Source organism: Dermacentor silvarum, chromosome 10, assembly GCF_013339745.2.
Source record: "Dermacentor silvarum isolate Dsil-2018 chromosome 10, BIME_Dsil_1.4, whole genome shotgun sequence".
Taxonomy (NCBI): domain Eukaryota; kingdom Metazoa; phylum Arthropoda; class Arachnida; order Ixodida; family Ixodidae; genus Dermacentor; species Dermacentor silvarum.
This window is the reverse complement of record NC_051163.1, coordinates 133,954,261-134,026,349: the sequence shown is the minus strand read 5'-3', so window position 1 is coordinate 134,026,349 and position 72,089 is coordinate 133,954,261.

Below are 72,089 nucleotides of genomic sequence, written 5' to 3'. Positions count from 1 at the left end.
AAATAGGCTTATGATAATAAGGATGATGGTGATATGCTGAAACAAGATGCCCAAATCGCTAAACGTCTGTTCACTGCAACGAAATATAGCCAACGTAAGTATCCCGTATGCGTTCGGTGTTACTACGGATTATTAGAATTCGAGCGTAAGAAATTAGGCTTGAGAATAAGTGTAGGAGTGATTTTGTGAATACACGGACCCAGGCTTATGTATATTGCGCGGTGTTACACAAGTAGCCCCTGCTCCGTATGGTTACAGGAATAGTTTCTGCAGAGAGTAAACTTAACGAAGGGGCATCACAGATTGGTAGGCAGAGTAACAAGGTTTCGGCAGCGTATTCTGAATCTAATAGTATAAACTGAATAAGGCATGAATGAGGCATGTCACCATCTCAGGTGTGCTAGTCGCCAGAGAGAGTTGACGCGCGACTTCCTGGCGGATGGGCTGCTTTATCTGCGGCATTAAAGCAGAAATGTCGGCAGCGTCGCGTCTGAAATCCAAGAGAGCGAGATCCGCGGTATCCTGCTGAGCAGCACAACGTGTTCAGGCACGCTGCTTGCGCCGCTCGTCGTACTGCTGGCAGAAACGAATTACATCGGCAACCGTCTGGGGAGTATTGACAAGGAGCATCTGGAAGGCGTGCTCATCGATGGCTTTCGTGATGTGCTTGATCTTGCCAGCTTCGTTCACGGATGAGTTGACACGCTTGTAGAGCGAGAGCACGTCTTCAAGGTAAATGGTAAAGCTCTCGTCCATGCGCTCAGCTCGACCACGCAAGCGCTGCTCAGCACGAAGGCGGCGAACAGCGGGACGGCCGAAGACTTCAATCAAAGTTGTCGTGAAACCCGACCAGGCGGTAAGACTGGATTCATGATTGCGGATCCATAGGTTCGCCATTGTCCGTCAAGTAAAAGATTATATTACCGAGGTTGGCGCGGTCATCCCACTTATTATAGGTGCTCACACGGTCGTATTCGGCGAGCGAGTCCTCGAGGTCGCAGGATCGCGCTGCCGGATGACGCCGGGGCCGACGACGGCCGTGGGTATGGGAGCAGTAGCCTGGGATGCTCCTGGATCATTCATCGCATGAGCTAGCGGTAGCGTCCGATTGTGGAGCTCCAGGATGTGGAAGAGAAACCCAGCGTCTCCACCAAATGCAATGGGGTGTTTGCCTAGCAGCACTTGATCTAGCCTTGCAGCGGTAGGACTAAACAAGTCAGTGGGACCTATGGCGAAGCGGGCGAGAAAGCGCTGCTTGTCTTCTTCTACCTTCCCCAGCCCCATGGCCAGTGCGTTCAGTACAGATATAACAATAGTAGGTGGTAAATTTAGTACAAATATAGGGTGCTGTGAGGCGCTATAACGTAGTTATTCCAATCTGTTTCTAATCCATCTCTGGCACTAGCCCTCCACGATTGGTCAAAAAGTTTTCGGCCTGCATCCACTTCGCCTGTTTATCACGTGACGTCATGAAAACCTTGAAAACTCCCCATCTGATATGACGTGTACACGCCGAATATGTATGATTAGGCCGAACAAACGAATAACAATGTATATATTTCCGATTCATTGCCTTTTTGACCATTAGACCTCCGCTAGTGGTCAAAATTTTGCAGGCTTCATCCAGCTCGCCTGTATGTCACAAGACGTAGAAAACTCCAAAAGTCACCACGTCAAAGTAACGCGTGCGCGCTAAAGATACGTTAACATGACGAACGGAGCTGAACTTTATTCGGAATAGCCGGAGACTGCCCCGTCCCGAAAGAAATTAGAGATAGCTGCAACCGATCGCTCCGATACTAGCTACTCGGAGCTGTCGGGAACAACACAAATTTTGCCGCGGCAGGATACCGTTGTCGCACATACGACGTCGCTCCGCCATTTTCGCCGAGGACCCGTTTTAGCGACATCTCCCCGTTGCACGCCGCGGCGCTATACAGTGAGTCACGCAAGCTAAGCGAGGGGAAGCGGACCAATCGCAGACAACGCCATCGCTCTCCTCAGCCGCATATCTACTGTCACTGCCTCAGCCCGGACCTACCGAAACCCTGTCAGCGCGCTCCTCGTCTCTTATCAGCCAATTAGAAAAGCAAAACATGTCAAGGTAGGCAATGCTATTTGCTTTCAAGGCAAACGAAAGTGGCCTGCTACCTCCCATAAACGAGTGGAGCGTTTTACTGGGCGGTTCAAACAACGTATGCGGGTCACCACCCAATGCTTTTAATGTCAGCGACGTAAATTTGACGTCAGAAGTTTCCAATAAAATAACAATGGAGTAGGTTTACGTTATATGGCCCCGGTACTTTCTCGATGATTTTAATTTTGATTGCGCGAGGGACAAAGAAACAAATTTGACCATTCAGTCTTCTTCTTTAACTGTTCTTTTCATGGCAAAATACGTTCATCTACAGCAATATGACAGGTGTACCTTTCATGTTTCGTGAATACTTCTGTGTTACTTTTGTTACGTGTTTTATGAAAAAAATGTTCCATTGTAGAGTTGACACTAAGGGACCTCTTTGTGCATGTACATTGCAATAATTGTCTACATCCCACAAGTGTACAATTAATAAACTGAAACGTGCGTTCAACAAACTCACTCAATATTCATTTTTTTTAAATAAAAGTACTGCATAGGCACCTAAAAAGATGTAGCCCATTTGTTCCCTAGGGTAACACGAGGTTTAGCTGCTACCAAAGATAGTAATCATCGGTTACCTCAACGTTTGCTATGTGCAGCCTCCACGGGCTACGGATACACGGTGTGCACCATTGGCAGGACGGGATACGACGCCACCATGATCCCAACCGAAGAGAATCTCTGCGAGATTATCATCTATACCCACGTATATGTTGAGCTCAACGCGTCAGGAACAATATCCACCACAGGAGACGTGCCCTACCGCATGTTTGAGAAGGTAAGACTTTTTGGCATGATTCAGGGATGTCCTTTTAATGCGTAAGCATTCTTTGGTGAGCACCCCAGCAAAATCTGCGGGTGACGGTAAAAATGTTATACATTTTATCTGCACATAAATGCGTAATTTGCGAAGTTAAGGCATTTATTTGATATAATACTGTAAATGTAGATGATTAGTAGCTTTGTAAACGATAAGAAACAATTGAAAACAAAAAAGATTGATCAGAGAATACAGATATGATCAGATTCATGCATACCCGTAAAGATACATGTCTCTATAGAAAATCAATCAATCATTTATGAATAAATCATTTATTTAAGCATCAATGAAAATGAATGACACTTGGTGGGTACAGACAAAAAGCCCAATCAGGCTTGACAGCGTCTGTACCCCCGGGCTTGGCAAACAAGGAAAATGATTATACAGTACAGAAGTACAAACGAACCAATCTGCTTAATACACAGAAGATAGTTGTTTTCGCTGAAAGATTATAAATGTGCTAGTTAGGTCGGAAATGCTAAAGGCACTGATACTGCGATCCTCATACAAATACAATCAAGATAAGTCAGCGCGATTACATGCGAAGCTCTGAATAATTAAGTAGCACAGGTAACTGGTATTTGAGTGCCGTAATTTGTTCGTGTTCTAGGCGCCTTCACACTTCGCGTGCACTCACGGTGCGCACATGCTCAGCCTGACTTAACCCAGACAATTGTGTGAAAAACGTGCCGTTGTTTTTCGTAGCCAATGTATATCGTTTCTTTAAAATTGAACGGTAAGCCTCATTGACTAGTAATGCATTGAGAGCCTTGAAAATTGGTTCCGTGTGTGCGTCGTTTGCAGCGTTAACGATGTTTAGAAGTGCTTTCTTTTGGTGTTCGTGCAGTTTTTCAGTGTTAGTTTTAGTGCTAGTGCCCCAGACTAAGTAAAAGCAAGATAGGTTGGACAAAAATAGCGATTTGTAAATTAACAACTTTATGTTCTGAGGCAGGATGTAGCGAAATTTGCATAAGATGCCTACAGTTTTTGAAAGCTTATTTAAGGTTGCATTTAATTGATCTGTCCACGTCATATGTTCTTCAAAAATGACGCCAATGCTTCCAGCTATGCGTGAAAGCTCTATAGTTGATGACCGTAATTTTAAGTTGTTGGTGATATTCAGTATTTTGTTCTCAGGGCGAAATAATACTGCTGTTGTCTTTGCCGTATTTAAGTTCAAAGAATTGGCAACACTCAATGTGTGCATTTTTCTTAGTACTGCGTTGCCTTTTTCTATGAGTTTTGAAGGATCATGTCCTGTAATAAAAATACTTGTGTCGTCTGCCTGTGTGATAAATTTAGTGTTAGCACAAATATTTACGATGTCATTTACGTATAAGCTACCCAAGCCCAAGATACTGCCTTGAGGCGCACCAGCAGTAACTGGCGTGAATTCGGATACAAAGTCGTTAACAGTGACTTGCTGCCGACGGTGATGTAAGTAAGAAGTGATAAGTTTTAGGAAAGTACCCCTGAAGCCATAATGTTGCAATTTATCAAACAAGGAATGGTGATTATTTGAGTCAAATGCTTCTGAATAGTCAATGAAAATGCCTAGTGTACATAGGTTTTCTTCAAATGACTGCAAGATAAATTCATTTTGGCTCAGAAGAGCCGTTTCAGTTGAACCTTTCCGGATGCCATATTGGCAAGACGTAACAATGTTATGCTTCGTCGAAAAACTGGACATGCGTTCATATATCAATTTTTGTATGAATTTCGACAACACGGGATTTATTGAAATAGGCCTATAGTTAGAGAAATTATTGATATCACCGCCCTTGTATATCACGGTTACTTTGGACAACTGAAGCTGTTTATGGAAAATACCAACAGAAAACATAACGTTAATTACATGCCCTATAATGGGCGCGATAGTATCGATAACATATTTTACAGGTTGTATCTGCAAGTCATCAACGTCGGTACACATACTGTTTCGCAGTGACATGGCAGAACTTACAATTTCATGCACGGTAGTGGGAAACAAGAATGTACTTTCCTGTATTGATGTGCTTAAGTAGTGGATGCATTTGGGATCGTGCTTATTTTTTTACTAATGATGTGAAATAGTCGTTGAAAGAGTTCGCTAATCGTGTATCTGTTAATGTGTCGCCTTTACTGTTAATTCATAAAGTGGATTTTTCTTGGGGATCACCGCAGAGCACATTGTTCAATCGTTTCCACACAAGGTGTGGCCTTTTAAGCATCGGGAGAAAAAAGGTTACTGAGGTAGGTCTGTTTTGCTTCACGGAGCTGTTTGTTGAGTTTATTCCAGAAGCGTGTAAAGGCAAGAAGGTCTGTTAGAGCTCTTGTTTTCATAAACATTTGGTACAGCTTGTCGTTTTCTTTCATACTCTTCAGGTGTTCCCACGTGAACCATGGTTTATGGGCTTTCCGAGCTCGCTTTCGTAACTTACGTGGAAAACATTGGTAGTACACCACCTTAAATACAATTATGAACTCAATATAGGCTTTGACTCGTTCAAAACTTGCTAATACTTCGCTACAGTCAGTGAGACGGAAATGAAAGCGAAACCGTTCCAGAGTGCAAGAATTTATCTGCCTGTAAGTTTCTGTAGACGGGTGCTGTAACGTGTTGGAGGGCTTCATATATTCCAATGGAAGATAAACTGGTAAGTATTCGCTCACTTGAGAATTGATGACACCGGCACTGAGATGCTCGGAGGAAATATTGGTAATCAAGACGTCTAGTAGTGTCGAAGAAGTGTACTCAGGTCAGTAGACTTATTGCGTTAATGTAACGGGATACGATTTAATGTAACGGCATTCAGATCCAAGATTCTACAAAATTATTGACTATTTGATTGTTGCAAGCAGTCAATGTTTATATGACCTCCCAGAATGACAGTGACACCATCATCATTGAAATAGCTAAGGTACCTCTATAAAAATATAAAGAAATTAGAAACACTCGCGTGGGGTGGACGATACATCACGGTTAACGTCATTTCTGACAGTGAGCACTTCATATTCTGAAGTGATTTTAGAAAATTCTTCCACAATAACACAACTCGAACTATTTTTTACTAACAGCATGACACCACCTCTCTTTCTTAAGGTTTAAAAAGAAAGACGTATATCCTGGAATTTTCAGCACTTCTGCAGCATCACGGTACTATGTCTCGGTAAACATCATAACATCAAATTGAAAATCCATTCGCAATAATAAGCATTGTATTTCTTCCTTGTGTTAATATGGAGTTTGGAAAATGAATATTTGTTGCGTGATAACCTGCGAATTTCTGAAGCTGGCGAAAGGCGGTTTTCTATGTTCACTCGTTGAAATAGTTTACACGTGCTTGCTTACTCTATCTTATCTGGGTCACTGAGCTTCGTGACGCGAAACACACGTGACGACTCATTATTCCCTACAAATATTTCGCCCTTTTTCGTCAAGCAGAAACATCAGTTTATTTCATTTTTCATGGCTACTGTTTTTACATTTAGCACTTTAAATGTGGGACAAAGATGATCATTTATGTAGATAGGCTGGCTATCGTGGTGTCCGATGTCGGCAGTGGTTGCGCGTTGTTTTCGTGCAAGCAGGGCACTCCGTTTTGAGCGGCTATGGAACTGGACTACAATATTATGTCTTGAGGCGTCCCGTGTGGGTACACGGTGGTAAACCTCAATATCGCTTTCTGATACCGGTTCGTTCACTGCATTGCCAATAGCTGCAAGCACACTCTCGAGTTTTTCGTTCTGTGTCATAGGAACACCCTTAATCTCGATGTTCTTATTCCTAGAGTATTGTTCTAGTTTAGTTATTCTAAGTTCGTTCTTAGTCACTTTGTCTTTCAGCAGCAGGCATTCATTCGTGAGGGAGCTGTTGGCTGCCTTCAGTTCGGCGTTTTCAGTTTAAACTTTTTTCAGTTGTTTTCCATGTCTTAAAAAGCTTTCTAGAATAGTTAATTGTTGGGCTAGTTGGTTCTGCATAACTGAACAAGTAACTCAGCGCAATATAAAAGACAGAGAAAAGAAAGGGACAAACAAGGACAAGCGCTACTCACAACTGTTTAATGCAAAGGAAGGATTGTACACACATATATATCCTCTTGTCACGCATGCGCAGGCCAGACGATAAGAAAGGCACGTGTACATTAAAGACGGTTGCGCAAGAAGTCAAATTCGGCGTCAAGTAAAGAGATAGACGGCTCACTTACACACCGATCTCTGTTCTGCTTGATAAAGAAGGCCTCCAGTGCAAGACGAGAAGAGGCATTCCCGCTCCTGCCCAAAATGGTAGTCTCATGAAATCGAGCGTCACAACCGCATGCGGTAACATGGCCACCAAATGCGCGCCCTTATCCTCCTTTTTGTTTATCTTTTGCGCATGTTCCCTTAAGCGGTCGTTCACGCAACGTTCAGTTTGGCCGATATACAACCGCTTAAGGGAACATGCGCAAAAGATAAACAAAAAGGAGGATAAGGGCGCGCATTTGGTGGCCCATGTTACCGCATGCGGTTGTGACGCTCGATTTCATGAGACTACCATTTTGGTCAGGAGCGGCAATGCCTCTTCTCGTCTTGCACTGGAGGCCTTCTTTATCAAGCAGAACAGAGATCGGTGTGTAAGTGAGCCGTCTATCTCTTTACTTGACGCCGAATTTGACTTCTTGCGCAACCGTCTTTAATGTACACGTGCCTTTCTTATCGTCTGGCCTGCGCATGCGTGACAAGAGGATATATATGTGTGTACAATCCTTCCTTTGCATTAAACAGTTGTGAATAGCGCTTGTCCTTGTTTGTCCCTTTCTTGTCTCTGTCTTTTATATTGCGCTGAGTTACTTGTTCAGTTCAAAAGCTTTATTCATCAAATCAAGAGATGCCTTGATTTTGCGATGCTCTTTCCACAGCTCCCTCTCGCGCGACTGGCGAATTTCAGTCATGTCTTAGCTCCTTCATAAGTTTGCCGACTTCAGTGTGGGTCAAGCTCATGGCAAAAGGCAGCACAGTACACTTTTGATGGCAGCAGCAGCAACAGTGAAAAATTAATGCACTCATAAATAGTGGTTACAAGAGAATTTCAGACCTGCGATCAGTAGAAGGATGAATGTGAGCGACATTGCAAGCCTGCCACCGCTGCTGCCAAATGCATGGTGAAGCCTAAGTAGGGGTTGCCGAACTTGACATTTGGGATGGGCCAGTTTAAATTTGGGGGTGGGCTGACTTGAAATTAGGGCGTGCACCAACCTGAATTTCGGGGTGGACTAATTTAAATTTGAGGGTGCGCCAACATGAAATTAAAATTTGGAGGCGCTTAAATTTCGCCTTTAAGAGTTGAACGCGATAGCATTCAGAGATCCCTGACTGCTTCTCACGCTTCTCGGCAACTGCGCCTTATGTAGCCGTAATGTTTACCGAGAAACGCTATAGGGCGATCGCTATGCACGATGGCGAGTGCGCTGGTTCTTTTTTTCACACGCCCAGTCGGCCGGCACCACCGCGCTATGATTGGTAGAAAGCACAGGGTCCGCGCCGCGCTGGGTCTGCTAGCGAGTTTTCGCTCACGCTCAACGCCGTTCGTGGCGCGCTCACCGCCTAACGGGGCCCTTAAAGCTATCGATTAAAAAAAAAGAAACAGACTGGTGATACTGCATAACTTGAGGCAAAGCGCAAACGAGCGCGTAGGACAACTGAAGACGACAGCTGTCTTTTCGTTCTCTTCTGTTGTCCTACGTGCTCTCTAGCGTTTTACCTCAAGTATGGAAATTTAAGTGTGGGCCAACTTGAAATTTGTGGGCGGGCCAACCTAAATTTGAGGGTGGGCGAACTTGAAATTTTGGGGTATGCCAATTTGAAATTTGGAGCATCACTACCGGCCTAGTTGTACATGATTCAGTAATTCAGTTGATAGAAAACGATTTGTTAGATGGCGCTTGTACTTGTGTATCTTTCTATGTCACCGTTTATTTTGCGAAAAATTTCACGTCGAAATTTAGTGTAGGGCCAAATGAAATTCTGAGTTGTGCTTACACATAATTAGGCAACTGCAGTAGAGTTTCTCCATAATTTTTTTCCGGTGCTGCACGAGACAGGCTGAGGCTGGGCGAAGGAAGAAGGAAACGCTCATGCAGTCTACAAACTGAAAGGTCGGTAGTGGTGAAAAGAACGGAAGACTAAAAAAATTATGTGCACCTAATTATTCGATAGCAGCGCCAACCCGTCAGTCGGAGGGATGCGTGCGAACTCTCAGTAGATATTTGCTGAGACATAATTCATTACGAAGAATACTTGAAAGCTCCTTTACGCACGTGGCTACTGTAATTATGTGGCACGACTCGACCATTTAATCTTTGAGGTAACAGCCTGCTAGAAAAGTATTGGGTTTTATGTGCCATAAACACGATATGATTATGAATTGAGATTCTGGAGGACCAGCACTCAGACGAAATACACAGAAAAGAGCGATGCACACAGTGTGCTGACTAGCAACCGTATACATTTATTTTTTTTCTTTAAACTTTATACATTCGCAGAAAATAGTAAGGACAGGGAAAGAGGGGGTTGGGAACCAACAGCAGACCTATCGCGATAGATGCACTATTTCCGTTTTGTGCAGAAGTTGCGAGGTCGGGTTGACGCGGAAAGTCTCCTTTTTTGTGTCTCAAAAGTGCCTCATATATTTCCCGCGTACTGTTCTCACGGTGTTTTCCCACAATCTTACATTTTGGGAATCTAGCAAGCACTTGCTGCAATGCACGGCGAAATTGCTGCCTATCGAGCCCTTGACCGAATTTGCGCGTTCCCCCAGATGGCCGTTTATGCAGCGACCTGTTTGGCTTACGTAACACCGGCCGCAGGACAGCAGAATCAAAGCCTTGCTGTGGTACTCGACGTACTTTGTTTTGCGTCTCGCATGTCTTGGTTACTCTTTTTGGTTGAAATAAACATAGGTTCTGCAGCTTGTCAAGAGCACTAAAAAGAAGCGTGCAACTGCCTTTTACATATCTTTCTAGTTTATACGACAGCGTATGTACGTACGGAAATAACCCAGCACTTCTCTCATCGAAATTGACAAGGCGCTTCTGTCACGATGCGACATTCCCGCTTTTCGTACAGCCTCCTCCACACCTCTGCCACGATCTCTGCCACAGTGGCGACAGCCTCGATCACCACCTCCTCGGCGACTGACGTCACCTAGCCGCTACCCTACGTTCTCGGCTCCTGTTGGCCGCAGGTCTCTAAGACTAAGATGGGAAACCTAAAACCAGTGACCTGTTTCAAACATCATTCGTTGAGACAGGCTGATGACGACTGGCTTACCTACGATGCCTCCAGGGACAATGAATGAATAAAGCCTTTATTTTAAGGAAGGGGACGGCTCTAGGCCGCTGTTGGGGATTAGGTGGGAAAGGAATGTGGGTTCCCGGATTGTTGGCTGGGGCACATCTTCATCTCAGTCTTTGATCTCCCGCTTTATGCAGACTCAGGTGCATGTTCACTTCCGCCGCTCTCGCACGGGCTGGTCGACCCCTTCTACACTACTCGAAACAAGCCACTTTGTCTGCCATATGTCGCAATGGCTTTCTGTGTTTCAGGGTTAGTCTGTATTTCAATTCCTAGTGTTCTAATATCTCCGTGCAGTAAATGTGCAGTAATATCTCCGTGCAGAAATTCAGAGAAATATTCAGAAGCAACATGATGAACCTAAAAGGCGTAAGCCAGCAGATGAAAGATGACGGCAAGGCCTATATGCATCCAATGGAACTGTCGAAGTTTTACGCAGAATGGATCCACACTAAGACAGCAAATTAAAAAATTCAAACCCCTTGTCGTGCTTCTACAGGAGACAAGGGGACCGTGCACTATTCAAGGTTACCGAACCTTTCAGCAGGCTACAATACTACACCAGGGCAAAGGAAACCAACAAGCGCAAGGCCAAGCTGCCCTTTTAGTTAGACATGATTGCACCGCAACCGAACTGCAAATACCAGATTTGTGTAATGATTTCAGAGAAATTGTGGCAGTAAAGCTATGTCCACGCGGGCACCGGCCAATGGTTGCAGTTTCCGCGTACTACAGGCCCCTAACCGGCAAGCACCGGAATGACTCCTACCAATGGCTCAGTAAGGTGCAGGCACAAGCTGGAGGCCTTCCCATTCTAGTGGGGGGGGGGGGGGGAGACTTTAACGCCAAGCATCAAACATGGGGCTACGCCAAAGCTGACCCGAGAGGACGCATACTGCATGATGCAATAGAAATTTCAGCTCTGGATATATGCAACACACCAGAAACACCAACCCGCATAGGGCTACACGCGCGACAACAGGACACAACGCCCGATCTGACACTAGCCACTCCAGGGCTCATAAGGCAATGGGACGTAGAATCGACGACATGGGGAAGCGACCATTTACCAATAATCATCACGCTCAATCGCAAAAAGATCCGAGAAAGGAGAGAAACGGTGTTTTTTGACTGGAAAAAATTTCGAATGGCCACCGGGGACTCTTTTGCGGACTTTGAACAATTCAGCGCTATGATAGCGGAGGCATGGCCGGAGGCCAGAGAATCTATCCCATGCGATGACACTACAAGTCACATGGATATGCACCTTGCAAATCTATGGCGGAAGGTCAACCGCCTCACACAGCAATACCGGTATAAAGGAAAGCGTCACAAAGATCTAATGCGCCTTAAGCATCAATACCGACTCATCAAGGAATACCAACAACAACTCGAAGCAGACACGTGGCACAATACGTGCGCGAAGCTTGGCCGGGAGCCTGGTCTAAAAAGGCTATGGCAGATTTTGAGGAGCCTTCTTGGGAGAAAGACAGGCGTGCCTCCTCTCGCGGAACTCTTTTTGCGAGAAGAGCCTGCCGTGCTGGAGGAGCGCGTCATCCACACTTTCTTCCCACATGCTGCCGAAGCGCCTCCGGAACCACTGCCTTCTGCCACGATAGACAACGCGAAAGAGGAGCTAGACACGCCCTTTACGCTGAGTGAACTCGTAGCGGCCCTTGCACAAGGTAAAACGAAGTCAGCTCCCGGGCACGATGGAGTGACTTGGCAAGAACTTCGAAACCTCAGCAATGAAGCTCAATAACGGCTCTTAACAATTGTCAATGAATCCTGGGAATCCGGACTAGTGCCAGATTCACTAAAGCTTTCCCTCATATAGCCTATACCGAAGCCGGGCAAAGACCACACGAAACCAGCTAATCTACGCCCCATAGCTCTAACGTCAACTATCTGCAAATTGATCGAAAGAATGCTAAACACGAGAATGAAGCACTACATGGAGTATGTACAACCGGGTTTGCATCCTGTGCAGGCAGGTTTCCGGCCGAACATGGGCACACATGACTGCCTCTGGTTGCTCCGCAGAGTGATCAACCGCAAGTCTCGCAAACAGATGCCTGACTATATTCTTGCAGTCGATATGCGTAAAGCATTCGATAACGTGAAACAAGAGGTCATCTTACAGGAATTAGCAACCAGGTACCCTAGCCAAAGAACATACAATTGGATCCGTAGCTTCCTCCAAAGCAGACGAATCCAGCTCCATGGCAAGGCACCGGGATGGAGTCCGAGGACCTACTACTTGGATAGGGGTGTGCCCCAGGGCTCCATCCTCGGACCTATGCTATTCAATCTGGCCATGACACGGGTAGCAGAAAGTCTTGAGCGAGACACTTCGGCCCGTTTCACTATTTACGCCGATGATATAACAATATGGACGGAAGCGGTGGATTATTCCGACATGCAGAGCATGCAAACTGAACTGCAAGCAGCGATCCTGAGCCTTAGCATCACTTTAGATAACCTCGGACTGCAACTCTCGCCGGAGAAGACGGAACTGATCAGCGTAGACGGAAAGAAAGCGACCAATGTAAACAAGCAGATCACTTTACACATAGGCAAAAGCGATATTACGTCGACCAATGGACAAATTAGGATCCTCGGAGCACAGATTGCTAGCTGCAACCAGGGACAATGAAGAAAGTGTCAGTGGCTTTTCCGTTGCTTTTGACAAGCATCCGGTTACGCTCTTGTCGACACTCTCTCTGATTACTAGTTTATCAGCGTATAAATAGTTAATCAGCTGTGCAAGGTAACGACACCGTGCCCAAGACCTCAGCTTCATAAAGAGGGTTGTAATTTTCTGACGCCGATTCATAGACGTACTGCGAGGATTCAAGTCCATGAATCCATCTTTCTCAGTTCATTAATCTTATTGGCCTATGGTCCTGGTAGCTAGTTCTTGACATGTACTTATTTCGAGGATACCAGACTATCTATCTTCAATATCGTGTGGTGCGAGTGACATTTTTGGTAAACCAAAAACTGACGCAGATGACCGCCACCCACTATCCCCAGTGTTACGTACCGTGGACGATTGCCATACGTGACCACCCAGAGATGAAGTGTAGGCTACTGTGGAAAGCGACGGCCACGCTACCCGTGTTTGAATCGCTCATGCCGATTTGTCAGTTCTGGGGCGCTATGGAGGAATGTCCGAGTTTGGTGAAGCTCGTGATCTTTGCCAACTCCGGTGGCACTCTCTAATAAATGAACCAATCGTATGGCGACTTTAAATCTAACCCTAGGGAGGCACCGAGCTTTATTGGCGCTTTCATTTGTTTATCGCTCCACTGAGTGCATGTGCTGCGCAGAAAGCAATAACGAGAAACATGTTGTGTAATTTCTATTACAAGCTTTGTGAACATTTTTGTAAAGTGACTGTGTTCATCAATAACTTGAAAACAACGTTTGTACCACTAGAGAACACAATGGACGTGACATGAACTGAAGACGCAGAGCGCGCTCCTGCACAACACACCGCGGGCGCACTCCCTGCATTGCTCGACGACAGAATTCAGTGCAAAGTACCTACACGAGGAGTGAGGCATTCAAGCTTACATGCTGGCTTCACTGACGCGTTCAAACCTCTGTCGCTCTGGTAAATGTCTGGCCGGTATGGCTTAAGCTTTAGCTCGGCAGCTCATATCAGCAACCACCGCGCCCATATCGATGACGTTTGTGTCATTTCAAAGAAAAAAGTTGCCGCAGTTTCACCTCAAAGGCGAAGCATCAATTGCGATAGCAAATTTGTAGAGAGCTATACGGAGTAATGATATTAGCTTTATCAGCTGTATAAACTTGGACATGCAGCTGCACCGGCAACACGCAGAACTGTTGTCGACGCCGTCGGCGTTTTGCCCGCGTTCGCTCAAAATGCGTGCGGTGTTGGTGACTGTTGCCGGAGCCTCTGATATAAATAGGCACTTGGTGCCGCAGCTAAACGTCGCCTCCCTTCCCTCCCCCTCCCGCCCCTCTCCCACGGCCTCTCGCGCGTCGGAAGAAGGCGCGTTTGCTCTATATATATGGTGATTGTAAAGGAGGAAAGCCCTTAAGCCCTTAAAGGCTTTCTGCAGCCCTTAAGGGAGCACGGCGCAGAACGCGCGTTTGTTATCCGCCGTGCGTTCACTTCCCGTGAAAGCGCGCGCCCCTCGCGCCCTTTCACTCGCACATACAGCGCTCGGCGCGCGGCGACGATTTTATCTCCATTGACTTCATACGGAACCTCACGGCGATGGCGACGGGGACGCCGACGGCAGAAATCTGCTTTTGAGTGTCCATATAATTGCTATCGCAATAAAACATCTATACCTAGTAACTCTAGCAGCTAGGCATTTCATTTACACCGCCAGTACTACTTCTAGAAATGTTGAACATAAAAAAAAACACCGCATATCCACGGGGTGAATGATGATGAGTGGGCGAAGCTCCGGAGGGAATCATCGGTAAACCGTGAATCTTCCGTGTAATTCGCCCAGTCTCGCCGCACTAAATCGAACGATTGACTTCCACCAATGACACGCGCCATATGTGACGTCATTCCTATTTTATAACAGTGCCCTTCATTATATTTGCACCATCTCCCGCTTAAGGGGACGCTAGCACAAACGGGTTAGAAACGTGCAGTACTCTCTAGTAAGGGGGAGAGGCCACAGCGTCTTACGCAGCCGTTTACACATGCCGGAACGTGCACCGCGTTTGCCGACGCCATCACATGACTGCTGAGAGAGTATAACCCCCGTATTCATAAACGCTCCTCGACTTGTTTGGCGCTGAGCCGTGCTCCCTCAAGGGCTGCAGAAGATAGCGCCAACCTTTCCCTTTCCCTCAAGAACCACTTATCATCATCCTCGACTTGAACTTGACTTGCCACCGCCTTGGGCAGCGCGTTCGAAACGCGTTGAAGGCGGTGGCAAGTCAAGTTCAAGTCGAGGAGCGTTTATGAATACGGGGGTAAGGCGGAGAGGCCACAGCGTCTTACACCAGCTTCTTACACGGGCCGTAACGCGCTAGCACAAACGCGTTAGAAACGCGCAGTCTTTCGTTAATGTTGGGTATTTATTGTCATCGGGGTGCGTGTGTCCATGTGCGCTTCGTGGCGTAGTGGTTAGCGCCGCGCGTTCGGAAGCGAGGGGTCCCTGCTTCGATTCCGCGCTACGGACACAACTTTCGGATTTTTTTTCTCATAAAAGTAGACGTGGCTACCTACTACGACGACTACTACTACTACTACAGAGGAGGGACAGACCCACACCCTAAGGAACTTCACCCCTAAAAGTCGCGTCAGGTGCCTTATAACATGTAAAAAATTCTGTTTTAACACGAAAGTGCTTTATGCCTGGTTTCACGACTGATTTCCGGCAATGGATGTGATGGATGTGAGCGGCTCCGGCGGCACCATCCAGGAGTGGTGAAAGGAAGTACTGCATCGTGACATTAACGAGCGCCGACAGGGAGTGCTGCGGTAGTCACAACGCAGCGGAGGCTCCAGTGTGGTGTAGCCAAGAAATAAACAACGGAATGTGGCTTCGTACATAGAGTGTCATACAATAATTATAGAATAAATAATCATACAATAAAAAACATTATTAAAATCGTCCGATGATAGCATTCGAACACACGATCTCTAGTTCAGAAGCCCGATATTTAAACCATTAGGCCACGGACGCATATTATTGCGATAGCAATTATAGGGACACTCCAAAGCAGATTTCTGCCGTCGGCGTCGCCGTCGTCGTCGCCGTCGCCGTCGCCGTGAGGTTCCGTATGACGTCAATGGAGATGAAATCGTCGCCACGCGCCGAACGCTGTATGTGCGAGTGAAAGGGGGCGAGGGACGCGCGCTTTCACGGGGAGTGAACGCACGGCGGAGAACAAACGCGCGTTCTGCGCCGTGCTCCCTTAAAGGCTGCAGAAGTAGGCGTCTGTTTCCTCCTTTACAATCACCATATATGTAGAGCAAACGCGCCTTCTTCCGACGAGCGAAAGGCCTTGGGGGGAGGGGGAGAGAAGGGAGGCGACGTTTAGCTGCGGCACCAAGTGCCTATTTATATCAGAGGCTCCGGCAACAGTCACCAACGCCGCACGCATTTTGTGCGAACGCGGGCAAAACGGCGACGGCGTCGACAACAGTTCTGCGTGTTGCCGGTGCTGCTGCATGTCGAAATTTATACAGCTGATAAAGCTACTGTCATTACTCCGTATAGCTCTCTACAAATTTGCTATCGCAATGGATGCTTCGCCTTTCAGGTGAAACTGCGACAACTTTTTTTGCAGCTTGGCTACAAGCCTGAACGGAGTTTGTTAGATCACACTCGTTTTATATGTGCTAAAGCACCAACATTGACGTCACATCTTCATCACAGTCAATCGTTTTTTACACATCACGTACTTTCACAACCATTTCCACAAAATATTCATGCACAGATTGGCCTTTAACATCACAGTGTCTATATGCTAACAGACTACGCCAGACTGCGTGCAGCCGCAGTAAAAAGATAAGGTCCATCAGTTCAAAATCGCGTTCAGGCGGTAAAAAAACCAATGACATGTGAATTGAGGAGTGGGTCTATCTTTAAAGTTCTCTGCAATGCATCCCAATAAAATGTGGCATTATTACAGTCGATCAAAACACGTTCAAAAGCTTCAGAAAGCGCAGAAAGCATCTCATACCACATTGCACATAAATCCCCCTTTCTTGTAACCACGTTTGAACAGGCAAGGTTCCCGTGTGAAGCTTGAAGAAAGATGTTTTAACGTTGGCGGGTATCCGCATATTTTTCACCCTCTTGAGTACATCTTGGCCAAGCCCTTCTTGAAACATTAACCGATGCAATGGTACAGGGAACACACTCACGTCTTACTTCATAAGACGCTTTTTTTTTACACTGGGGAGACAAGTGAAAATCATGCCACGAGGCATAGGTGGAAAGTTTTCATTTTTCCGGGGGGGGGGGGGCTGGGGCCTGACCAGCTTTCCGAACCCCACCCATGTATGCATATATATATATATATATATATATATAACCTTTAATAACAGTTGCACTGGGAACTTTGTGTGACCTCGAAAGATTATTCACTGAAGTGACGAGCTTATGTGAGCAAGACCTCGGATTAGGAGACAATTAAGTCCCCTGGCACCGCCACGAGACTGGCGTCTCTTGGTTGAGCCATGCGACAAGCGGATTCAGTTAAACACGTTAGGGAGATAGATGTGCCTTGTGCGTATTATGTCGCACAAGTACACATCTATGTAAAAAGCAATGTAACGCGTTGTAAAAGTTTTAATACAAAAGATACAATCAAGAAATCGATTCCTGACGAAAGGTCAGTTATTGAGAACATAAGACATAACATATATAAAAATTAAACGATATATACAAATTTCTGAGCACAACTTATGACTAGAATTATTAGCATATGTATAACGTGATTCCATAACGCCATAGTTTCACTACATGTCAAAGCATTCCTTATGGCATTGGTTTATTTTATTTTCCGGAGGCAGAACAAAGGATTATAGAGTAAAAATTATCAGGTGCCCAAATAAATAAACATTCTAACAAATAAATAAATAAGGCAGCGATATATCAAAAGCGCGAAAGGACTCGATAGCAAATATAGGAACAACGTAGATTATGTTATTGAGAGGCAAATGCAGCATTACGACGAAAAAAAATTACTAAGGAAAATGCACGGATAGACTAGGGAGTTTTACAAATAGCGCAACCACGCGTCTTTTCTTAACCAAATGCCCTCACTCTGCTTGTGCTGTTATGGACCCTATTTTCGTTCCTTTGTAGAACTTTTTGCGTTGTTTTCTAAGCCAAGTGGTTTGCTTTGACTTCCAAGTTGGTGCCTTTCTCCTATTAAAGACATCAGTTCGTTGTCTGATTCCATGATTTCACTATCATTGAAAAAGTGTTCGTTCGGGCACTTGATATGGAAATGAAGTCGGCAATCTTATTCAAATTGATTTTGTGGGTGAGTTCTTCGTGGACATGCAAAATTGCTAGATGGTTCAAACGGGTTTGTCCACTCGTCGACCGCAAGTACATTTTCAATCGCCGAAGGCAAGAAAAGGACCTCTCGGATGTGGTCGACGAGACCGGTATGGCCAACGCAATTTCTTTAGCTTGGCCATTTCCAGCAAAAGGCTTCGCAGGTGTTTGCCCTTGCCCCCCGTAAAAATGTGAACGACGTCCCCGAATATGTGCAATGATGCCGACCTTTGCTGGCTTAAAATCTCAATCAGCATATCTTTGTGCAAAATCAGGCGTCCTGGTTCAAGGTCGTCACAGCGTAGAGCTATGTTATATATGCTTCGTCTTCCTTCCCTATGGCAAGCTGCTTAATGTGGGACTATATTAGAGCACTGCATGGGCCGATTTTTTCAGCCCGGGCCCGTTTTTACGTTGGGATACCCGCCCGAGCCCCACCAAAAGTTTTATTGTGAGACCCGGGCCCAGCCTGGGCCCGGAAATATTCTACTTTACCCACCCAGCCCGGCCCGAGCCCGGCCCGAGACCGGAAAAGATCACCGAGCGGCATTTAAAAAAATAAAATAAAGAAGAGAATGAAAGAAATTTTTTCTTAAGGCATAAATACGTGTCATGTGCAATTATGAACACCATTTGAGTGGTCTGAACGCAAATACCAACGCGCGAAGTAATACGAATAACCCTGCCGAGCAGTATCGCCAGCAGTTTCCAACGGCGCGACCTTGATGCGGCCCAATCCACTTCTATCGCAGCCCCGCCACAGTATTTTTCAACGTCGGGCGCCTCACTGCAAAGTATGCGCCGACCTAGCCGCTCGTCCCACAGTTGTATTCTAGTACACTATAGCCGAAGCACAGCCACGACCGGTCGAGAGCGCAGCGCATGGATGGAGTAAATGGAGAAAGAATGCTTCTCGTTCCTCCATGGTGCAGCGTAATGCGCTGCTGCTAGGCGGCTGGTTAAGAACATGCGTGCGATCATGGATGGACGCAGTGCCATATTTCAGCCGCGTGACGAATTATCTTACCTTGCCAGTCATCGTTTTACCAATTCGCTTTTGAAGAATCAGCAAGTCGCGAGCGCGCTTGCACTGTGCTGAAAGCATTAATTACACTGATTTAGCTAAGGAATACAATGACATCCTTTGGTTTGAGGCGACTTCGGTCTTTCTGGACTTTTACATTCTGTTCCAACAGCGCAAAATACGGCGCAAGAAGAAAAGGGAGCAGCACTGCTAGCTTCCAGCTGCGCCGGGGCAACAGGTTTTTCAGAGTCGAGACGCGCGAGGATAACTCGCCGCACGCTACATGCACACCACCATGAAGTCCGAGCCCGGCCGGGCCCGCGTCAGAATACCCGAGCCCGGCCCGGGCCCAGGTCACCAAGCACATGCCGTGCCCGAGCCTGGCCCGAGGCCGTGACAAAACTGCCCTACCCGGCCCGGCCCGGGCTTTCGGTAAGCCCGAGCCCGTGCAGTGCTCTAGGCTATATGCTGCCACATATCAGGTGGATACCTGTTGTTTAACGAAGACAGCACTGTGTCAAGTACTTCATAGAACCTCTGGTTGTACATGTCACTCGCAGATGGAAACACTTGAGCTGAGGAACCTTTTTGATAGCGGCGTGGAGTCTTCAATTCGCCTAGCGGCTAGAACACACGGGTCCTCAGCTCCTACTTTTCTTGCCTTTGCCATACATACGCGGGTCACGCGCTTCATTTTGGAGTTAATCTGCGCCGAGTTCAAGCTTGGGCCATCCCAGATGGCTATAGTGCACTGTGCACTGTGGTCCCGCGCGCGCTTAGGGTTCTGTTTCCGCTGGTGCTTATACGGCGGAAAATACGCTTCCTTTTCAGCGTCAGACGGGTTCTGGCGAAGTACCGATAAGCGAGGTGCCCACTGTTGGTTTTGTCGTTGGTGCTCATCATGTGTTTGTAGCCGGTGTACATTGCAACGTCCGCAGCCGCGGTAGAAGCGAGTTCGACGCCTGTTTTCTATTTCTCCTTTTATTGCGACAGCAATTGTATCGACACTCCAGGCAAATTTTCGCTGTCGTCGTCGCCGTGATATTCCGTATAAAGTCCAAAAGTCATATGAGTGAGGGACCCATACACTACGGGTGCGAGAAAAAACCCGTAATGCTGAGACTTGATGGACAATATCTTCCCACGCACTCAATATTCGGGTTAGTTGGAAGTCACGTGATCAAATGCGCGCATGGGGAGGAGAGCACGCGTCTTCTCATCTAGCCCTGCCGCAGCTGCAAATTACTGTGGGTTGTTGACGCTTACGCGGCCCGCGTGCCGTATCCAATAGTTTGTAATCATTGGGCGTTGCAATCATCAAGGGCGAGCAGGGATGGTTGCTAACTTCATGCGCGCTGTCTTCCTTCTTAGGCTGTTTTTCCGCGCCCCAAGTGTTGCCGATCGCAAAGCCTAAGTTAAGAGACAGGGGTAATTGGAGATCGCTGACCGAAGCCGTCCTTTAGTGGACTAAAAATATGCAGATGATGATGATTAACCTAATTTTCGGAGCCACGGTGAATCGCATGGCTGTACGAACCGTCCTCCCCCGCTGCCGGCGTTCATCATAATGCCAGCGTTGTGAGAGCGACTGCTCGTGGTCATCCAGCGGAATATTTACAGGTTTACATGGTCCCTGCATTGCATGATGTTTGTTATTTTAATTAGTGAGTAAGTGTTACAATTCATATAGGCGATATAACCAACGTACGTACAGACTCGTGTGAGGGCCGCACTTTTTTGCCGCAATTCTGACGAGCCTTACAAGTGACCAGGCCATTTTGTCAAATTTTTCCATAACTACGAGTGTGAAATCCGCCGTAAACCTCCGCGATCACCTCCTCTCGCCATCTATAGTCGTGTACAACTTTAGAAGGCAGCGGCATTTTCCCCTTGAAGGTGGATGCACACGAGCATGCATCCACCAATGGGCGCACACTCTAGACTGACGTCATGAGCCGGACGGCCGGTGACCCCCCCCCCCCCCCCCCCCCCCCCCCGACGGAGGACATGGCAGGCCGCGCTTCGAGCTGGGCCGAGTCAAGTCAGTGGGACTATTTCTTTAGTGGCGGTGGAAATGGGCTGCTGCGTTTCAGTGGTCAGGGCGGGGCGCCTCTCCTGTCTTCTTAAGTTATAACCGACTTTTTTATATATATAGTTGCGACGCGCGAAAGTACGCTGCGCGAGAAAATTCGCAGTGGAGCGCCATCGGAATCGCGCTGAACGCGATTGGTTCTCGGTTGGGTTTAAAAAAAGATATATTTGCCTTCAAGTTGGGGGTGCGGCTCTTACGCGGATTTATACGGGAAAAATCTTTTTCGTGTAATTGTCTTTGCTTTGCTTTCCCCTTTCCGGCAAAACTGCAGCCTCTTTTTTTTTTTTTTGTCTGAGTCGTCGTAGAATCACTGCTGCGCATGCATGATTTTGATTTCGAGTGAATCCGGCTTGGCCTCACTTCGGTTACTAAGTTAATTATGTATATATGTTTATGGCCTCTGCATGCATGTTACGATATTTCCATCCCCAATAGATGTTGTAAATTATAAGTTTTTTTTTTCATGAGTCGCTGGCATTACCTACAGGAAAGAGAAGCAACAATGCTGAGACACATATCATTCACGTGCATTTCTACACCGTTGATAAAAGACTCTGCCGAAGGGGTCACTGAAGTCTGCAGGTCTTCTTCAGTGTCAAAAAAGTGCGCAAAGCAATTTGTAGCGAGTTCAACATACAGCAACATATCGATTCTCTAGACATAGGCTACCCAAATAATTAGAAATAATTGTTAGTTGGCTACCTCTTTCTCTTTCAAAATATCATAATACGGATAAGCGAGCCGCCGTGGGTGCTTCTAAAGCGCTTGTGTTCCTATTGCCAGGATTTGCAGAAATAAAGGAAATCATGAATAAAAGCCATGCACGTCCACGTCAACGATGAAGCAGTTAGCTTTTAGCCACAATGACATTTTAAGGGCACATGTATAGGTGCGACTCAAAAGAAACCATAAACGGTTTGGGTAACAGGACTCTGGTAATGACATTGTAGGAGCGGGGGGGGGGGGGGGGCTCCCCGGAAAACTCCGGAGGGGGCCCGAGCCCCGGCGCCCCCCCCCCCCCCCCCCCCCGTAGTCGGCGCCTATGACGCGAGGAACCGATAAGACGTAACACCTTCGCGCAAGAACCGTGACATTGTGTAACGAGTGCCAATGGCAGATGATTTTAAAAAATCTGGTATAGCAACTGTTAAGGTCTCTTTCGTCTCTGATTGATATGAAACGCGATACAACTTGCTGAAGAAACAAGTGACACAACCGACCACCTCTCTTTACTCGACGACACAAATTTGTCCTTGATTTTTGCTCCTATGTAGAGCACCAGATAAACGTGGCAAAAATGCGGTGAAATGTTTTAATGGGCTTAAGTGTGCAATACAGTGCCTGCTGAAGATACATAATTTTCCCAGCGAGAAAAAAGTTACTAATAGTGGCACGTGCAAATTCAAGGCCAATCATGCTTCGGCCATCACACGCATTTATTCCGTTTTTTTTTTCAAACCAGGGGCGCTATAACGTAAAATGATTCCAAACTGTTTTGATTGCAATTTCTGCAATCAGCTTCCACGATTGGTCAAAACATTTTCGGGCCACTCCCAACTTCGCCTGTCTATCACGCGACGTCACGAAAACCGCGATACCGCGATAGCGGTTTTCGTGACGTCGTCCCATCTGATACAACGTGTACACACTGATTATGCATGAATAAACCACACAAAAGAAAAATAATCATTCCTTATTCGACGTCTTTTTACCATTAGCCCTCTGCTATTGGTCCAATGTTTTCTGGGTATACGCCCACTTCGCGTGTCTGTCACGCGACCTCACAAAACCGCGAAAACTCACCACGTCAAAGTGACGTGTACGCGATAAAAATGCATTAACTGAATCTTTTTCTGAATAGCCACAGACTGCCCGTTCCGAAAGGAATAGAAGATGGCTGCCCGCCGATCGCTCAGGCCTTCGCTACTCGCACCTGCGAGTGAGCGTGTATGTATTTGCGCATGATAAACCTCTTTGCGTGGCAGTAAAACGTTATCGAGTCCTTTCGGCATGCATACGACATCGCTCTAGCAACTATTCCTTGCTGGGATCCGTCTCAGCGGCATTCTTAACCTTCCGTTGCACGCCGCCGCGATTTTCGACCAGCCACCGCAAGCTAAGTAAGGCGAAGCGGACCAATCGTTATCCATTTTCACTGTGCTGAATCGGCCCTATCGAAACACTCTCCACTAGAGCGTGCTCCTCGCCTCTTGTCAGCCAATTAGGTAAGAAAAACCGCTGAGTGTAGACAATGTTATTGGTTTTGAAAACACACAAAGGTGACCTCCTATAAACGAGGAGAGTGATTGGGTTGTTCAGACAATTAAAGCTGCGGGTCACCGCCCGATGCTTGCGTCCGTGGCTACGTAAACTTGACGTCAGGAGTTTAGAATCAAACGAGTTTGGAATCATTTTACGGTATAGCACCCCAGGGTGGCTCGCTCTCACGATAACTAACCAAAAGTACCCCCACTAGGTGTTGTAAGCCACTGCATATTTTCAAAAACACCGGGCGTGGCATTCCAATAGCCATGCCAGAGACAAATACTTATTTGCTTATTAATTTGACTGCCGCTTTTCTCGCAAAACATTTCAGTAATTCTTAATAATGAGCTAACACTCTCCCTATCTACAGAAAATAGGGCTACGTCATCGGTATAAGTTAGAACACGAACTTAGCACGATTGTATCTTAAAGATCCCGATTTCTGTACTATTAACTATTTTCTACAGAGTGGCTCCAAGAATAAAGCAAAAAGTAAAGGACTTAACCTACAACCCTGTCGAACGGAAGAGAGTACTTGTATGCGTTGTTAAAGTTCACCAATAACAATTAAATTCGTATATGAACTTTGGTATGCCATTTTGATGCCTTCACATATGACAGAACCATGTCCTACATAATTAACAAAAAGATTACACTATGTGGTACCACGGCAAAAGCCTTAGATAGATCGATTTGGAGCATTCACTACTTTGAGAAGAGCGCTATCAAAATATTCTAAAGTGCTTCTAGGTAATTAATATTTGTAAATATTTTCCAACCACTAATGCCGCATGTCTGATGCTGCCCAACTAGCTTCCGCAATACGGAAGCTAGTTGTAGGGGCGAAAGCTTGGGCGGGGCTCGGCAATGTTTCTGCCTAAGTCTTGCGCCGGGAATCGCTTGGCAGAGGTGATGCTTCACTGCTGGACAAAGATGCCTGTAGTGCCTGCTGTACTTCGTTGCGTACGACGCTGGCGAGGGAGCTGACTGGAGGTGGCGACGAACCGTGGTGCTTCTGCAGCTAGTCGCGAACCACGGAGTGAATCAGCTCGCAAAGCTGGAGTAGTCTCCAGTAGCTTGCGCTGGAGCTCGGGCTAGGTTGACAGGGCAATTTCGCGGCTCCTAAACTACGTGCGAGCACCATCCTGGAGGCTGAAGCGGACGTGCCTGAGTTTTGCGTTGTTGTCCCACTCGTTAAACGCAGCCACGCGCTCAAACTCCACCAGCCAGTCTTCCACGTCTTCAAATGTGTCGCCATGGAAAGCCGTCGCCACTTCGGGGTTCAGCACCGTTAGGTAAGTCCGTGTCACCCTTTCCGTAGAATTCGCAGTGGTCGCAGTCATCACTTGTTCCTGGAGGTTTCCAAATTCTGGGGCGAGGCCTCAAATTCGCCGGCCTGTGCGGTGAACTGGAGTCAGCTCCAAATGTGGGGAGAGGTTCTTGCTGCCCAGTGAGGTCTCCTGCATAAGTTGAGCGTACCCAGGAAGCTCCACCTAATTGTCGCGTATACCTTGCTGTAGAATACACGCTGAATGAGGATCCAGGCAAGCGTAAGCGTCGACGCGCTATGCCGAGACGAACCTCGTTCTCTTCTTCTTCAGTACCCTTGCTGTGCCACACGATGTGGCAATATACTGTATTACTATCCTTGCCTTTTGGGATTAGTACTGCGTGCACACGATTGAACGATGGAGGTAAAATCCCCAGCTCGAGTGCCTCTGAAACTACCTCATGCAATGCTGTTGCAATATCCGTCTTGTCAGTCTATCAACCTCTTCATCAAAAATCCATAGACAGCTTGGAACAGCCTACATAATCGATTGCGAAACATTTAGAAAGCATCTGTTTGCAGAAGGGCAGATAGACGATATCTATTCTATTTTTACTACAATGCTCCCGCCTCCAGCCTGGACCCTTCCTGCACTGGTTGCAGGGTGTTTGCTTTCAGAGGTTTCCCGCCGTATACGCCAACGTCCATCTGTACGATGGAGCATAAAACGTGATTCATCGGAAAACGCCACGTGTCGCCACTCAGTGGACGTCCAGTTGCGGTACTGGCGTGCAAATTCCAGCCTTCGTCGCCGATGAACGGCAGTCAGCTTAGGTGCATGAACCAGGCATCTGCTGCGGAGGCCTAGACACAGAAATGTTCGCTGAACAGAAGCCGCTTGGTTCATCTGGACAGTCAGTTGCTCAACTGTGGCACGTCTATTCGCCCGAACGCATCTCCGCAGCCATCGTTGACCTCTGTCATCTATGGCCCGTGGTGAACCACATTTGCCACGTGACTGATTTTGGACAGCCCCATTTTGTCATGCACGGTATACTTTTACCACGGTGGCACGCGAACAGTTCACAAACTTAGCCGTTTCGGAAATGCCCATGGCAGGAAACCCAATGATCATGCCCTTTTGGAGGTCGGATAAATCGCTTTGTTTCTCCATTATGACAACGATTGAAATGTTTTCCGAAACCCTAACACACCCTTTATATACGTTCAACTGCACTGTGCTGCCACCTGCCTTCTGTGATTGGTTATTTAACGTCGACGTCGAAAGTACGTGGTGGTCACATTAATGTGACTGGACTGTGTATATGAGCACTCCAAGCGGATTTCTGCCGTTGGCGTCGTCGTTGCCGTAGTCGTCACCGTCGCTGTGAGGAACCGTATAAAGTCCAACGACGATAAAATCGCCGCCGCGCGCCGTATGGTGTTTGTGTGAGTGAAAGCACGCGAGGGACGCGCGCTTTCACCTGGAGCGAACGCACGGTGGAGAGCAAATGCGATTTCTTCCGTTGCGCTAATGGCCGTGGTGGGGGAACGGGGGGAGGCGACGTTTAGCTGCGGCACCAAATACGTATCTTGCGACCGGGCGCAAGGGGAACTGGGATTCAACCTCCCACGCGAAAGAAGGAAAGCGGGAAGGCCGCGTGGAGGGGGGGGGGAGGCGGAGGGATTGCGGCTTCTGCTCCGCGAGCCACTGCTCACTTGTACATGGCGCGGCGCAGGGTGGTCGCGCGCACCGTATTTTTAAAGCGATCTGCAACACGGCTCCTACCTTTGTATGCACTGTGCTTTCGCCACTCAGTTTCCGTTGAAGCGATAGACCGCACGAACCTTCCCTTGCTGCTGCTGGCGCGCTTGCTCACGCCAGCGTTTTGACAGGGATTGTGAGCGGATTGAGTGTGATTTATTCATGTTGGCTTGTGCGCATTGACACCACGCTTGTTATTTCAGTTAGTAAGCGAATGTGTCACACTTCATACAGCCGATAAAACTACTATCGTTTCTCCGTATAGCTCGCTACTAATGTGCTATCGCAATTGATGCTCCGCCTTTCGGGCGAAACTGCGTCTTTTTTTTACTCTTTCATTTGGTGCAGGAGGTGAAATCACGGTTTTTGCTTTTTTACTCCATGGTGATGGAGGTAATACATAGGGCTAAGGAGTCTTAAAAGGTATTCAACCATAAAAACCCCCATTCAGGCTCATTTATGTTTACAGTGTCGTTTATAGACCAGATTTTTTATAGCCGCGTAGCGCGAGTGTCAGCCACGTCGCTACTGTTGACATCAGGTGCCGACATCAGGTGTTACTCTCGACATCAGAAAATTGACTGCACTTGTAATACTTCATGAATCATCATTTATTTTAGCCTTAAGGGCCGTTAACAGGGCATTACATAAAGGGCGGACGAGAACAAAAAAGACGTCACAAAACGAATGCAGTAATTAACTGAACGGCACCCGTTTTGCAAACAAATAGTTACGAGGCGTGAACAACAATGTACAGAATTTTGATCGTTCTTATTGGGTATAGCAATAGCAGTAGTGGGAAAAAAAGCAAACCAAAACTGCCAAAACATAAAGCAGGTGGAGGAAGAGAGGGCAAAGGCTTAGAAATATATGTATAACAAAAGCAATCATTAGCAGTAATTAACATATTGGCAGTAAAGGAAATACAAATGCTGCACAATAAAGAGCTAAATTACAATAATGTTTACCGACAATTTGCGCATCGATAACGGCAGTACCAAAACAAAATAAAGAATGCGCTAGACATTAATTAAACAGTGCAATAAATAATAAAAAAATTCACCAGTCATTCCCGTGTCGAGAAAATTGGGGTAGGTGAAGCTTGTCGTGTATCTGACCTTCGTCAGGGTAACGCAATGTTCACGGCATGTCCCGGTAATAAAACGTAAACGTTTATTAAATCTATACATCGAGGGAAGGAAACGTACAACGTAAGGTAAGGCAACGTTGCACGAAAGTTAAACAAAAGTAGAAGGTACGTAACCAAAAGTACCATAAAATGGAACGAAAAGTAGTAGAAAAGGGAAGGGAAAGTAGTAGGTCAAATACACACATGGCTACCTTCGCTCACCCCCATTTTCTCGACAGGGGAAGGGCTGCTGATTTTCTTTCTTTGTTTCTATTTCTCTCTCTCTATTTCTGTCTCACTTTTTCTTTCTGTCTCTCTCTCTTCCTCTCTCTCTCTTTCTTTCTCCCGTTCTTTCTTTCTCTTTTTGGCCCTGGTATGTGCCATTGAGCTTGGAGCCTTTCTGCACAATCACCAGGATCGGCCCACTTTTCAGCGTGAGACCACCACCACCACCGAAACTTGTGAGCCTACAAAGCTTCGCTTAAATGTGCTGTTAAATTTAACTACATCACGCTCAAGAACGACGGCTTCGGGAAGACTGTTCCATTGTTTGATGACTATAGGAGGGAATGATTTACTGAATGCAAGCGTTGTACCATGAAGACGTTGAATGCTTTTCTAATAAAATAGGCGACGACAAGTACATGAGGGTGGGAATAGCAGTGTGCCCTGCAGATGAGAACAGTTTATATATAACTTGTGGAACAGGCTAAGTCATGCGATTTTCCGTCTGTCTGATAAAGGGGAACCCAAGAGTCGATTTATATGAGACACGCTGATATTTGCCACATTGTTACGGCCAAACCGAGAGTGGCGTCAGTTAGAAGAAGACGATTTGACGTGTGGAGGGAGAATCCGTCTCGACAGCCATCTTGTTTACGTATCGTTGCCGCTCTTTTATATTGCTACGGAACAGTATTTGCTTTGACGAAGAGGTGAGCAGTGTGAAGACGACGACGAAGATTAGAGGCTAGTGCGGGCTGTTGCCTCTCGGCCAAGTGCGGCGCATTTCCTTGTAAATATACTTTATATCTTTTCGTCTGCGTCTTCCTACGTAACAATATATTGTAAATACATCTTTATCTGTGGCTTCCGCATCGCAACAAATTAGTGGAGCTGCAGGGTAATCACGAGAGACAACAACAAAGCTCCGTAGTGGTCGTCACCTCAGACTAGACAACATGACAGACGAAACAGGAGCTGAAATGGCGTGGTCCACATCAACGCCTACAACCCCGATGGTGGTCCTGGCTCAGCCGCGCGATCCAGGAACATTATGCAGCACCGACCACCTTGACGTAGACGACTGGATCACCACGTATGAGCGTGTAGGAGCCCACAGAAAATGGGATCCGACGATTGTGCTGGTTAACTTGGCGCTCTACCTACAAGGTACGGCGAAGGTGTGGTAGGATAACCATGAGGAAGCGCTTAACGGTTTGGACACGTGCAAGCAGAAGCTGAGCGACTTGTTCGGCCGCACCACCGGGCGGAAGAGTGCTGCTAAGAAAGATCTAGCGACCCGCTTCCAAACGTTCACAGAATCATAGGTCTTGTACATCCAGGACGTGCTGGCTCTGTGCCGTAAGGCCGACCGCGATATGGCTGATTCAGACAAGGTTGACCATCTACTGAAAGGGATCGCTGACGATGCTTTCAACGTACTCATGCGCAAAAATTGTGGGACAGTAGATGTCATCATAAAAGAGTGTCAAGGCTTTGAGCAGGCCAAGAGCCACCGCACTGCAACACCGTTCGCACGCCTGCCGAACACTACTGCGACATCCTCTTGTGACGACAGGCTAGTAATGCAGCGACCGTTATCATCCAACGACGTGACGCGAATGGTGCGGCGAGAACTTGAAGCCATGGCTCCTGCAAGAACGGGTCCCTTTTTGCCGCCCAAGTGAGCCGAACAACTAGCCTACAGTGCTAATTGTGCATGCAATAGTCCGCGCAGAACTCGCTAAACTTGGAGTTCATTCTGTACGTTCCGTTGCCCCTCCACAGCTGTCCGATGCTCCGTGTGCATCCACTGGTCAGCGGTATCCTGCACGCTACCGAAATGCAGCGGAGTGGCGAACAGCAGATGATCGGCTAATCTGTTTTGCTGCCAGTGTATTGAAATTGAAATTGTTTATTTGCCATCCTGTAGATTTACAGATGGGAGGACTGTAGAAAAAATGCTATACATCAACAGCTTGACGAGTATACAATCCCTGTTTCTGCAGGGAGGCAGCATAACATATGCGCACATACATATACATACAATATTATAGCTCTATACATAACTTCAATGACATGTTTCTCAAGAAACAAATGCAAAAAACACAGATACATAAAGCTACCGGATATTACATCGAAACCGTATACATCAGTTTCAGTTCCTTGGATGATGATGTAAAAAGATCAAATCGGATCGAATTATAGTAATTTAAGAGTGTTGGCATTACGTATTTAAGGCTTTGTTTCCTATAGTTTGAACGTGGTGTTGGTACTAACCAATCCTCAAAGTGTCTTGTAATGTAATTTTGAGCTTTTCTCTGGAGTTGGGCTAGAGTACGCAGGTTGCTGATATTTCGATAGATTTCCAGTTTATATACATGACTCAGACGATATATGTAGAGATTGTGAGCTGGGATCACACCAGAGTTATTAAAGAAGGTTATTGTCGATGCTGTGTAGGAAGCGTTATATGCGTGGCGGAGATACTTCTTCTGTAACAGGTGAATATGTTCTAGATTGGTGGATGTTGTGTTACCCCATACTAATTGGCAATACTTTAAATGTGATTGGAAAAGTGAATTGTACAGCAAGAGTTTAATACGTGTGGGAAGAATGGATCTCATACGGCCTACTACACCAGTTATTCTACTTATTTTGCTTAGAACATATTTGACGTGATTGTCCCATGACATGTTCGCTGAAAAGATGACACCTAGACATTTGAAAGTATCGACTATTTCAATACTCCTTGAGTATAATACAATATCTTGATGGGGAGGTATTTGCTTGTTTTTCGGTCTGAATATAACTGCTTTTGTTTTGTTTGCATTTATCTTCATTAAATTCACTCTCGACCATTCCTCTAAGGATTTCATTGCATTGTTACATTGTTCTATAAGAGCATGAATATTATTACCAGTGAAAAAAATACTCGTGTCGTCCGCATAAATAATAAACCTTGCCTGAGAGTTAATATTGACGATATCATTCAGATAGATATTAAAAAGCAAAGGCCCTAGAATACTTCCCTGTGGCACTCCACAATGGACAGCTCTAGGCTTAGAAGTAAAAGTGTCGATTTTCACAAGTTGTGTTCTATTAGATAAGTAAGATTTGACAAGAGATAATGCCTGCCCTCGTATTCCATAACAGTTTAATTTCTCCAATAAAATGTTATGGTCAACTAAATCAAAGGCCTTAGAGAAGTCTACGAAAATACCAACAACTATAGATTTGTTTTCAAACTCTGTTAATATGTATTCTTTCTTCTCTACTAATTCTAACTCGACAGATTTTTGACATCCTTGAATGCAAAATATTTTCAAACACCTTTGAAAAGATTGGTAAATTGGATACCGGCCTGTAATTTCCTAAGTCATTACGATCTCCTTTTTTATATAGAACGATTACTTTCGCAGACTGCATTTTCACAGGAAAAATTGCCGATTCCAGACACATGTTAAAAATATGGGTGAGTGTTGGGGCAATAATTTCAACTACATGTTTAATTGGGCACACTTGAAAACCGTAAATGTCACAACTACTGCTATTGTTTAAGGTTTTTGTAACTGACACAACTTCATCCGGTGTGACGGGCTGAAGGTATATTGTGTTCTCATTGTTAGTGCAAACATATTGTTACGGGCCGCCTCCTTGCGTTAAGGAAGAAGACGACGATCGCCGAAAAACGCTGCGCGTGTTCAGCCATCTTGGCCATCTCTGCCAACAATCCCTGTAGATAAATACTATCCCTTTTTCGTCTATTTGACGCCCCGTCACACATTGGTGGAGGTGCTGGGTATTCTCGCCAGACGACGGAGCTCCGAAGCGGTCGGCGCTGCGGTGCGACCACCATGGCACACCAACCGGAATCTGCTTCTGCGCCGCGGACACCGATTGTAGTCGTCCAACCCCGAGACCCTGCAATGTTCAACGGCACCGATGGTATCGACCTTGAGGAATGGCTCACGCTATACGAACGGGTGAGCGATTCCAACCACTGGGACCTGACAGTCATGCTGGCCAATGTGGTGTTTTATCTTAGTGGAACGGCGAAGTTGTGGTATGACAATCACGACGCCGACTTCGGAAGCTGGGATACATTCGAAGAAAAGCTCCGTGACCTGTTCGGTAACGCCTCCAGTCGAAAAATCATTGCGAAGCAACAGCTGTCAACTCTCGCCCAGACGTCCACGGAATCGTATTTGTCTTACATACAGGATGTGCTGGCGCTGTGCCGTAAAGCTGACAGTAACATGTCAGTCTGACAAGGTTGGCCACGTCCTGAAAGGGATCGCGGACGACGCATTCGATCTGCTCATGTGCAGAAATTGTGCTACCGTCGATGCCATGATCGAGGAGTGTCAGCGCTTCGAGCAGGCTAAGAGCCGCCGTATTGAACGACCATTCGCCCGGCTTCCCAACACCGCTGCAACGTCTTCGTGTGAAGAGCGGCCGCCATCTAACCTTTCACCGCCGTCGGCCGAATTGACGAGGATTGTCCGTCGTGAAATCGAGGCAATGGCTCCCGCTAGCCACTTTACCAACTCTAACGCCGGCGACTCGAGCACACCAGCGGTTTCGCTAGTCCAAGCCATCGTGCGAAACGAACTCGCGAATCTCGGGGTTCACGCTGCTTGCGCCGTTGTCAGCCCTACATCCGCTTCCGGGGCCCCGACATCGTTCCCTCGATATCCGCGGTTCGCTCCACGATCGCGAAACCCTTCTGATTGGCGAACTGAAGACGATCGGCCTATCTGCTTTCACTGCCGCCGTGTCGGGCACGTTGCTCGCTACTGTCACAACCGCTGGTCGTTCCCGCAACGTACTCCATCCTTTGGCAATGCTCGTCGCCTTGATCACAGCCATTTTGAGCCACTATCTGCAGCACACCCCTACAATCCTGACGCTGCCACGACATGGTCCAGCCGCTCGCCGTCACCTAGAGGTCACCAGTCGCGTTCGCAACCGTACCGCCGTCCGTCCTCCCGCTCCCCGCCACCTCGCCGCGCCCCGTCGCCGAGCAACCATGGCTCCTTCACTCCGGAAAACTAAACGATGCAGCGCCCGGAGGTAACGCTGCATCTACGACTCTGCCCGAAAACCCTCTAGTTACTCTGCCGACTCGACGCTGTGTGTTGGACGTTGACGTTGATGGCGTGACGATTTCTGCACTTGTCGACACCGGGGCTTATATTTCCGTCATGAGCTCTGGTCTTCGCCGTCGCCTAAAGAAGGTGGTCACACCTGTTGTTTCCCACGTTGTAAGAGTGGCCGATGGAGGAACTCCCACCATCCTTGGCATGTGCACCGCCCGCGTCACAATCGCCAGTCACCCAACTACTGTTTTATTTGCCGTTCTTGAACAATGCCCGTACGACGTTATTCTTGGTCTGGACTTTCTCGCGACTCATTCTGCCCTAATTGACCGTGCAACTGGCCTCCTGCAGCTCGAACTACCTCACCTAGCCGATGCCCCAACCACCCCTTCGGCACGTCTCTGCTCTCTCGACTATGTGCGCATGCCCCCGCAAGCCGCCAGGTATATCGCCATGGTCTCGAGCCCTCCTGTCGCTGATGGCAATTACGTGCTATCCCCGGTAACGGACGTTCTGCTCGCCAAGAACGTCGCCATGCCTAACACCCTCGTGACCGTCACCGGCAACCGCATCGCCATTCCTATTTTAAACTTCAGCGCCTCCCCTCAACTGATTCCGGCAGGCATGTCACTCGCCACCATCACTGCTGCCGAAGACTGCGAGATTTGTGCGTTGGATCCCACCCGTTCCTCCAGTTCGTCCTTCCTTTGCACCACAACCAGTTCGCCGCGCGATGTCTTTGTCAGAATGATCCCTGATGACCTTCCTTCTGGTCAAGCTACTGACCTTCGCCGCCTCCTGGAGTCTTACCACGACATTTTCGACTTCGACGATCGTTCTCTGAGCCAAACGTCTGTTGTCCAACATCGCATCGACACGGGGAACGCGAGCCCTATCCGTCGCCGTCCTTATCGTGTCTCCCTCGCCGAACGTCGTGTGATCCAAGGCGAAGTTGACAAAATGCTCACAAAAGGCGTTATCGAACCTTCTTCCAGTCCGTGGGCGTGCCCTGTGGTGCTAGTAAAAAAGAAAGACGGCAGCTGGCGCTTTTGTGTTGACTACCGACACTTGAACAACATCACACGCAAGGACGTCTACCCTCTGCCCCGAATCGATGACGCCTTGGACTGCCTCCACGGCGCCACGTACTTTTCCTCCATCGACCTACGCTCCGGATACTGGCAGATTACCGTTGATGCCATGGACCGTGAAAAGACTGCGTTCGTCACACCGGATGGACTTTACCAATTCAAGGTTATGCCTTTTGGATTGTGTAATGCCCCCGCGACCTTCGAGCGAATGATGGATTCTCTCCTTCGGGGCTATAAGTGGTCTACGTGTTTATGTTATCTAGATGACGTGATTGTATGTTTGCCTACTTTTGAGGACCACCTAGCCCGCCTGTCGGCCATCCTTGATGTGTTTCGCCGCGCTGGCCTACAACTCAACTCCTCCAAGTGTTGTTTCGCTCGGCGTCACATCACCGTTCTCGGGCACCTTGTTAGTGCTAGCGGTGTCCAACCTGACCCCGACAAGGTGCGTGCCATCCGAGGCTTTCCTGTTCCTCGCTCAGTTAGCGATGTACGGAGCTTTGTCGGCTTGTGTTCCTACTTCCGCCGCTTCGTCAGGAATTTTGCCGACATTGCCCGGCCGCTTACTGACCTACTCAAGAAGGACATCTCTTTTTCCTGGGGTCGTGCACAAGCTGCCGCATTCACCACCCTTGTCAGTTTACTGACTTCACCGCCCATTTTGGCGCATTATGACCCGTCGGCCCCTACAGAAGTTCGCACCGACGCTAGTGGCCACGGCATAGGTGCAGTACTCGCCCAACGCCAGAACGACCAGGACCGTGTCATTGCCTACGCCAGCCGCCTTCTCTCGTCGTCGGAGCGGAATTATTCGATAACTGAGCGCGAATGCCTGGCTTTGGTCTGGGCTGTGGCAAAATTTCGCCCTTATTTGTACGGCCGAACTTTTTCCGTTGTCACGGACCACCATGCCCTTTGCTGGCTCTCGTCGCTGAAGGATCCTACAGGAAGGCTTGGCCGCTGGGCGTTACGACTACAGGAATACACCTTTGACGTGCTCTACAAATCTGGCCGGATGCATCAAGATGCTGACTGTTTATCCCGCTACCCTGTCGATCCTCCCGACACCACCGAACGTGATACCGGTGACTTCGTCATGGCTATTGCAGATCTGGCCAACATACGCGCTGAACAGCAAAGTGACGACACGTTACGATCTATAATTGACCGCCTCAATTGTGTGACGGGGCGTCAAATAGACGAAAAAGGGATAGTATTTATCTACAGGGATTGTTGGCAGAGATGGCCAAGATGGCTGAACACGCGCAGCGTTTTTCGGCGATCGTCGTCTTCTTCCTTAACGCAAGGAGGCGGCCCGTAACAATATTTACTAGCATGACAGGTCGTAGCGTGAGTACTAGCCATATCTGTGAAAAAATTATTGAATGCATCAGCTAGTTCAATACCCGATAATTCTTTGCCATTAATTTGTAACTGCGATAAAGGCGTGTGGCAATCACTACGATTCAGAAGTCGGTTCAACCTCGACCATAGTAGGCTGTGTTTACGGCTTTCGATGTCTATGAAAGATGAGTAGTATGCTGTGCGTGCATGTCGTAATTTCTTAGTTAACTTGTTTGGATACTTCTTAAATAGGCTGTGGGTTCGATTCCCACCGCCGCCGGGCACCCACTGGTTCAAAAGGGTACAAGCGTACCCCGGCCTGGCGTTCGGCTTCCTTCAGGGGTGATACGCTTGGGAAAGGAGCCTGCGCCCTGAATTCCCGTCGAAACCAATGTAAGCACGGTGCCAGTATCGGGCACGTTGCTCGCCATTGTAATAACCGCACTGTTTCCTGCCCTCGACGACCCCCATTCGCCAGTTATTATCACCCCGAACAGAGTCAGCATTGTTACCAGCCTCCATTTAAACCGCAACAGCCAAATAATGACGCTCGTGCTGCTTGGAATAGTCCCTCGCCGTCATTCCGACTTCACCAGTCCCGTTCGCCATCTCGTCACCCCGTTTTCGTTAAGAGATCTAGAAAGGGCCGACTGGTGAAGATGGTATAAAAGGCTTCTAGTTCTGAGTTAATGGTCGAGAAGTCCGCCTCGTTGTAGTCTCTGATGCGCTTTTTTAACGGCGGCTTATTGGTACAGATAGGCGGAACGTTACGACATTGCGTGTGCTTAGTTCCATGGCAAGTGACACCGACTGAACCAACACATGAGCAGAGACCAGGGCTGCTACGCGGTGAGTTTCTCGTTCACACGAGTTTGCTCGATGGCAGTCAGTGAAGGGACATAGCAAAGAACGCGCAATAGCAGCAGGCAAAAAGAAATGTCCAGATAAAGCCGCGTCTGACAGCATGAGCGCACCCTGCGCGCCACAGTGCTACCAGGTTTGAAACAATGATTGCTGCGCAACAAAACGCGCCAGCGCCCCATATTGTTTTCAACGTATTATAGCAATTTAGCAATACCGTGACTATCCCGCTATCTGCACACTTGCCGTGAGCCGCTTGCCACGCTTTTCTCGGGCGCGTCAAGGGCGTGCCTCCTCTTTCGGGCATTACCGTTCTATCCTCAGTCGTATGCGAACAGGGTACATGCGGTTCCTTCTTGCGCCTGCACTTTCCCTCATTCGAATAAGTTAAAATAGAGCAAATAAAATAACAAACATTTTCTTTCCTAAAGTATCTGTTTTAACAGGGGAGCTCTTTAAGCCGGCCGTAAAGTGCGCCGCTTGCCACTACGTTGCCTAGCAACCACCTCGTGGAGCGTCAGGAGCTATGCTCGGGAAAGAGAAAAAGAAATGAGAGCGAGAGAGCGCGCGTCGAACGCTTTGCTCGGGAGAGGAAGAGCAAATGAGAGTGGGAGAGAGAGAAAAACAAATTGTAGCAGCACCAACGAGGCATCATCGCCCCAAGCAGGCCACCGCCTCCATCACCAGCCTCCTCCATGATCGGATGAGACTCTTGCTGCTTCTCCTTCTCTTCCCTTCCTTTCAACATCTTTATCTCCCTTTTCCCCTTCCCCTGACGCTGCGCCATGCTTCCTATTGGGCAGCAGAAATAAGCGTCATTTTCTTCTTCAATAAAATCACTACTACGCAACGCGCAGAGTTGCTGCCGATGCCATCCGCGCTTGTCCGTTTAGCGCCGTACGCTCGCGGTGTCCATGACTGCAGCAGGCGCCAATGGCGGCGGCTCGGTCCAGCTCCCACCTGCTTCGCGCTACTGTGCATGCGCCGTGACGTCATCCCGGCGTGTTGTCTGCTGCGCGCCGCCCGTACACTGTGCATAGCTTTCGCCACACTTCCCCTACGTGTGCTGGGAATGCAAGTGCTTTGCGAGGCGTTCAATGCCACGGACTACGAGCAAATGCTTGTACACTTCGTATAACTTAGTATCACTTGGCGTTACTTCGTATAACTTAGCCTCACTTCGTATAGACCCGACTAGCTGGGAACCGATCAGCTCCGCTGTGTCTTTAGCCTTGCTCCACTAGTGCAAGATACCACGATTTTTTGTTTGTTTTGAATGGTATAAATTACTGATGACAAACGGAGATTGCGAGAATTATTAAATTTCTAAATTTTTGCAGCGAGTGGGGACAGTGAGGCGAAAGCTTACAGGCGAATACATTCTAGACGGTCGCACGCACGATGGAGTTCATACGGTGATAAGTCACCAGGGGTGCTGATCGATAAAGTCAGTCGTCATCACAATTATCTGTCCATTCCCTGCATATTAGGGGAATGGCACCGCAGCGCCGCAGCATGGCTGTTCACCGCAGGCGCTTCGCTGAGGCTATTAAAGCCGCCGGTTTAACAACTAAAAACGACACTCTAGCCATAGAGACGGGAATGGTTCGTTGTAACGCATGCAGCACAGTCATGATGTACAGTCAACCACAAAAGTTTGCGGACCACGCGAGCGCGTGGCCAAGAGCCTCTTCGCGACACTTCCGCTACGTCACCAGCGATCGACAGCAGCGCTACGTTGAAGACGCATCCCTCCTTAAATCTATGGCCTGTCTATTTTCGCACTGTGCGCAAATATTTTCTACCTATCTCTTTCAACGTGACGCGCTCTTTGTTAGCCAGGGCTACTTGCTTATATTTTGAGAGCAGAATATCAGTACAAGTAATCAGACAGCGTATTCTTCGGCTGTTATCAGTTCTATTTTCGCGTAGCCACGCTGTTTTTTTTTTCGTGAGTGCGTGAGTGAGCGGTGAGGCAGCCATGGGACACAAATGCTTAGTCAGTAGGCAGAATTTTTCCGTTCCTCCCCCATCGCTAAGTGACAGTAGCGGCCGGGATTTGATCGCCTGCGCCCAGGTTTTGCTGCGCAAAGCCCGAACCACCGCGCTGCTATAGTGGTTACATTTAGAAAAATAAGAAATAATCGGGTGCGATGACTCTTTTTATAACCCTTTGCGACACTGCGTCCTCGTTTGGGGACTCGAACTTCGGAGGCGCGTCCCACGCCACGTGTTTCTTCAAATGACCTAAAACTCAGTGTGCACATTCGTGTCCGCTTCCTGATGGGACAACTAGCGGTCAGTTAACTTCATTGTCCTGCGTATTGCTGCAGATGATCACTTTGCTGGAGACACTACCATGTTAGACAATAGTTCGACATGCCGCGTTCCAAGACCAACGTCTATAGTATTTTTTTTCTCCGGTCGACACGAATACAACCGAAAAAGCAAGTGTGCATGCGTTTCGGGCCTAATAGTTGATTCTTTTTATGCAAGCATTGAAGCTGACGGATTTCAGAATAATTAGATAATGAGTTATACGCTAATTAATTTTTTTACTGAAACTCGCACAAAACAGCACATTGCTTCGTCTTCTTTCTTGGAATGTAATAGTGAGCGTCTTGAAATGATGCCATGCGCATTTGACGCATTTGCAGACAGTGCATCATAATTCGTGTCTGAAGGGGATGAATTTATTCACAAGACATTTACAGAAGTGTCATGAAACATAGGTCTCTCAATGATCTAGTAGGAAGTGAAATGTCCGCCGTTTTCTAGCACCTTATTGATGCGTGTGGGCATCGACTCGTACAAAGATTCAGTAATCTCCGGTCGACCGCGCAGGCTTTCCCATTCTTGTGCGATCGCTTGCCACAGCGTATCGGCCGTGCGGCCGCGGTTGGCTCGTGTGGACAGCCGTTTCTTCAACATGCCCCAGACATTTTCTATGGGATTCAAGTCGGCGCCACATGGAGGCCACTCAAGCTGGCAAACAGCATGTTCTTCTAGCAATGACTGGACGATACGTGCTTTATGGATCGGGCTGCGGTCGTGTTGAAAAAAATAGCAGCCGTCGCTGAAGGGACCGTCCAGCGCATACGGAACGAGGTGTCTAGTGATGACGTCGCAGTACCGTGACGCAGTGAAGGGCCCTTCCAGACGCACAAGGGGACCAAGGCCATCTTTGCTGATTGCTCCCCACAAGCTCACGGAACACCGTCCACTGGATAGAACACTCTGTGTGTAATTAGGCAGATATCTGCAAGAAATAGCATACAATTGGGTTCCAGCGGCGCGTCTAAAAATGTTGTGATTCCTCTTGCGTATGAACTTTATAATGCTGTTATAGAGTTGCAATAGAAAACGTGCAAACATCATTAGATAGTACTGAAAGACCCACTGGCAGCTTTTAATTAGCTTCAGAGTAAGTAGTACTATGAAACAATCGTTAATGTTTTCAACATAATACCACTACAGAAAAATCTCGTAATGTCCAAAAGCTCATTTTACGTGAAACATGTTGTGATGCAGAATTAGCTTCGTGAATTAACTGCCAATAGACTGTAAACACACCTGCAGTTTAGTGGACGCCAAACCCGCTTCCGTTGGTCCCAGCGCGTGGAAAAAGTTGACTCGTCGCTAAAGATGACATCGCCCCATTTCTCTGTTGTCCAATCTTTCATTGCTGTAGCGAACATGAGTCGTTCTTGTAGCTGGCTGTCTGAGAGGCAGGGCTTCTGTGCTGCTACGAAAGACTGCAGGCCAAGCTCACTCAGCCTTCTTCTTACAGTCTCAGACGATACCGTGAGCGAGAGCGCTTCTCGGATATCCTCTGCACTTTGAAAAGGATCAGCCACGATGGCGGCCGTAATCAGGCGGTCCTCTTCCTCAGTCGTGGCCCTTGAACGCCCACTGCGCTCCATATCTGTGAATCTGTCATCGTCGCGGAAAGCTTGAATAATCCTATTCACGGCAGTCCGGCTCCTGTTGGTTCGGCGGCAGATTTCGCGCTGAGGTGTTCCCTCTATAAATAAACGCACAATGTGCCTTCTTTCGTCAAGTGGAACACGCAGCGGCATCTTTCCAAATAGGCAATCACCACGTGGCCTGAAGCAAGTCTACTACGTTTTCAGCGACTGATGCGAAGATGCGCCTATGTGTGAAAGAAAATTTTCTATGCATCCGCTTTTTCTTTATTTTTGATGACAGTGAAACACCTCCCTACCCTTTCTCTCAAGACGCAGAAGCAGCAACACTCATTGGACCAAGATGCTGCCAACCAAAGTGCGCCAGTAAACGTCGCGTAAAAAAATCGTCGCAGCGCTTCGTGAAACTTATCTACCCACTGGCACACCAGTGGACAAAGGTTGCAGTGATTGCTCCGATACTGCTATCAAGCCAGATATGTGGCGGTCTTATCGCAGACAGCGCTCTGCGTCAACACAACGAACTAACAATGTCATGCACGGGAATAAAAAATTAACAGGCAGGCGAGTACCAAGAGGGCTCATATCCGGGAGAGCGCCCCTGTCGCCGCTAGGTGGCGTACCGCTAGGTGGCGCGGATAGGCAGTCTGGCACGCGCTCGCGTGGTCCGCAAACTTTTGTGGTTGACTGTACCAGTCGATCTTTGTGTACGAAGCCTACGCGATGCATTGTGAAGAAGAGCGTGCTGTCCAGTGACACAATTGATCGCTCGTCATCGCTTGCCCAGTGAAGGTGCCTCTGTGCGCATGTACGCAGATATGAGTGTGTTGTGCACACCAAGGTGCTTAGCCGATTGCCTCTGCTGCTGAGCTAACAGCGATTGCAGATGGATATCGTAACGACACCGCAGCAATCACATTTTGGCATGTGAGGGTTTTGTGTGCAGTTGTGAAATTAGACTTCGAACGGAGGAAGGTGTCGAAACTGTTTAGTGTACTGTGCTTGTGATGAAATGCTGTCGCACGGCGGTCTAGAAAAGCGAGCTATTCTCGACGCCGACCATGTTTGCGACACTACGGCTCCGGCACATCACCGATGACAGAGCAGCCATCTCAAACAACAGCTGCGATACGTTGTCGTTAGAAAACACTACGCACTCATCAGCATCGTCGTCCACCACGGCGAATCAACGCCTTGCAAGCAGCTACAGTGACATGCCGATAATTATTTGCTCTCCAGTACGTCGTCACAATGCAGGCAATAAACCGTGTTGTGGGGCCATCACAGACCAACAATATAGCCGGCGGAAAACGACGCTTTATTTTTGATAGTGGTGCTCAGTACATCACCTATCACAGGCGTGTTTTATTTCGGCGGTCAATATTGTTGATGCCTCTCAGCTCAGCACCGCGTCGCTGTTGCTGAAAAATTAAGTTGGGCGTGGCCCAACCATGGTGGGTGCGCGCACAAGAGTTACATGCCTCGCGCGGGGCGTGTCCCATGGTTTTGACTAGCAGGGAAACTCGTGCCAAACTCGTACATCGCGAAACCCCCTCGAGTTGAACTCGGGAGCATGGCGGCGGCAGCACCAGCCTGTGTCATCGCATCCAGCAGCAGCAAGCGTCAATATGACCGTCTGCATGGACCCGTTCACCTAAATGACCGACGTAGAGTTTCAGCGTAATTTTTGCCTTTCCAAAACGTCAGTGCGCTGGCTGTGTGATGACTTAGGCGAACGCCCTCGTCTGCGGAGACAGCGTGGCGGGCAAATATGCTTTCCGAAGACAGATTGGTGCTACTAGGCATCATAGGAATAGTTCGTGCGATCGTTTCGGCTCTCTCCGGCTTCAAGCGCTGTGCGTCCACCGCAACCAAGCGCCAGGCCAGGTCCGGTGGCGTCACCGGAGTGCTAAACACCTGCAAGAACCTAGGGTTCAAACCGGACCAAGGCGAAGTGGTCGGACCGGACCGTTAAGGCGAAGTGGTCACATTATAAAGGAACCGACACGGAATGAACGCGGGACTGCCTTCCGGTGCAACAGGCACCGAAAGCAATTTTCGCTGTTACACGGTACCGCTGCACTGTGCGGCCAGAGAGGTGAAGGAAGCTACTTCGTCAACAGGGAACTCTTTGGCCGTCTGAACGTCCATCTCTCGTGGCGGCAAGTGATTTGGCTCACATACTGCGTGAGCAAAAGCGTAGACGTGTGACTGTTGAGCGAGATGACGGGCAACTTGTTTCCTCTATCGGAGCACGCCATCGCCGACTGCTAAAACTACGCCCGTGAGGTCGCGAGGAACGAGATGCTGGCGCGAGCTCCACTAGGTGGTCCCGGGAAGATAGTGCAAACTGACGAGTGCCTTCTTCGCTGCAAGTGAAAGTACACTCGAGGCCGCCCGATGACGGCCGTCAACGTTCCGTTGAGCTGCCGAAATTACGGGAGTGTTAGAAGATTATGGACCATGGGTGTTCGGCATGGTCTGCACGACCACAGCGGTGCTGCGACTTTTCAAGGTCGACCTACAATACACGGGGGGGGGGGACCATTATTCACAGTGAATAATGGGCAGCATGCAACTGTATCCCAAATTTGGGCGAGCTCCAATCTGCATTGGGAGAAAGTCAACCACAGCGTGGACATTGTGGACAAGTTATGGTCAAAAAGCGAAATGCCACCTCGTCAGTGGTGGGTACATGGTATAAAAGCATTCCTGCTGGAGTCCCACCTGACATGGATTTGGTGGCAGTCAGTTAACGTCCACGTGCGCTTTATTGTATTTGTTAGAAGCCCCGGATCGCTCGGGGCTACCCAGTATGAAGACTCTTGCCTGCGGTTAGAAGCCATCGCTCTGTGCTAGCCAGTATGAAGGTGCATCACAAAGTAAAAAAAAATAAGGCGTAGTTTCCTGACCCTTCGCTTTCCGCCAATCCTGCGTGCGCGCGGCAATCTACTTCTGCGCTAGCCGACGCTCGCTTCGTCTCGCAGCCTCAGTTTAGCGCGAGCAACGAGCGATCTGTTGAATGCCAAGTGTGAAAACCAGGCGCACACCAATCTGTGCTCGGAAATGCGAGCGCAAGCACGTAGCCAGCCGCGCCAATCAAATCTAAAGGAAATAGGAGGAGGGGGAGCGTTGCCACGTGGTATAACGCGAAACGTATTAGTCTAATACACATTCAGTGTACATCTTTTTAAAATGCTAATAAACCACGTTAAAGTGACTAATATTATTGCACTGAATGCATTTATTTAATAACGAGGTTAAATTCGACCGAACAAACACTAACAACCCCCCTCCTCCTCCAACCCGGTGTGTAGTCCTATCACACCTATAAGTAATGAAAGAGGAAGTATCATGCAGCAGTTCGTAGTTTTCGATGTCCGGAGTTAGCCATGATTCATTAAAAACAACAATTTCACTATTGCTATCCTGTAGAAATGCTTATGCCTCCTCCTCTTTAGGTAAACTGCTACGAATGTTGGAGAGCTCCGCTGAAATATAGTGATAACTTGGAGAGGGGATGGCATCGTGTGTAAGAAGTGAAAGTGTACGTGTGGAAGCAGGTGGGGATGGCTACGATTGAAGTTCGGACACAGAGTCAGTTTAGGCATTGTAGATAAACGAAGCGTACCGAATGAGAAGAAGTCTGAGAACATCGGAGGAGGCGGGGGAATTGAAGAGGAGGATAAGGAAGTTAGAAATGGCGACATGACGCTTGTTTGATCTGTTTGATATGTGCGGACTTATTACATATTTTGGCGCAGCCGACAAGTGAACGAAGGTGTGGGCAACTTTTTTCGTAGAGAAGTACAACGACCGAGTGATATTCAAAGCATACCAAGTCTAGGATGATTCCCCTGTCGACCTGCCTTCAGACAAAACAATGAGTGAGCTCCTGGATGTTGTTCTGGATCGAGCTTCTGTGTCGCCCGAAGAGCTTGCTAAACGAGGTTCGGTGAAGGTAAATATCCCAGTGACCCTATTTAACCAGCTGGTACTCGGACGACCATTCAGTTGTGCAGCATTATGTGACGAGATATCAACAATTCTGCAGGCCATAAAAGCAGCAATTTTTGCAACAGAATGTTATGACTGAAACGCTCCTGTCTGATTTACGCCACAAAAGAAACCACCCAATTGAAATTTTACGGCCTGAAACTTTGAACGGGTCTTCGCGTAACCCAGAAGGGTAGATCGCTTTTTATGAGGCCGCAGCGAAGTACAATGGGTGGCTGTCTGACCAAGATCGGATCTTAAACATGCGAGAATTTCTCAGTGGTGTAGCAAGAAAGTGGCAGGAGTTGCGGTTCTTAGAGCACGCTTGCGAACCTTGGTGCATGTGGAAAGAGAACTTCCTGTTTACATTCAAAACAAATAGCGTACAGCGATGGGACCAGGCGCTGTTTTACCCTTATAGGTCTGGTTCGCCACTTGACCCCTTTCATGAGAAGCAGCGACTGCTTCGACTTGCTCAACCAGGGTTGCCATTAAGATCAGTGTCAGTACTTGTAATTCACGGCCTCCCGAGATGTTTGCGACGGCATGCACAAATAAAAGGGCCGGAAACTCTCGAAGCTCTACTAGAGCTGCTACGAGTATTCCCTCACTACTGGTCTGAAAGGAGCTGCAAGACGCGGCCAGATCTTCCCGGCCAGTCAGATAATCAGTCGAGCAACTCGGATGCAAGGTCGCCTCAACTTAAAGACAGTGCAAATATTAGACTTCGTGGCACCGACTCACTACTCGGTGATGCCTCGCAGTCACCAGAACTGTTCAAACAGAAACAAATGCCACAAAAGCCTCAGCGTGTTCAACCGAAACGAAGCCAGACCATCCTACTGATTTCTTCAAGTTTACTTCACACACACCTTGAAGTGAACGGACCGAAAATGCGAGCTCCTGCCGGCAGTGGAGCTTCAATATCAATACTCAAGAGAAGCATAGCAAGTACAGAAGACATATTCACAGGCATATCAGTCCTTGTACGAGGGTATAATGGTCGTAAAAAGAAACACTGTGAATGGATAAGCTTAAAGCTAAAATATCAGACGCAGTACGCGGAAGTTCTTGCCTTGGTGATAGAAGGTGTCGAATACGACTTCCTTCCCTCTCGCCCGGACATAAAAGCGTTGAGGCTAAACATTCATTGGGACGACACTGTGTCTGTAAGCCCCGATGAAGAGAATTCCAATTGACTTAGGCAAACCGAATTCGCAGGCCGAAAAATGGAGAGAGTATTCAGAAACTCTACCCGGAATTGTTCTGCTTGGGAGGCTATCCTACTGGTACCACCAAGTTTGAAGTCCCCTTTAAATTTCACGACACTACTATAGTCCGGAAAAAGCCATACAACTTTTTGAGAGAAAAGAAGACATGGCAAAAAGAGGAGCTTCAAAAGATGTTAGATGCAGGTATCATCCGCCCATCTGTATCCCCATTTGCATCGCCAATCACCATCGTCGCAAAAGAAAGCGGTAGCCTCAGGCTGTGCACGGACTATGGAGCGATCAACAACCAAACGCATTTGATTCCTTTTCCAATGACTCGAATAGACAGCATCATTGACGAAACAGGCGGCTGTACCTTGTTTTCCAGGATAGATCTGTGCAAAGACTTCTGGCAAATGCCACTTTAAGAAGAAACCAAGCAATACACTGCCTGTATGACTCCATTTGACATTTATAAATATAATCGTCTTCCGTTTCGTTGGTAAACTCACCCAGTTGGTTTCAGACAGTGGTAAATACAGTTATGAACCCTTTTATTGGTCGCTTCTGCAATGCATATGTAGACGACATCATTGTATACTCTAAGAGTGAGCAGCAACATGAAGAAAACCTTGCGCATGTTCTCACTGCCTTGTCCGAGGCCATGCTCAAGGTAAGCTTCAAGAAGAGCGAGTTCTTTAAAAACAAAGTTACCTTTTTGGGTCGAGTATTGGATGATACCACTAAAAATACCAGAGAAGAGTCCGTGGCGCACATCGCTAAGCTTGTGAAGCCTTCTGACGTCCATTCACGTCGCGTGTTTTTGGGGCTAGCCGGCCATTTCAAAGCATTTAATCGAGACTACGCTATGAAGAGACGGTGCTTAACAAGGTTGACGCAAAAAGATATACCTTTTCAATGGACAAGATCATGCGATTATGCGTACGAAGAGCTGATACAGCTAATTTCTTCTGACCCTGTGCTTTGCCTTCCAGACGTTTCGCTTCATTTGAACTAAATACAGAGGCATCGCATTATGGAACGGTAGCGGTAATGTATCAACGAGACTCCACCCGGGCAACCAATCAGCAGCTTCGCGTGGTGGGTTACTACAGTTACACTTTTGACCAAGACAGAAGTAAACTACACAACTGAGAAAGAAGCCCTCGCTATCCTAAAGGTCATTCGGTACTTCCGCTCCTACTTATAAGGATCAAAATTCAAGCTTTATACTGATCAGGAAGCACTGCCACACCTATTGAAGTTGGCGGAACTTAAAGGAAAAATCGTACGCTGGGTGAACGAGCTTCAGCAGTTTGACTTTGAAGTCAGTCATCGCCCGGAAGCTTCCATGAAAGACGCTGATGCTATGTCAAAGTTGGCGGTCACGCCTGTTTCAGTTCACCAAGAAGCAATAAACGCCGCTAAACTTTGGGAAGGAACTGAAGCACTACAGCCTACAGTGGCGGAGAAATTAGAGTGCCTCCCACACTTGTGTCGAAAATCTTGGATCTCTACCATAATAACCCTCATTCAGGTGGACACAATGGGTTTTCGAGATGGGTTTGGAGAGAGCAGCAGGCAGCGTTGGAAGCGTGTCTCAACCAGAGCAGCTCAAACAATCTCGAGATCACGCCTCCCGGACGACTGGCGATGTGTCTGCAGCGCCGGGCATTCCTCTTCACTACAACACATGAAGCTCACGAAGCGATTTACATGGCCTCACATGAAACGAGACGCGAAGATGTATGTGCAATCATGTCAAGAATGTAAACTGAATAAGGTGAAATTCAAACAACCAACTCAACAAATGACATTGCCGAAACATTCAGGGACACCATGCGAAGTTGTCCACCTAAACTTCGCCGAACTCCGTAAGCGTGAAATATGGGAAACATGGCTTGATGGTGACGATAGCTTTCAGGTACCCTATTACAAAACATTTGCTGTCAGCCGCGTTGGCCGTCGAGGTGGAGGCGTGTGCATTCTAATCAATGAAAGAATTGAGTCTGAAGCTATACAAGAATTCTGCCTCTGCTCTACTGATGTGGAAGTTGTGTGAATATTTGCAGGGAACAATACAATAATATCAGCGTTTTATAGACCGCCAAGTGGTGACATATGTGCCTTCCTTGAATTTTTAAAATCGTACCTCACATTTCTTGTTATGCATCAGTATGATGCTACAATCAGTGGAGACTTTAATATTATATGCTCACCTCTTCTTCTAACAGTGTTAGTTTCGATGTGCTTCTACGCTCACACGGATTGACTATTACAACTAAAACACCTACCCGTATCACACCGACCTCTGAAACACTCTTGGACCTATTTATCACAAACATTGACGAGTCAAACGTACATTCAGGAGTTACGTGCTGTGATTTAAGGGATCACTTGGGCATATATACCTTTTCTGCCAGAAAGCAGTTCCGAAACAAGTATCTCGAACTAAGGAACTTTATCAGCCCGTAACCACCGGTGCATTGGACAGATTCCACGTTGTCATATCAAATACAGATTGGAGTCGTATACATAAAGAAAGCGATGCGAACACCGCGTATCAACTGTTTTTAGATACATTTTGTACAATATACGAAAAAACACTTTCCTTTTAAAGAAAAAAGAATCCATAAAAGAATAAGAAAACCATGGATAACCTGTGAAATACATGCTCGCATTAAAGAAAAAAATAAATTCTATAAATTGTTTATCATATATCACTAGCAAAAGCATAGCCACCCTGAATGACTTCAAGAAGTTCAGAAATAATTTAAATAACGACATTCGAAATGCAAGACGAATTGACTACGAAAAATACTTTGAATGTGCCGTAAACCGTTCTGATAGACTTTGGAGAAAGCTTAAGTCACTAGATTCTTTAAACATCGGCCGTAGACCAGTGGAGAGGGTTACTCAGAATGGCCACGAATACGTGGGCAAATCTTTCGCTGATGCATTCAACGGGTACTTCACTGAACAGTCCAATAGTCGAGTAGATATGCCTACACCAGCCATTAAGAGGCATTCACTTACCATATTTCCGGCACCAGTCGATGGAAACGAAATAATAGCCATATTCTCTGAAATGAACAACAGCGCATCCTGCGATGCTAATGAGTCATGACATCCAAATACGTCCTGTCAAATACGTAATCAATCTTATATCTGATCAACTTGCATATTTATATAATCTATGGTGACTAAATTCACCATAGGAAATTCACCAAAGGAATCTGGGCAATTTCCTTCAGGCATGCAAATTTCCAGGGTAACCGTTCTGCACAAAAAAGGCGATATAAATGATTTCTCAAATTATCGGCCTATTAGTATACTTCCCGTTTTTTTCCTAGCTTCTTGAAAAAGTAATTTTTCGACGAGTAGAGAAATTTTGTCAAACCCACGATATAATCACTGACGCCCAATATGGCTTCAGAAAAATCGCTCGACTGAACTTGCCCTGCTTCATCAAAAAGAATACATATTAGTGTTTTTTGAGCAGAAAAAAAATTGTTTTAAGGATCTTTATAGATTACACAAAAGCGTTTGATTGAATTAATCACGACATCCTCTTTCAAAAGTAAGAACTCTGCGGGATAAGAGGTCATGGTCATGGTCTTCTCATCACGGACGCAGTACGTTCAAATTAATCAGTTTAAGTCATCTTTACGTCGTGTTGTCTGCGGCGTGCCTCAAGGCAGTATCCTCGGGCCACTACTTTTTAATATCTACATTAATGACATCGTAACCATTAATACAGTCGCCCGATTTATAATATATGCAGACGACACTAGTATATTTATTTCCAGCGAGAACTATAATGACGTATTAATTCAAGCGAATAATTTACTGCTAAATCTAGAAAAATGGTCTTATACTAACCTGCTTTCTCTCAACGTATCGAAGTCTAAAGCTATAATTTTTCATCCTAAAAATAAACCTATTACGGTCTTTGCAAATCTTGTATATCAATCAAGTGTTATTGAGATCGTACCATCATTTAAATCACTTGGCGTATGCTTTTCAGAAAACATGCAGTGGGACGACCACATTAACCATATCCTCTTAAAAACATCCAGAGTAGTAGGCCTTCTTCTGCGCCACAGAAGCATTTTGCCTCAAAAAGTAAAATTAATTTTGTATAATTCTCTTTTTTGTTCCTATCTAAACTACTGTACACTTGTGTGGGCCACGACCACAAAATCAAACCTACAGAAAATATCCATCATACAAAAACGGTTCCTTAGGATAATCATGGACTACCTTATGAATACACAACAAGAGATCTGTTCGTCAAATTTGATATTGTTAATATATTTAATTTATACCACTACAGGCTACTGCGTAGGTACAAAGCGGAGTTAAAAAAGCACAAGCACAGCTTTTCTAATCTTGCGTCGTTAAGCTTATTCCAATCCCCGTATCCACACCGTCACAAAGCTCACTTGGGCTTACCGACTACACGGACTAACTACGGACGGCAAATGCTGCACTACCAGTTACCCCTCATACTAAATGAATTAATCGACGCGCAAGTTAGTTTTCCGGACATCAATAATGTGGGCATACGCCAATTGTTCGTAAATAGAAATCAGCAACAATAACCACTCTAATCTAGCCATTTCTCCTAATGCAGGTGATTTTTTGCTGGTTATTTTTCTTCTTCTCTTTTCTTTTTCTGAGCGAAGCTATGTTCTTTGTTACCACGGCTGTATTTTTATCTATGTATGCTTGCGTGTATGTATATATATATATATATATATATATATATATATATGTACGTTTATTTATATGCGCGAATTTGTGAATATATATGGGCGTTCATTTATGCCTGTAGATACGTATATGCACTTTTTCTTTTCTCCCTTTTTTATGCCAGCGTCAGCAAATGCATCTTTTCTTCATTCCTTTTTTGTTTTTCTTATGTTTCGTTGGTTCAACTGCAGAACCAACATTATTACGTATGTGCACGTAAGGACCATTCCCGCGGCGTGGAGCAACAGACCCAAGTCGTCGCCTCCCTTCGAGCGGAGGTTCGTTGCCTGCGCGACGTGCAACTGCCATGCCTGTGAAGACACCTGCCGACTCCTGAAAGTCATCCACCCTTACTACTTCTTCTACTGCTGCCTCAACGCGAGCTAATGTACCTGTGTTACAACGCATTGCTGAACGACGAGATGCTGTTTCCCCACGTGATTTCGCTTCGTCCACTGAAAAAGCACCCGAGACTACACAAAAAAAAAACAAGAGTCCTGCCTCGGTTGGAGCGCGAAAGACTTCCACATTATCTGTAGCTCAACGGCAGCACCGACCTAAGGCTATTTTTGTGTCTAATTTGAGCTTTGAAACCACCTCTTCCGACCTGACCAACCACTTAAAGGCCTTGAACATTTCTCCCCTCTCCTGCCGGCGACTTAGAACTAAATATCAATCGTATTCTTCTTTTCATGTAGCCGTCGATGAAGAAGCCCTTAAGCGCCTGAACGACCCGTCAGTGTGGCCAATGGGTTGCTTGTTCAAGCCGTTCCGTGGTATGCTACACGATGACATGATCCATGCTACTGAAATAACAACCCCCAAGGATCAAAGTGGCGTGTAATTTAGACATTTTTTACCAAAACGCTCGTGGACTTCGCACCAAAGCACGTGAATTTTTTTCAATGTAATCTCATCTTCTTTTCCGATTTTTGTTATTTCTGAAACTTGGCTGTGTGGTGACATTTCGTGTTCAGACTTCTTTCCACCGCACTACAACGTCTTCCGCTGTGACAGGGACTTCAGTGGATCTCAACGAAAAGGTGGTGGCGTGCTGATTGCAGTTGACAATTCACTGAAATGTGTACGGCGCATCGATATAGAAAGTGTACGGGAGTCGATATGGCTAGAAGTCAGCCTAGCCCGACGTGAAGAATTGTTGATTGGATCGTTCTATGTACAGCCGAATATTTCCCCTGTTTTGCATGATGAGGTCATCTCTTCCATTGAAAGTGTAATATCCTCCCATAGTACGCACAAAGTAATTCTTCTTGGTGATTTTAATACACCAGGTATTGATTGGAACACACTTAGATATTCTCATTACAATCATTACACAGAGAATAAATGCAGCCTGTTGTTGGAATTTCTGTCTTTCTGTTCCCTTCAACAGCATAACTTAATCACCAATTCCTGTGGCAACGTCTTAGATCTTTGCATCTCGAATGCTCAGGTTTTAGATGTCTCTCGTTTCGAAATTTTCCTTGTGCGCACCGATAAGTTTCATCCGCCACTAAAGATAACTGCCTCTGTGTCAGCACTGAGGCAGAGCTCCTCCAGCGGCGTAAATGAATCCCCACGCTTTGCTTTCAAGCGTGGTGATTATCTTGGCTTATATAATTCCTTGTTCACCACCGTCTGGTCACTGGTTACAAACAAAAGCAATGTTAATGACCAAGTAGATCAGTTTACAGAGCTTGTTTTGAGCAGTATGCGCAAATACATTCCCCAGTACAGGCCTAGACGCTCTAGATATCCCCACTGGTTTTCGTCTGAACTCATAATTGCCCTAAAGCATAAAGATCGCGCACATCGAAAATCCAGAATTCCGTTGCCTAATGAGTACAGAGAAGAATTCCGCTTTTTTCGGGCTCTCTGTAAACGTCTCTATAAGCGGGATCAAGATTCATATATGGCATTCTTGGAAAATAGCGCCTCCGACCGGCCGGCGGAATTTTGGAAGTATATCCGTAAGCGCTCCAATAAACATGGAGAGGGTTTTCGCTCACTTGACTCTAGAGGGGCAGAAGTCCAAGCAGTCGCGGATTGTCTTGCAGCCCATTTCTCTTCCTTATATAAAGATGCAGGCTTCAACGCTGGTGTCAGTCAGCAGCACACGATGGTTCCTACATCTAGTGCGGTGTTGTTTGATGAAAAGCTTGTCCACGAATGCCTTAAGCGCTTGAAGCCTTCCCTATCCTGCAGCCCTGATGGCATCCCCTCCGCAATTTTAAAAGCTTACGGCAGTATATTTGCTCCAGTATTGACATCTATATTTAATAACTGTGACTACTTCCACTTTCCCTCACATGTGGAAAACTGCTCGTCATTTTCCTGTATTTAAGTCTGGATGTAAATCGGATGTCTCCAATCATCGCCCAATTTCTCTTCTCTGTGCTACGTCCAAGATTTTTGAGCTTGCTCTTCACAACATATTGTCTTTTACTGTGAAGAACTCGCTCATTCCGAATCAGCATGGATTTCTCACCGCCAGCTCCACTATCACAAATCTCGCAAGTTTCATGGCACAGATCTCCACGCCGGTACTTCAAAGGGGGCGAGTTGACACCATTTACTGTCATCTCAGCAAGGCTTTTGATGTAGTCAGCCACTCGCTGCTTCTGATCAAGCTTACGCACTTTGATATTGACTCGTCAGTTGTGAATCTCTTGCGCAGTTATCTTCTTGGTAGATCCTGTTATGTTAACGTCAATGGCCAAACGTCTTCTTCTTACATGGCAACCAGCGGCGTCCCTCAAGGATCAGTATTAGGACCACTCCTTTTTAAAATTTTTATTAATGACATTCTTTCTGTTATTCGGAACTCTTCTTTCCTTCTATATGCCGATGACATCAAGATTTTAAAGAACATTCACACTGTTGATGACTGTCGCGCCCTGCAGTCTGACCTGTTTTCCTTTTCTAAATGGTGCAAGGATAATAACCTTACCTTGAATGCTGCTAAGACCAATGTCATGACTTTCACACGCAAAACAGCAAGTATTTCTCTTTCTTATTCTGTAGATTCTGTGCCGTTGTGTAAGGTCTGCGAGATCAATGATCTTGGTGTACTTTTTGATGCAACCTTACACTTTTCGGCTCACAGTAAACGTGTTGCAATGCGGGGTATGCGCTCTCTTGATTCTGTATGCAGACTGTCGAGGGAATTCAAGTCTCCTACACCGTTCCGCAAATTATACACAAGCATCTGTCTTCCTCAACTCGAATATGCGTCGGTCGTCTGGAATGGCTCTTCTATATCCAACAGTGACATTATAGATCGTGTCCAGAAAAAGTTTCTAAGCATATATAATCACCGCTTTGCAAACCTGGACATTGCACCCTGTACTAGCACTGTTGGATTGTTGTCATTGCCCTCACTTCGCGACCGATGTAATCGTGCTGACCTCCTGTTTCTCTTTAAACTCCTTTACGGTAACCTCACGTGTCCCGAACATCTCAGCTGTGTCATGTTCCGTATCCCACGCAAGATGACCAGAGAACATAGACCTTTCCATTTTCCTGCCTGTCATCACGAACACTCAACTGTCCACAGAATACAGAATCTTTATAACGCTTACTTTCGTGAACTTGATATCTTTCATAAGTCCTTGTCATCGTTCTTTTCCGAGCTTTGCCTTGTGTTAGGATTTCATGCATTGTTCAAGTGCCCTTCTCCTCCTTTTTCTTTTGAATTTACTTTGCGCTTTGGTGTCGGTACTCTCTTCTTTTCACAATATTTATTTTTATTCATTTATTTTTTAATGATTTTTCCCTGAGTGTTTTGTTTTTGGTTTGCAATGTATGCGTGCGCCAGCACTCAGACCTTAGGGTTGTTCCTGGGCACGTTAAATAAACATGATTTATTGATTGATTATTATTATTGCACTGGTATTATTGAATGCACTGGTTTGCGAAAAATTGTATCATTGTAAATATGGGGAAGACACAGTTAATATGTTGTACAAATCGTCTAAAGACCACAGCAATAAACATCAAAGTTTTCTTGCATGACCAGCACTGCGTATTATGTACATGTGCCGCTATTCAGTATGTAGACTGAGTGAGATATCTAGGTTTATTTATTTATAGCAGTATGTCGTGGCAGCATCACCTGGCCTATCTATGTGGCAAACTTAGGAGCGTCGCTTGGTTGCTTTTTAATATAAAAGGTTTTACGCCACTATTGGTAAAGAAAAACATTGTGCATGCTCTCGCGTATACAGCATATTGCGATACGGAATCACCGTATTCGCTTTCTGCGCATTGCGATGGCAAACACGAATTGACAGCTTATTAAAAAATATATTCAAAAGTGTTGCCTGTGGCTGTGGCCAGGTGTCAGATGACAATTTATCTTCAGCATTGGGTTTTCCTCCATTTCAGTCGTTATTTAAGCAAGCTGTTGTTCTTGGTCAACGACCAATTCAGAGAGACGTCCCTCGACTTTTGAGGGACAACAAGCGTTTCATAGTTCCTCGTTCTTCAACTAGGTATGGTGAGGCACGACGATGTGTCTGTGTGCGAAAAATCTTTAATGATCTACTTGACGAAAATTTTCTCGGTTCAGTCAAAAAAGGCTTTAAAGAAAATGTCATCTTCCATTTGAGTTTACTGTTTTGTATGGATATGTGTTTATTTGATGTAATTTGGTTGTCTTAACCTGTACATATACATAAGTGTGAAAAATGTTCACTTCGTTGTCATAACATGTTTTTAATTTTTGTTTTTTGGTCTGTATAAGCGTGAAAAAATGTTCACTACGTTGGAATAACATATATTTAATTTTGTTTTCTATATAAGCGTTCACGCTACATTGGAATAACATGTACCTAATTTGCTTTTTATTTGCACAATGCTTTTGTCGGCAGTAAGGTGTATGTGCCCACAAAATAACTCGGACCGGTGGCCTTTCGCCGGCGAAGCGCGCCGGTGAAACCAGAGTCTGCGCATGCACGGTCTCCCTAGCAACCTCACCTCGCTCCCTAGTGCGTCTAAATATAGGTGTTGCCTTGCTCCAAAAGAATAGAATTGGGTGCCTTTTAGCGTTGTCACAAATGGGCTGTGCGGATGCGGTCTCTGAAACGCTGTGTGCGAACGTGTGCACACGATGGAGCATAAGCGCTCGTGCGTGCGCGTTAATGGGCATCGGCGCCTTTTAAAGCTTTTCATTAGTCGCGGAATGTGACCATCGCGGACAACACCTGCAGTAGCTAAAATCAGAAAGCGGCATACTACACCTCTACCATTCAATAAAGCATGTAAAAGTGAATTTAGCACCAAGTAGCTAAAAATATTTAAGCGTAATTCAACACTCCCGAAGACTAAATAAGATTAATTAGGGTAATAAACCAGACCAATACACAGACATCATAGACACCTTTATTAAAGTGTGATAAAGTGAATAATTGATTAACTAAAATAATTACAATTATTAAAAGTAATTCAGGGTTGCGAACAGTAATAGAGACTACTTAAGATCAATTTGAGACTCCGTGATATGGCTGGTCAGGCCAAATTGAAACTAATTAAGAGTTCCAAAGAGCAGTACATACCAATAAGAAGAAATTAAAGACTCCGTAACAGACGTAAAAACAATTGAACCAAATTACGAAGAATTAATTGTTAATTAACTAATTTGCGATCGCAAATGAAATGACGTCAGCGCAATAAATCTTTCGCCGTCAAAGTCGTTTTATTATTCGATATGGCACCCTACTGAACGTTTTTTTCCTTACGCATTTAACTCACACAGCTGAACACCCCCTTGATTAGCAACGTATCACCACACTGAACGAAAAATTGCATGTATGAGCCAACCAATGCAGACACGTGATCAAATGTTAGAATATACTCCCTACTTAAACTGCAGCGAAGTGGCCAGATTTCGTAAATAAATAGCGCACTATGCGACGTTCACTGTGACTGCGAAACATTGAATTATAGTGCCGATGCATAAAATTAACTCCTGTGCTTGAAATTGGCGTGTTGGAATACGCAGTCTAATGCCATTTTGAAAACTTTTATTAGTGCACGCAGTCATCGTTTTTAAAGGAGCCATCGTGTTACAGTCAATGTTCTGATCTTATTCCTAAGTGGTAAATGCGGCTCGGAATATAATTGCACAGTGACTAAAATACATCGCGCTACACGATAATCCAGTTGAAAAGTGCGCTACAGTGCTATTATAGGCGAGCCGTGGCGCTCGCCCACACGAAGGATAAGCTATAAATTCATAGTTTCTTTAGGCGGAACAATTAACTCAGATATGCAAGACTTAGGTATAATTAAAAGTAGAGCATGGTGAACTCACTGGTCACCATTCAGTTATAAACGCTCATGGATTCCACCCACCCAAGCTATCCAGGAAGCACGACTATCTCTTAGAATGAATGCGGATTTCGACGAGCCACAGGGATTACGCGTGCGTTTAGAGATTACGCTGCATAGCTCGCGAGCACGCTGTCGTCTACAGGCCCCGATCCCCCCAGATGTGTTGTCGCTAAGAGGGACAAACCGCAAGTTTTTTGACGCAAGGCAACGCCTATCTAGATGCACTAGGGAGCGAGGTTTGCTTGCTAGGGATGCCGCGCAGACCAAGGCTGTATTTTTCCGCGGGTGTGCTCTGCCGACGAGCGGCCACCGGTCTGGCATTCCGAATTATTTTGTGGGCACCTGTACATACGCTGACCTCATCGTTGTTGCCGGTGCTGCCGGGCCTAGTCACACAAGCCATTTAGGCTTTGACAGGCCCGCCTACTGTGTTCTTGTGGTGCACAAATAAACATTATTATTATTATTATTATTATTATTATTATTATTATAGTCCATCCTTCCGAAGCCATGAATTGCAGGAATGGGCAGAACGACGAGGAGTAACACTGAGATTCACTGCCCCGTACCATCCAGCATTGGCGGAACAAACTATTCCGGACCTGAAGCAACACATCAACATGTACCCAAGTTTCCCGGGAGGATGGAAGTGCTGCCTTGGGGCAGCAGTATCTCATCATAACCGATTGCTCATAACTGGTCTAGGATGCGCACCACTCTTTGTTGGTACTGGAAAACCAACTTCCCGCTGATGTATCCTTGGGAGTCGACAAGATGGTACAGTTTACAGAAATAAAAAGACAGCCAAGCGAAATACCGTGAAAGAATGAAAATAAATCTCGATAAGAAGCAAAACGCAACGTTACCACACTGGAGGTAGGAGACTTGGTTCTCGTCAGAAAGGGACTATCAAATACTGGCGCTGTCTATAAAGCACTGTATGACAATGACAATGACAATGACAATGACTTTATTTCCAACAAACATTGTTGGGGGTCCTCCAGGCGAAAAGCTGTGACATGTCGTGTCATGTATCAGTAGTATCATGACATGCTACATGATACTACATGATACTGCTACATGACATGTCGTGTCATGTAGCAGTATCATGTCGTGAAAACCACAAGTAAGCAAGGCAACTTAAAAATTACTCCATCTCCCGCTAAAGGGAACCATGTATGGATGTGAAGCAGCGGAGAGATGGTTAGCTCGAGCGGGAGATGGTTTCGCGGCAGCGGCCGGAGCGCTCATCGCGGCGCTGCACAGGAGAGAGAATGAGGCGCACGCGTTCCGTCATTTTCATACCGCGGAACTACCGAAGAATCGGCTCCCATAGCAATATGTTTAAATACCATCCCAGGAGGGGTGACTAAAAAAAGGCGGGGGATTGAAGTGTATCGAGTGAGAAGATGAAGAACCGAGTGAGAAGAAGTCTGAGAACATCGGAGGAGGTGGGGGATTGAAGAGAAGAATAAAGAAGTTAGAAATGGCGACTTGACGCTTGTTTGATCTGTTTGATATGTGCGGGCTTATTACAATAAATACCTTGTTGCCCACGTTAAGCTTGTTGAACCTGATTGTCAAACATAGCTACTTTTCCTGTGCGTAAAGGTCAAGCTTTTTCAGGCTAGGCGCACACGCGCCGAAAACTCCTCGCATATAGCAAGATATGTTCCTAAGCTTTCCTCCGCAAGAGATAATTTTCGACTTAAAAGTGCGAAAGCTTTACTATTATGGGACGTTTCTTGTGTGCGTGGAAACGATTCAGTCTCTGGGCTCGCTGAATGTAATTAGTATCAAGCGACATCCCAAGTTTTTCGCATATTCTATTTTTGGATGCGTTCTTGCCGCATCTTCTGAGAGGAATTTACAAAGGTCCGAGCGGCACTTTGCCTTCGTTGGCTGCGCCAACAACTAGTGAACGAGGCAGCCGCTCATGCGAGAGACCTACGATTGACGTTCACGGAGACACCAGGAGCTTTTGTTCGGTGGAGTGTATTCGCTGCACAGGTTTCCTGAGGCGCCTGGGAAACGAAACATAGGGTAGTGGCTTTAAATATAAAATACTTCGTGCCTGTCATGTGCCTAGTCTTGTGTCCTGTGATATAATATGGTACGCAGTGCCATATTATATCCGTGGTGTTGTGCAGTGCGTCAGCTAAGTGGCGCTAAGGCGACGAAGACAACGAGGCAATGACGCCGGCATCTGCAGGACGGAAGATAAAGAAAAAGAAGCAAACCGGACATAACGCGAGAGCATATTCAGCCAATAGCTAAATTACACGCGAAGAAAGAAGAAAAGCAAAAAGGAGTGCTGGAAGAATCTCGTGGAGCATCACCGAAGCAAGCAGTGTCAAGCCGCACGAGCTCATCGTATTCTGGTCTCGAAGCCCTGTTGCTGCTTAGTTACTGGACCTGCCTGGTGCATCGTCTGCATGCCACTGTCAGTTGTACATGGACCGTGACGAGTTGCAGCCATGTACCTTCTGTTGATTGTCCGAGGACAGTCTTCTGTGCCAGGCAGTGGCGTAGCCAAGGGGGGGGGGGGGGGGGGTTGGGGGGGTTCAAACCCCCCCCCCGAAATGTTTTGCCCCCCCCCCCCCTTTGCTCTCGTCGCTTCGCGCTGACATATTTCAAGAAACCGGTGCTACTTTCACACTTTCATTCCTGGGCGCTTCCGTTTGGGTTGGTCATTTACAGCGAATCATGTCTGCATATGGAAAAAAACTGTCACGGTGTTTGTCAAGGCCTTGACACTCTGTGAGGTTTTGGGCGCGAATGTGGCGGCCGCATTCTGAAACAACAAACGCGCAACAAATGCGTAACAAATGAAGCAACAAATGCGGCAGCCGCATTTTAGATGAAGGCGAAAATGCTCGAGGCCCGTTTACTTAGATTTAGGTGCAGGTTAATGTCCCCAGGTGGTCGAAATTTCCGGTATACATTTCCGCCGCTTCCCTTCAGGTGCCGGGTAGGCCGCGTTCGCGTAGGAACTTGGTCTCGAAGCTGGCGGAAGCGGCAAAATCTTGCAAAAATCCGCCCGCCTAGGCGGCAAAACAGGCAGAAAAACAGGCGGCGAGCCAAATTGGTCTCGGACCGATTTTTTCGCCATGCGGAAACGTGGCGGAAAGTCGTTCTGCTCGACCGGAAGCTACACTAGCATGTAAACTTCCGGTCGTAACATTGAACATGGCACCAAAAGTGTAGGCTGCAATGCTGATCGACGCGATCAAGAACCACCCCTTGCTCTACGACAAGAAAAGTTCTAAAACGTAATGTCAGCAATAGTCGCGATAGAATTCAACGTCGCGCGACAGGAGGTGCGGCAACGAAGCCTTGGCGTGACCCAACTTCTTACACTTTAGCAAAGCCAGGCGAACCCACCACTGCCGTTTCCGAGGTTTTCTTGTCTTCCGTTTATTCATTGTCCATTTCTAGAAAACAAGTAGGTAGAAGTATAAAAGCCATTTCTTCTTCCACTTCCATGACAGACAATAGTTAGGCAGATTTCTCGTTGGCGCTCCATAGTTCTCCTCGCACGTGCGCGGTATGTTGCAGAAGTCGCGGGGTGCTTTTCTCGTCGCGAGGATAGATTGGGAGCGTAGGTCTCACGTAGGACGCGCAGGCTTCGGCGAGCCTCAACACAAGGGCCAGCCCGTGTTTTAGCTTTGGTGTTCCCGTTGCCGCTTTCGTGTCCTGGAGGCGCCGAAAATAATACGAAATGATGAAATGTTATTACAACTTGTAAATAAAAGCTATTAAAGAAATATAATCACGCCTAGGCAGCAACCTGTGACACAGCGCTACCGCGCCCGTGTGAGGAGAATTACGGAACGCCAACGAGGAACTTATCGAAGGTCGCAGATGACACGCGAAATTGCGCAAGATGATCACTTTTGATGACGGGTGGGTCAGTGAATGAACATACCGCTCGAAATAATGCGATAATGAGCGCCACCACGCCGACAAACGTACGCAGACTAGATGGATGTGGACGAAAGCGGCAGCGGCGGCCGCGGTGGCAGCAAAACAAATGTGAACTTGGACATGCGCGGAAAAGATTTTCCAGCCGCTTTGGCCTTTCCGGCCGCTTTGGCCTCTCCACCCGCTTGCCGCTTCTCAAGTGTGAACGTAGCCATAGTCTGCAGCGCAAAACGTCTCTCGTTTGCGATTGCGCCCCTACGGAAGGCTGGTAGTTACTGTTGTGTTGCTGAATCCCAAACCAGCAATTACGAAAGGCTGGTAGTTTCTGTTGTGTTGTGGAATCCCAAACCAGCAGTGTACACACGAAAGGGTTGATGCCAGCAGTGAAATTCCACCGACTCGCAACAGAATGCACGAAACAGACAGCCGACAAGCATGGATTACTGCTGTGCGCAGTACAGCGTAAGTAAACTCTTGTTGCAGGCTCTGACAGTTCTCGTCGGAGTTCACGCGTCCTGAGAAATTGATTATGTGCACTATGCACTGAACAAGACCGGAGTTAATTCCTGATTCACTAGTACACCAATCAGTCGAGATTCTGTGAGGTACAAGGCCGCTTCCTGTTTGCACCGGCCTAAGTGAAGCAGAAATGACTCGCACGCACTACTTAAAATGCGTACACATGCCATAACTATGCAGTGCGGTGAAATATTCTGTACAATTCTGAATCTGTTGACGTAAAGGCAAATGACGGCTGCACGCTCGCATACAGCGGAAGCCACAGCGGCCCATGCACTTGCCGCAGGAAATGCAAGGCGACGAAAGCTTCGTAAAAAAAGCATTACTCGTTTTTGCGCGTATTTAAGTTTTCTAGCGCAAAGACGCAGCGAACAAGCTATTGCTATGGAAGTAGGTATAGACCTTTTCACAAACCGACGTTGGAGCAGCGCCATTGGCCGACACAGGCGACGTCTACCGTAAGAACATGTTATGCCGCCATTTTGGACTGTGCGCCTTGCGAGAGCAGGCCGGCCGCATATCGGTTGTGTGATCTTCGCCGCGCATTATTTCGATTGTTTTCTTCCGCTTCGCTTGTCTTGTGCCGCTTGACTTGTTACATGTTTCACGTGTTCGCATGAGCGCTCAGTGTAGTGTGCCATGGCAACAGCAAGCCCAGCCAGTGGATGTGGTGTTTCGTCGTCGGTAGCGGCGGCAGCCACCTCTGCTTCGTCGAGACCTGGCGTGCTAATCAGCGGTATATTTCATTGTTATTGCTGGGCACATGTGACCGTATCGTTGATTGAATCTGATCACCATTACGTTTCGCGGTTGAAGGTTGCCTCATTTAGCGAAAGCAGGCGCGTACGTAGCTGTCGGGCAATGCTTAGAACCAGGCGCCGGCGGCCCGACGAAGCGTGTCACTGGTTGGTAGATATGCGGTGGTTACTCCATACGCTTCCGACGCAACTGAACAGCTCAATCATGCAAAATTTATTGGATCTGGTGCGGTGCAGGGTGCTTATAACCAAATGTCAAAGCATAAAGCGGTGCGATCGAGCAGCGCGGTACCTGCAGCGAAACGACGCGCGGCAGTGATCACAGATGCCAGCGCGACTGATACAGCCCAGGTGCTAGATTGTTATTTTTAGTATTTATTTATTTATACGTACTGTCAATCCCAATAGGGATTATAACAGGACTTGTTATAAAGAGATATTTGTTTACCTAATTTTTACGTTTGTTTACCTAGCTGGAATGGCTTTTCTTTCGAATGTCTGAATTTGGAACAAGCTTCGCTCACGGTGTACCTTAACGTAGATCGTGCGCGAAGTTTGTATTGAAGATATCGCGTACGGCAAGAATTCTTCGTGTGCGCTATCTCTGAAGTGAAATAAGCCAATAATGCTGCAGCGTTAGGGTCATATCTGCTCTTTCCCTTGTTTCCCTTGCACCGTCTCACTGTGCTATGTTCAAAGTAATGTCGAGTTTTAACAATTGTCGAATAAATACATATGCATATGACTGTAAACCGCTACTAACCGTGAGTGAAAAGCGCTTAGTGGTCAGCGAAGCGGTCACTGCACGCACGTAAGTAGTTCACTTGATCGACTGCGCGAATAATTTTTTTTCGTTACTGTTATTCTTGCAAGCATGATGCTATTGTCCGCGTACCCATTCGAATACCGTTTTTTACGTTCTTACTTGCGCGGGCTCATTTAGCGCGTTTCTGCGCCACACACAGCGCATTACGGTTCCCGAACTCTAGCAGTGGCGCTAGGCCGCGCTGATGAGGTTGACACGTTCGTTTTTGCATACTCTTGCTGCCCAAGCACATATACAACGCTAAAAGATGGGTGAGCTCGATGCAGCACAACACTGTTGAACTTAATTACCTTTATGGGCAAGGCCGCGCAGGGTGCGTGTGAACACAGAGGCCATGTTTTGGTGGACACAGGGTCTGCATACATCTTCCATAGGACACAATTTTTCCAGATCGTTGCGAAGTGTATTTGCCGACTAGTTCTCTCGCAGAGTGCTCCAATTTGTCTTATACCGGCGTCACACGGCCACTTTTGATAGCGATCGAGACTGTTCGACCGCGATTGGCTCCCTTTCGCAGATTGAGCAAAGAAGCCAATCGCGACGAAGAAATTTGGCCCAAATCGGGCTCGATCACGATCAAAAGTGCGCCGTGTGACCCCCGCATTAGGCACTGGAATTAAGTCGTGTTTGAAAGAATAACAAATGTAGCCTCTGCCACTGCATACGAGAAGATATTGCATCGAAGAGCTGACAATTCTCGCAACCTATTGGGAAATGTGCCGAAAAGAGTTTACCAAAATGCGTTATTTTACTGATGTGTGCATTGGTTCACATTAGACTGAAATGCCAAGTCCTCAGTTGATGCAGGAAACCGGCGAAGCGTGAACATACCACATCGCGGCAGTGGTCTCGCGGAGTGCTGTGTTGTGGACACACTTAGTCCCCAAAATCGTTATTTTCCGCTGGTTGTTTGTGCACCCATAAACTGCACAGTGCTGGCCTGTAGCCTTTTGATGAGTATATATGCCATTATTTACGAGCGTAAGTCATTCGTGACAAAAATAAACGGAAACATCGAAGGAAAGCTACCACTCCGCAATGCAAGCGCAAGGCAAGCTCACAGTCCAGGCCGAACGGGCAACACTGACACATACTCTCCACGCCAGACCATCGGAAGCGCCCTCGTGAAAACGTCTATAGCCTGGTAACACGTGCATTTTCACATGTATAGCCGTCCTTGACCTGTGAAACGCACTTCGCCCCGACGAGGACGACGCCATCTACGCTTAACGGAGATTAACAATTAATGATGTCTTCTCCGATCGGGCGGGTCGTCTCAATGTTGCGTTTTCGAAGACTGGTCCATTCAGTGGCGCGATGAGAGACGGTTGCTCCAAACGCCCACTGTACCTGTCGTACTTACTGTATTTTACTGAGCTTACATTACTTTTTGCTTAATTTCTTCACAAGCACATACACACGTGAGGGGGGGGGGGTTCCCATGTCTTTGATATACATGCACAGAGTCTGCTTAAACTACCGATATTTATTATCGATCACGTCACGTAGAGGAAAGCAGACGCTTGCCCCCCCCCCCCCCCGGTCGGGCCAATGAACCCCCCCCCCCGAAAAAAATTTCTGGCTACGCCCCTGGTGCCAGGCTTGCTCTGGCGTCCACTCCTCGTCCGCCAATGACCCATCTGCACATGCCACACGTTCCTGCCATCATCGTGAAGCGGAATCTACCGACTCATGGCCAGTACATCGACGTCCACAGGCTGAACTATCACAAATTTATTTACCGCATTGTGGGACTCTATGTTCTGTGGGAATTTAATTTATTTGTTGGCTATTTGTATTGGACAAGTGGGCGGTACTAACGTGACTTGCAGCGGAGCTGTATTTGGCTAGGGTCCCGGAATTTCTTCGTCTCCGTACGCAACCAATCGCAACGGGAAACGCGCCCCCGTGCGCCGCTGGGTTCTTTGCAGCATCACCAGATGGCGCTCGCCTCTGCGGATCCGTAAAACCCCGTGATAATTTGAAAGTAGCGACACTCTCCTCCCCGTCACGATTTACTCCTCGGTTCTCCTCGCCCGCCGGCTGCGCGCGCTGCGCACGGCACGCTATTGCGCCTGGGCTTTCGCGGACGGCCCGCAGAATTCGATGGAGGCGCATGATTTTGGGCCAGTTGCGCGCCCCAGTGGCGTAGAAAATTTTGAAAAATGGTGATAACAGCATGGAGAATGCTGAAGGCAACGTTTATGAGGAGGTTGGTTTCATCTTAAAGCCGTATGAATGACACACACGTGGTCTAAAAGGAGCTTTGAGGCGAGTTCTACACTCCAGTCATTTTTAGGGGCGAAGCTCCTTAGGGTGTGGGTCTGTCCCTCCTCTGTAGTATGTAGTAGTAGTAGTCGTCGTAGTAGGTAGCCACGTCTGCTTTTATGAAAAAAAAATCCGAAAGTTGTGTCCGTAGCGCGGAATCGAACCAGGGACCCCTCGCTTCCGAACGCGCGGCGCTAACCACTACGCCACGAAGCTTTTTTTCTCCTTATTTCCAGCTTGGCTACAAGCCTGAACAGGAGTTTGTCAGATCACACTCGTTTGATATGTGCTAAAGCATCCCACATTGATATCACATCTTCATGACAGTCAGTCGTTTTGTACACATCACGTACTTTCACAACCATTTCAACAAAATAATCATGCACAGATCGGCCTTTAACATCACAGTGTCTATATGCCAACAAAGAACGCCAGACTGCATGCAGCCCGAGTAAGAAGATAACGTCCATCTGTTCAAAATCGCGTTCAGGCGGCAGAAAACGAATGCCATGTGGATTGAGGGGTAGGTCTATCTTTAAAGTTCTCTGTAATATATCCCAAAAGAATATCGCATTATTACATTCAATAAAAACATGTTCAATAGTTTCAGCTTTGTTGCACAGAAAGCATCTGCTACCCCACGGCACATAAATGCCCTTTTCTTCTAACCACGGTTTAACCGGCAAGGTTCCCGTGTGAAGCTTGAAGAAAAAAGTTTTAATGTTGGCCGGTATCTGCATATTTTTAACCCTCTTGAGTACGTCTTGCCCACGCCCTTCGTGAAACATTAACCGATACAATGGTACAGGGAAGTAGCACTGACAATTGGGCGAGTTGGTGCGGATGCATGGTTTTAGAAGGGCGCAACAAGGAAGACGACAGACGAAAGAACACACGTACACAAGCGCCGATTCACAACTAAGGTTTATTCCACATCACAGAGCAGATTTATACACACACGTGGCGTTGTTCTTGTTGCGTTGTGTGTGGCCACGTGTGTGTACAAATCTGCTCTGTGATGTGGAATAAACCTTAGTTGTGAGTCGGCGCTTGTGTACAGGGAACACACTCTCCACAAGATCCTTCATAAGACGCTTTCTTTTTACATTGGAGAGGTGCTCAAGTGAAAGTCTTGCGCTGAGGAACCGATAGGACGTAAAAACTTCGCGCAAGAACCGTGACATTGTGTAACGAGGGCCAATGGCCGATGATACAAAAAAATTGGGTATAACACCTGCTAACATGGTTTGAAAAAGAACAACACAGAAACGGGTCTCTTTCGTCTCTTAGCAATATGAAACGCGTTACAACTTGCTGAAGAAACAAGTGGCACAACGATAGACCACCTTTCTTTACTCGACGAAACAAATTTGTCCTTGATGTTCGCTCCCACGTAGAGCACCAGATAAACGTGGCAAAGATGCGGTGAAATTTTTTAATGTGCTTACGTGTGCAATTCAGTGCCTGCAGAAGATACATAATTTTCGCGGCGAGACAAACGTTACAAATAGTGGCACGTGCAAAAATGGACAATTCACGGCCGCCCCATGCTTTGGCCATCGCGCGCATTTCATCTGTTTTTTCGAGCCAGAGTGGCTCGTTCTCACGATACCTATCCAAAGGTACCCCCAGATAAGTGCTAGGTGTTGTGAGCCACTTAATATTTTCAAAAACACCGGGCGTGGAATTCCACTGGCCATGCCACAGACCAATACTCTTTTGCTTATTAATTTGACTGCCGCTTTTCTCGCAAAACTTGTCAGTAATTCTTAATAATGAACTAACACTCTCCCTATCTACAGCAAATAGGGCAACGTCATCGGCATAAGCTAAAACACGGACTTCACACGATTGTATCTTAAACCCCCTGATTCTTGTACTATTAAGTATTTTTCTACAGAGGGGTTCTAAGAATAAAGCAAAAAGTAAAGGACTTAACGGACAACCCTGTCGAACTGAAGAGAGTACTTGTATGCGTTGTGAAAGTTCACCATTTACAATTAAATTGGTACATGAAGTTTGATATGCCATTTTGATGCCTTTACATATGATGGAACCGAGTCCAACGTAATTCATTAACAAGAAGAGAATACTATGTGGTACCATGTCAAAAGCCTTAGCTAGATCTATTTGAAGCATCGCTACTTTGAGGAGAGCGCTATCACAATATTCTAAAATGCTTCTAGCTACATGAATGTTTGTAAATATTTTCCTACCCCTAATGCCGCATGTCTGGTGCGGCCCAACTAACTTCCGTATAACTCCCTGCAGCCTTGCTGCAAGAACTTTCATTAAAACCTTGTAATCAACATTTGTCAACGTAATTGGCCTGTATCCTGTTACCTTACGTAATATATTACTATCTTTGCCCTTTGGGATTAGTACTGTGTGCGTACGATTGAACGATGGCGGTAAAGTCCCCCGCTCAAGCGCCTCTGAAAATACTTCGTGCAATGCTGTTGCCATATCCGTCTTAAACGCCTTGTAAAACGCTGCGGTAATCCCATCCGGACCAGGAGATTTGCCCGAGCTTAGTTACTACGCCACGAAGCGCACATGGACACATGCACCACGATGGCAATAAATACCCAACATTAAAGAAAGACTGCGCGTTTCTAACGCGTTTGTGCTAGCGCGTTACGGCCCGTGTAAGAAGCTGGTGTAAGACGCTGTGGCCTCTCCGCCTTACCCCCGTATTCATAAACGCTCCTCGACTTGAACTTGACTTGCCACCGCCTTGGGCAGCGCGTTCGAAACGCGTTGAAGGCGGTGGCAAGTCAAGTTCAAGTCGAGGAGCGTTTATGAATACGGGGGTTATACTCTCTCAGCAGTCATGTGACGGCGTCGGCAAACACGGTGCACGTTCCGGCATGTGTAAACGGCTGCGTAAGACGCTGTGGCCTCTCCCCCTTACTAGAGAGTACTGCACGTTTCTTATGCGTTTGTGATAGCGTCCCCTTAAGCGGGAGATGGTGAAATTATAATGAAGGGCGCTGTTATAAAATCGGATTGACGTCACATATGGCGCGTGTCATTGGTGGAAGTCAATCGTTCGATTTAGTGCGGCGAGACTGGGCGAATTACACGAAAGATTCACGGTTTACCGATGATTCCCTCCGGAGCTTCGCCCACTCATCAACATTCACCCCGTGGATATGCGGTGTTTTTTTTTTTCTGCCACATCATACGCTTCTTTACTTTGTGCATCTGATCTAGTATTGCTTGTGGCAAATCCCTCTGTGTTTGGCAGATTTTTCTTGCATGTGCGCGCATGTGCACAGCAGGTATTATATTCAGCGTGCCTTCTTATAATGAATTACTGGCGAGTGCATCGTCCGTCCATGTGTTTGTCTCAATGTCAAGGTAGCTTTTGCTCTGTGGTTTCTGCATCGAATGGGACTGTTGCGCAATTTCAATGCGATGAAGCGGTGCCGGCAACCACTCATCGGCCACAATAACAGAAGTTGGGGAAGGTACCTACAGATAATTTTTTAGGCGTCGGTGTCAATGAAGCTTAAAAAAATACTCGTTATATCTATGGGAGAAGGCGTTCTATACTTTTAGGCAAAAGATACGCCTCTGGATAAGGTATTTTGATAGTTCACACCAAAATACTGTTAAATTATGTAGTAGGATAGTTAAAATTGTGATTTTGATTAGCAGGGGGCCCTATTGCCGACGCATTGCAGATTGCGGGCAAGCATGCGGTGGCAACAGGCTCTGCATAACGGATCATAGTGTCGTTGGCTGCGTTGTTAAGCGACCGAGATCATTATTGCTGAAATTATTAGAGGCGGGACAAGGAGGAAGCAGCAGCAATCACATACTACAGTCAGTTAGAGGTTCATGCCGCTGTCGAGGGGGCTGCCTGTGCTTCAGGACAGGTCGGTGGGAGAAAATTGTTGGAACTGTGTTGGGCTCCAGCTTTTTTTTTTCAAAGTTCTTGTAATATGCATGGCTCAAATTGGTCTTTAGTGAAATGTAGCTAGAACATTTATTGAGGAGTTAATCACTCAGGCAGGATGAATAAAACATCCGTTATAGAAGTAGAAGTGGCTAATACGCTCCAGCGCTAAACATTATTGCCTACATAATATTCCCTGCATTGCTACATCATAACCATAATGATTATGTATTGCTCAACCTTCATAATCAAAGCGCATTGATACAATGACATCGACGTGTGTTACATGGATGGAAAAGGTTTGTGCATATAAGTCTCCAGCTGGTAGCCTCCTCTTTGGTGAGTGAGCGATGGGAGGGGGGGGGGGTGAGATTATTTTCTTCGGGTACCCTTATAATAATTTAGAATGGACGAATAGTCACACGGCACGGGAGCGGGTGCCTCAGGGGCAGGGTGATCGGGTGCTCGGCTAGCATATCCTCGAGCGACCCTGTCCACCGCCTGGTTTCCCTCCAACCCCGCGTGGCCAGGTGTCCATATTATCTTATGCCTGATCGGAGGTGTTCGAATGCGCTGCTGTTCGCCAGCGTCATGGGCCCTTAGGAGGATATTGAGCGCAGGTTGAGAAACGCGTCCTTTCAGGTAATTGCGGCAGGCGGCCTGGCAGTCCGTGAGAACGTGAAACGACCGTCCTAGCTTGTTGCCGTGAGCGATGGCAAGTGCGATGGCAACTTCTTCAGCCTCCGTGATATTCTGGCTGTGGAGGGAGGCACTGGCTAGCTCCCTGTGGTGGTGGTCGAGGACGACCACTACAGTGCTGCGTCGGTGTAGCAAGTGGTGTGGTTGTCACCGCACCTGAGGGCTAAGGCCTCAACTCGTGCTTCCCGTCGACCCTGGTGCAGTAGGGGGTCCATGTTGCGGGGGATAGGCGCAACGGTGAGTGTTGGAGCGGACATGATCTGGTACTAGGTGGAGTCGGGCTGCCTCCCGCAGGGTACCAGTGTGTCCGAGAAGCTGCAGGAGGGCGCGGCCTGTGGGTGTGAGCGTTAAACGCTGGAGCTGAGTGGCCATTTGTGCTTCACATAGCTCCGTGAAGGTGTTATGTACCCCCATGGCAAGGAGTTTGCTTGTTGGGGCGCCAGGGGGGAGCTTTAAGGCCACCCGATAGACCCGACGCATCATGGCGTCAATGTGGTCGCGTTCTTGCTGATTTAGGTGATGGTAGGGGAGGCCGTAGACGATTCGACTCACTATCAGACTTCGAACGAGCTTGAGAGTATCTTCTTCCCGCATTCCATGGCGGCGGGTGGTGACACGGGCAATCATGCGGGCCACTTGTAGCGTTGTGTTTCGCAAGAGTGTGAGGGTACGTGTGGCGCGACGGTTGGATTGCAGCCACGCACCTAGCACTCTGATGATGGAGCGTTCGGGGACGACTTTGCCAGCGAGGAGGACCTGGATGGGGTTTTCCTGGGCAGTCTGGCGGGGCTGGGTTGTGGAGTGGCGAACTCGGAGGAGCTCGGATTTTTCGGTGGAGCAGGCCAGCCCGCGGGCATGCACATATTGCTCGACACAAGTGGCGGCTTACTTGAGGTTGTATTCTTTTTCGCCGAGGGAGCCCTGGGTAGCGCACAGTGTAATATCGTCCGCATACATGGCATGGCGAACGCCCGCGATGTGTTGGAGTTGATGTGCCAGGTCCACCATGGCCACGTTTTTACAGGAGGGGGGAGAGGACCGAACCCTGTGGCGTACCCTTATTAGGGACTACGAGGGTGTCTCATCGGATAGTCCCCATCCCGACAGTGGCAGTGCGATCGGTCAGGAATGCTTTGACGCAGTTGAAGACACCGTGGCCGCCGTTCAGGGCTGCAAGACCTGCGAGAATGGCTGGGTGGCTAACGTTGTCAAATGCTCCCTTGATATCAAGCGCCATGATGACGTTTTCACCATAGCGGGGTACGGGTTCACTGACTTCCTCTTTTAGTTGGAGGAGGACGTCTTGAGTGGACAGATGCGCACGGAACCCGAACATCGTGTGTGGGAGCAGGTTGCCATCTTCGTGGTTGGTCTGAAGGCGGAAGGTGATCGCGCGTTCTAAAAGCTTGCCCAGACATGAAGTAAGGGAGATTGGACGCAGGTTCACGATTTGCAACTTCTTGCCTGGTTTCGGGATAAGGGCATGCTTCCACTCCGGGGGATGTTGCCGTTCTGCCAGTGTGTGTTCAAGAACGCCGTGAGATCTGGCAGGGCGGTGTCATTGAGGTTACGGATAAGCGAATATGTAATGCAGTCAGCCCCGGCATCAGTGTTGCGTGTGCTTGCGCGGACGGCCGCATACACTTCCTCGATCGTTATGGGGCGGTCCAGGAGGGCGTTTGGGGAGCCTTAATTGATAGACAGTGTTGACAGGGGGTGGGTTGTGATCGCCAAAGCATTTTCTGCGGAGCTGGTCGAGAAGGTCATCATCAGTACCGTCAAACGTGTGAATGAGGCGATGGACGGCCTTGTTCGTTTCAGTTTCGCTACGGGTGGGGTCGATGAGAGCCCGCAAAATGCGCCACGTGCGCGCCGTCCCCAAAGAGCCCTTAAGAGTGTCCGTGAATTGCGCCCAGTTGAGTTGGGCTACGCTGGCGGTGTATTCCTATTCTTGGGTGGTGAGCAAGGCAATTTTGACCTTATGTTTTCGATTATGTTTTTGAGTCTACCAGCTGCGGAGTAGACTGCGACGTGCTTCCCACAGGTGGAGCAGGTGGCCGTCTACATCGGGGGTCTGGGTGGTGCGGGTGATGTGTTTTGTATGGCGATCTTGGGTGCGGCGAAGCTGTCCGCACCAGTCCGTAATGCTGCTGTTAGCGTCGAGGATTTACTCGCTATCGCATCGTAATGCTTCCCAATCGGTGATTTTCGCTTTCCCGATGGGACGCCGCAGGGCATCCTCAGGGAGTTGTGTGCGAATGATATAGTGGTCACTACCGAGGGTTTCCATGAGATTTTCCCAAGTGTACGTGGAGCTGCCTCCGATGAAGGTAAGGTCTGGGCAGGTATCACGACAAACACTGTTTCCGATGTGGGTGGGTGTGGTAGGATCGGTGAGGAGCTCGAGCCGGTAAGTGTCGACGGCAGCGGCAATTTGCTTGCCTTTGTGGTCAGAATTCCTGTAGCCCAAGCTTGTGTCTCGGGCATTGAAATTCCCGAGTAGGATCAGATCC